The sequence below is a fragment of the Artemia sp. Qi Xiang Cuo genome, chromosome 5, assembly GCF_049724085.1.
Source record: "Artemia sp. Qi Xiang Cuo chromosome 5, ASM4972408v1, whole genome shotgun sequence".
NCBI lineage: Eukaryota > Metazoa > Arthropoda > Branchiopoda > Anostraca > Artemiidae > Artemia > Artemia sp. Qi Xiang Cuo.
Window position 1 is genome coordinate 48,526,275 of NC_142798.1, and position 72,089 is coordinate 48,598,363.

General features: G+C 36.9%; 3 protein-coding genes across 3 annotated transcripts in view; all 3 read left to right on the plus strand.

Annotated features, from left to right (window-relative positions):
* The first annotated feature begins 266 nt into the window (after positions 1–266).
* eff (ubiquitin-conjugating enzyme E2 eff) lies at positions 267–35,363 on the plus strand. The gene is made up of 6 exons (XM_089089662.1): positions 267–559; positions 19,018–19,081; positions 24,004–24,035; positions 29,510–29,587; positions 31,732–31,837; positions 34,737–35,363. The coding sequence occupies exons 1-6, from the start codon at positions 536–538 to the stop codon at positions 34,874–34,876; spliced, it is 444 nt and encodes a 147-aa protein (XP_088945788.1). The 5' UTR covers positions 267–535; the 3' UTR covers positions 34,877–35,363.
* A 19,105-nt stretch (positions 35,364–54,468) lies between these two features.
* ACOX1 (acyl-CoA oxidase 1) overlaps positions 54,469–72,089 on the plus strand; it is a 207,211-nt gene continuing 189,590 nt past the window's right edge. The window contains exon 1 of the mRNA XM_089089661.1: positions 54,469–54,492. The gene's annotated coding sequence lies outside the window, so the exon portion shown is untranslated. The remainder of the gene's footprint in view (positions 54,493–72,089) is intronic.
* On the plus strand, positions 62,085–62,510 carry LOC148952214 (uncharacterized). Its single transcript, XM_089089154.1, has one exon. The coding sequence runs from the start codon at positions 62,085–62,087 to the stop codon at positions 62,508–62,510; it is 426 nt and encodes a 141-aa protein (XP_088945280.1).

The window sequence follows — 72,089 nt, forward strand, 5'->3', positions numbered from 1 at the left end:
GAGGTAATCTTCCAGTATAAGATATTAATTTTGTTATGATTCCAATGCTTTCAAATCCGATCGTTATTTTCTTGCAATTGTTCTGAAAAATCTAGTAGATCAAAAACATTTTTGAAATAACATGCACTTCAAAAAACTCGAGTTTTGACCGTGTAGTTGCCTCTCCGACAAAATACCAGATAGAATGGCCCATCTAGTTGTTCAATCTCTTAATCCTTAGTGCCATCTGAAAATCATAACAATCTTAGAAATATCGCCCTCTTCATACAAAGATTGCAAAAGTAAACAAAAATAAGTGTTGAATTCTCTAGAATAAACCAAAATTCTTGCTTCCGGTATTTTAAGAAAAATAATATTTTCATCATTGGAAATACATTTTTAGTTTCAATTAGCTCTTTTTGAAAATATATAATAATAAACTGAAACAGAAGGTCAACTTTAATCGACAAAGAACAGTTTTTATTTTTATATTTTCAAGAGGGAGACAAAATTTGGAAACGCTTAAAATCCAACTAGCCTATTAATTACTAACTAAATGGCTTTGAAGAGAATAAACAAGGTTAGTATTCATACTTCTGGAAGATTATATTCTTGAATCTGACTTGAAACTAAAGTTGCATCTTTTGTTTACCCTAGAGGCTTATAGGTAGGCTTAGGCTTTTCCTTTTACATTAGTTCTGATAATGTGTGTATCTTCTTATGTTTTTCTAGGTTTAAGATCATAAAACTAAGAAAAATGGAAAAATCATTTCTGTGTTTACACTTTCCAGAGGGAAACATGTTAAAAAATCTCCATAATCTACACAAGAGTTGTACTCAGTAAAGTCTCTAAATCTTAACCAATTTTAATGCACCTTCCCCTGATGGTCCCATATATAATCCAAAGAATACCTAGGCTATACATTAAAAGTAAAAACTTAAACAATGAAATCCTTACTTTATATTAGGCTCTATGTTGTTTCTGTTCATATCATTATCATTTTTTCCCCATTAGTATCCACTTTTAAATCAGTTCAAATGATACTCTTGTAAATTAAACATCTTATTAAACATGGAGATAAATTCCAGACTAAGTAGATAGGGTAAGACACCCAGTAGTCGGCCACCTGCCTATTCTTGGACATAATCTTTTATACTATTTTAATCACTATTTACAATGAGCCATTTGTATGTCCGAGTTTAGGCAGAATTGTCACTTGTTAGTAAATTCAAAAATAGGAGGTGCTGTACAAGTGAAACTATTTGAATTAGTTACCTACTTGTTCAGAAATTCTTCAGAAATTTTTTGATACAAAAATTAAGTTTCTAGGTGGTATGATACAGTAATTAGAGTAGTTTAAATGTCAAAAAGTTTTCAAAGTGATTAAAGTGTCCGACTACTGGGTGTCTTACCCTAACCAGTTTAATTAAGGAGCTAGGCTTTGGTAAAGTTCTACCAAATCATATTATTGAGTTAGTAATAAAGTGAATACACCATTTGATGCCTTTTTTATGCTGATTATGAATATAATAATCATTTCTATTGGAAATGAATTTCAGCCCCCCTATATATACCTAACCTAACCCTGAATTGGCATATAGGCTATAGGGGGGGGGGGATATAATTCATTTCCAATAGAAATTATTATTATATTCATAATCAGCATAAAAAAATGCATCAAATGTTGTATTCACTTCAGTCCTAACTCAATAATATGATTTGGTAGAACTTTACCTAGCCTATTACCAGATTTGCATTTTCAGAACTAAAGCCAGAAAAAAAGAGACTGATAACTGAAAATTAAGGTAAAATGTTGTTTTTTCAAAATTTTGATATCTTCTTAGACTAGAGCTAAATCTTTCCAAGACATCATGGTTAATTGCCTCCTGTTTGAATTTTATTCCGTCATTCCAGCTTTTTATCAACTGCTTTTTTAGCCATATACCTTTTCAACTGCTTTTTCAACCATCTTCTTTTCAGCCATATCTAGTGTAAATTTGAAGTTCTAGGGAGGGGGGAGGACAGCTGCCCCCCTTCCATATACCATGAGCCTTCTATGTGTAACTAGCTTGAGGTAATAAAGAAATACATTATTAGGGCTAAATGATGTAAATAGGTAAAGTTCTACGCATGGGCTCCCATATGGGGGGGGGGCTCCCCCCCCCCTGGCTGAGTGATGCTGGCTTATTTTTATATTTTAGTTCTGAGATTTCTATTATATAGCATTAAAAGTGCCAATTAGACGAGGTTTGCCCCCCCTGGAATTCAGTTTATGGGCGCCCATGGTTCTACAAAATCATATTATTGAGTTAGGAATAAAGTGAATACACCATTCGATGCCTTTTTTTATGCTGGTTATGAATATAATAAGTATTTCTATTGGAAATGAATTTCAGCCCCCCCCCTATATAGGCTATACCTAACCTAACCCTGAATTGGCATATATAGGGGGGGGGCTGAAATTCATTTCCAATAGAAATGATTATTATATTCGTAATCAGCATAAAAAAAGGCATTGAATGGTGTATTCACTTTTGTCCTAACTCAATACTATGATTTTGTAGAACTTTACCTGTAAATATGTTGTTATACCTGAATAATACTTGAGTATAATTTTCACACTTAGCCTACTAAGAGGTAACAACTTTTTTTTGCATGTTTCCTTCTGGAGAGTAGAAATAGAAAAACCAATACCTCAGTGTAGGATTCAGCTTGGGTTAAGTTCTCTGGACAGTCAATGAGCAATTTCTTTGCTTGAGTGTTCATGTCTAAATTCACTCTGGCTTTTGTCAAACAGAAACAAAAACTGCTGTTTGAGTTTTTTAGAGCTTTCCATTCAGACTTTATCTCAGTTGTTATTACATCTGTATCTTCCTTAGTAAGTTGCTACCAGTTACAAGATGAAATGAAAGCCAAGAACAGGATGCAAGAGATTTCCTGCTTCTGACTTTGTTTTTGATGGACTGCCCCTTTTTAAGTATTCTTAGAGCCTCTATTACTAGTCCATGCACTGTTTCAGACTTAATGACCATCAAGCCTGATTTGTTCCTTTTAGGTTAAGTTGTTTCTTATTATCCCCCACCTTTGAGTTGAAGATACAAAGAACATGAATTGTCTTTGAACCACTCTGAACACATTAGAAGGTTTGAGCCAAAATACTTAATGCATTAATCCCAAATAAGTGAAGAGGATAAAGATTTGGATAAAAACAATACTTTCATCCATCTTGGATATTAGAAAAGTAAAAATTAGCACATGAAAGAGGGAGGGAAGGATGAAACATTGTCTCACCACTAAGTGCCTCATTCTAAACACCATCTATAAGCCACAATCATGCAGTAATTGTCTATGTGACATTCAGCCCCACAGCCATTCCTAGTTGGGCAGCAGACCCCATTGGTGCCCCACCCATTACATCATTATATCATCCCCAGGGGTGTGCTTCTTCAAGTGCTAGATTCTATAACTCCCTAGATTCTATAACAACTTTATCAACAGAGATTAGGGTTTCAGGATTTTAAAACAAAGTTTTAATCTCTATATGATCAAAGAGTTGAAATTGCAGTCAGCTTACCACCAAAACTCTCTGGTCAAAATACCAAATCATGTGGAGTAGAGTTTTCACATTTTCAGAGATAGTACTAATTTTGTCAATGACCTTACTGGAAGGAAACATAATAAAACAATTCTTACTTCAGATTTTTTTAAATGTAGTCTTCTTCTTCTTCTTCTATTTAACAGCAGGCGGGCTTTTCAGTATAACTATTTAGCCCTTTTCCTTTTGCTTCACTCTGTGGGCTACAGAGCTACTGGCTTGATTGCCTCATATTTATTAGATATATTCAGATATCTTTCACCAGATCTTTCGACTCTAGGAGTTCAAATATAAGATGATAGATGTCAATTTCTATGCTCTGTGTGCAGGTATAGTTGGCTAGGCTCTTGGCTGATAGTGGGATTTCGTGGTGTTTGAAGTATTTTAACAGTTTACAAAGCAAGGTATGTTGTGCAGACGTCAGCATATTACATTCAAATAGGCAATGGTCAATTGCTTCATTATTCATATTACAATGCCTGCAAAGAGGGGACAGGGGAATTGAACCACTTGAATTAGAAAACGTATATGAGAATGCAAGGAAATTTAGTCCATTTGTTCCAGAACGAATTCTATGATAAATTTTAGAAAGATACTTATTGGGAAAGGGGGAAAGGATAGGATTAATCTTATTAAAATTAATATCTGATAGCCTCCATCGGTAAATATCTCTAATTGGGATTGGTCTCCCACTTGACTGGTCAATATTTATAGCATTTTTTGCTATTTCATCAACCTGATGATTACCACTTATGCCAGAGTGGCTAGGAATGTACTGAAAATAAATTTTTATGCCACTTGAAGCAAGATTATCAATAATACTGAGACAATGATAAGTGTCAATGTCCAACTTATATTGAGGAGCAGAGGCCAGCAACTCAAGGCTTGATAAAGAGTCGGAATAGATGATAATATTATTCGAATTTTCAATCAAAGATTGGTTTTGGTTAAGGTGTTCTAATGCCATGATTTTGGCATTTAACTCAGCAGACATTATAGATAAATTATTAAATAATCTCTCACCCATTGCAATTTTCAGGTGAGGAAGGAAAACACCACTTGCAACCTTCTCATTCATTTTTGACCCATCAACAAATATTTGGAAGTGATTTTTATAGGTAATTGTATTGAGTTCTGCAAATTTTTTCTGAACAAAAGCAATGGGGGTTAAATCTTTATTCCATTTTGAAAATTCAGTATTTATTATGGGAGATGACCAATTCCATGGAGGGGAGTGGGGGAAAGTGGGTGCAATAGACTTTGCTGGTACAGGGAACTTCTTTTGAATATTGGCATACTCATTTGCAATACCTCTATACATGGCTGGATTTCTTCACCAATTATGTAATGTGTGTGAGCTATTTGATTCAATTTTTGTAAGATGTTTTGTCAAGAGAAAGCTATGTCTCTCCCTTTTTGTTGTTAATCCACTCTCCATAAGCAGAAACTTGGTGCGTGTGGGTTTACTAAGAAAAATTATTATACTTATTATATAATTTTGTGTTGTTTAAATTTTTTGCATCTGGGTCTTTGCACATGCAACCTAGACAATGAGCCCATAGTCAATATGGGGTCTTATATGTGATTTATAAAACTGGAGTAAGTTTTTCTGCTTACAATCCCAGGGTGTGGAAAGAAGTCTTTTTAGTATATTTTCTTTTCTATAGCATTTTTTTATTTTGTTTGAAATGTGGAGGTGGATATTGAGTTTTTAGTCAAGCATGAGACCTAGGTAATTAATATGATTATCTTCTCGAATAGTTGTTTTATTTAGAGTTAGTTTTGAATTAGCATGGTTTCGCTTCTGGTGAAATTGGATTATTTTTGACTTGGTGGGTGCAATGGGTAAATCTGAATGTTGAGAGAATTTTTCAAACTGGAAAAGTGACTTTTGCAGATTTGACTGTGCTATCTGAAAGGTGTTGCCAGATGACCATAGCACCAGATCATCAGCATATTGTAGATTCGTGTGGGGTAGGTTCATGTCCCAGAGATTTAGGGCAAATAGGAGGCAACTGAGGACTGCTCCCTGAGGTAGGCATTTTGATATTGTCTTTTGTGGTGAAGAGGCTGAACCAACACAAACAATGAAACTTCGCACTTCTATGAAGGATTTAATAAAGGATACTAGCTTAGGAGGTACTCCAAGGTTTGCAAGTTTATTTAAAAGGATCTGGTGGTTCACATTGTCATAAGCTCCTTCAAAATCTAGGAAAGCTGCCACTAGGATGTTATTTTTTGAGAAAGATTCATTTATTGCATTTGTTAGCAACATGAAAGCATCTGTTGAGGAGTGGTATTTCCTGAATCCAGTTTGAGTGTGTGGCATCATATTATTTTTCTCAACAAACCAGAGGAGTCTGTGATAAATAATTTTCTCCATTATTTTCCCCATCACAGGTCTAATCATTATGGGCCTATAAGACTCAGGGTTATCTTTTGGTTTATTTTTCTTTAGGATTGGTAGGAGGGACGAACATTTCCATATATAGGGGAACCTAGAAGATGCCCAAGCGTGATTATAACAATTTAGCAGTTCTTGTTTGTATGAAGGTGTGAGATTTCTTTATCCATGTGAGGTGTATATTGTCATAGCTGCTGCTAGTTTTGGACCTAATATGATGTATTGCATTATTCAATTTCTGGATTGAAAATGGATTAGTTATATACTCAGATCCTGGGTGCGGCTAGTAACTCGTGTTCATAGGAATTGTGGACAGTTTTTTTTGATTATTTTATGTTTGATTATTAACAAAAAGAGTTGCAAATAGATTAGACTTTTCAATATCGTTTTCATAATGGGTATTATTATGTAAAATATAATACAGGAGTGGGTTTGTAGAAGTCTTTTTCCCACATATGTGGCTTATGACTTTATGTATAATTGGCTCATGCGTTTCCCTGGAGAGATTATTTGCAAAATTATTCCAGTATTTATATTTAGCATCTATTATAGTCCTTTTTAGATTAGATTCTGCTTGTAATTTTTTAAAATATGTAGTAGGTGTTGGTTTTTTTATGACTTCTGTCCTAGCTGCCTTTTTTATCCTCCATTTATTTAGGCACTCATCTGTCCACCATGCTTTAGGAATTTGTTTAGGGAATGTTTTCTTAGATTTTGTCCTGGGGATAGCATGATTAGCTGTATTTATTAGTAAAGATGTCAATGCTTCAGCATGTGTCAAATGTTGTGTTAGAAATGCATGAACTTTGGGTGAAACTTGTAATTTCATCATTTAGCTTATTTTGGAAAATAGACCAATTTGCTTTAGTGTTGATATATTTGGAGGTATGAGATGAAGTTTCAGTAGGTTCATTAAGGGAGCAAACTATAGCAAAGTGGTCTGTACATAGACTATCAATTTTATTTATGTAATTTTTGTTAAACAAATTTAAAGACACAATTTGTAGGTCAATTGTGGACAATTTGCCACTTTTGGGGTTAAAATATGTATTCAGGTTTGGAGGGGTAGCAACAGCTAATTCATTATTATTTGAAGTCATATGCTCAATGAATTTACCAGCTTTATTTGCTGGTTTATTCCCCCACAAAAGGCTGTGGGCATTCAAATCACCACAAATAATGATATTTTTTAACATATTAGAATTATTTATATAATTAAAGAAATCCTTGGCATCTGTAGTTTGGCCATTAGGGTTATAAAAGCTTATTATGTAGGTTTTTAAATTATTCAGCCAAACACTTATACCAATTACATCAACATCATTTTCAAAATCTGGAAAATTGATGCCACAAAATTTTATATTATTATTAACTAATAAAGCTACACCTCCTCCTTTTCTCCCTGAAGATCTATCCTTTCTCGGGATAGTATATCCCAGAGACTTAATTTGTTGATTTTGGGTTAAATGAGTTTCCTGGAGGAAAGCAATATTAATGGAATTATTATTTATAAATGATATTAGTTCATTTAGCTTATTTTCTGTGAGTGATCTTACATTCCATTGGAGTATTGATAAATGTTGTGTTGTTGATTTATTCTTCATATGACTTTGTATCAATGTTCAGCTTTGTTAAAAGTAAAGCAAGATCTTTTTTTGCTTGAATGAGCATATCATCTGGGATGTAGATTTTTGCCAATTCTGCAATAATTTTTGTTTTCTGTAGTTGATGTATGTTCATGGCTTGAACTGCATTACAGTTTAGAATGAATAAGCATATATTTGGGGATTGCATTTTTGGTAGTGCACCCTGTTTGTTGGTTAAGGGATTGATTCCTGGTAGTGTTTCTGGTTTGTTTCTTCTTGGGAGGGAGGGCCAGGCTGGCCTCATCTCACCGGAAAACGAGGCTTGCTGGCTTGGTGATTCCTTCTGATAGGGATTTGAGCTAGGGGGCTTAGAAGATATTGTTTTGTAAGGGGTGCTTGTTGTATTTGTGGCATTTCACTTGGGGGTTTTTGTTGGTTTTATTACAGGCTTTATTTTGTATTGCTTTGTAGCATTTGCTTCCATCGCTGCGAATGGGTATGGGATGGCCTTTTCTGTTGATATTTTGAGTGTTAGAGCTCTTTTCTTGTATGCAGGGCATAATGATTTATTTGTAGATTCATGTGGGCCTTTGCAACTGATGCATGTAGGCTGGGTGTTCTTGCAAGTTGTCAGCTCTTTAGGATGGAAAGATTTACAAGTACTACACTCTTGGAGAATTTCATTGCATTTGTTTGTCGTGTTTCCCAGTTTGAAACACTTCTGACACTGAATAGGCTTAGGTTTGAATTCCTTGTATGGTTTGATTTTCCCAAATAGGAATAATTTTTCTGGGATATCAATTTTATCCTTTAGTGTGAATAAGAAGGATCTACTAGTTTTTAGGCCAGTAGAATTAGGTTTTCCAAGTTGGGTAACATCCTCAACTGGGATTGTGTTTCCAGCCCTATCTGAGAGGCCTTCCTTTAACTCCTGAGTAGATATCTCTGGGGGAACATTATAAACTACAATTTTTGTTGGTGATTTTTTTGGGTTCCAATTAGATGCAATAATGGGGATATTCAGAAGGGATTTAAGGTTAATTATTGTATCCTCTGATTTCTGATCTTCTACAGCTATTAGCAGAGATCCATCACGGTTTATGTTAAGAGAGAACATGGATTTTAGCAATTTAAAAATTGCAACTCTTATTGCAGTGATCATTTTTATTTCAAAGGGGGTAGTGGAAGTAGTTTTAAGATAAATTCCTAAGTTTTTGGAGGGAGGATCTTGGGCAGGGAGAGGGGAAATGCTTTTAATTGGGGAGATTTTTTTTCTTTTTTTAGAGCTTCTAGAGAGGACCTCTTGAAACCCATTATCATCATTTATGGTCGTATTAGGACCTACAGTTATCACTGTCCTATTCTCTGAATTGGAGCTATCATTAGAACTTTCAGATAATGTGCTTGACCAGCCAGGATGGGTATCTTTCACTATGGAATTTGATTTGGGATCTGGGGGGAGGTTTTTTTTGGAGGACTTCTAAACATTGCCTATTGGAAAAAGCTTTAAACACAAATATAAAACTAAAACAAGAAGGGAAAATAGATGATATCAAACCGTCTGCACTATACTATGGGGAGGATAAACACCACAGCATAGCCCTGAGGATGACTTGAGCAGGATAGGTTTGGTACAACTGCTGATTAGAAGCGATAATAATCACAAGAAAATATATTTCGATTTTCTTATAAGGTTGCTGTTGTGGTAGTCAATAAATATTCCAGGTGTTTCTACTTTATTTTGTAAATCAATGAATTTTTCATATGCCAACTCTTTTCTTCCCACTGCTTGTTGCTGTTGTATTGCTGGTTTGTAGTTAAATTTGTTTGAAGAAAATGGTCAAGCTATGGAAAATTTGTTTATTTATAAGAAAAAGTAAATGAAAGTGGAAGTGCCTGGAATATCTGTTAGCTACAATTTTTGCAGGATATTATGAAGTACAAATTGTTTTATTATCATGTTTGCTTCCAGAGAAGCTAACAATTAAATTAGTATCTTAAAAACATGTGGCTAGACTTTATCATCTTTCAGTGAGAAATTCATTCATGAACTTGAATTACCATATAATGCTATAGCTAAACATACTGTACAATAGCTGGTATTAAAGAGTAAGGAATCAAGAGTTGTTTGTAGCATATTATATTCTCCTTTGTCCATACTATTTTTTTGCAGTCCAGGTTCTGACTAGAATTGTCATAAATCTTTTAAAACATTTAGGATAAAATATTTACTAATTTTATGTATGGAAACAAGAAAGGAATTAAATAATAAATGAAAAATAAAATAAAAAAGGTAAGAAAACAAGGATTTTGTCAGCCATTGGCAAATTATAAAGATGAAGAACAAGCAAATATTTTGACAATCCTCCACAAAGTTGTCTTCAGTGCTAAAAAAAACAAACAAAAAACAAAACAATCAAACAAATCCCAACCTTCCAAAGTGATTCAAACAAGAGCAGAATAGACACCGAATAATCATCAATTGGGTGGAATAAGTATCTGTTGCATGGCAAGACTTTGCCATTCTGCAATTTTGATATTCATTAGGTATTTGGACTGGTTGTCTTAAATTAGACTGGGCGAAAATATTGATTGAGTGTTTTGAAATTAAGTTGTTATAAATTGGGCTTAAAGAAATATCTCTGGTGTCTCTATTTATAGCCAAATTTCTGTTTATATATATACTTTTATCTCAATTACCTCTTTAAAAGATTGCGATAGGCCATTTATAGTAGCTATTAAAGTTGCCTTCTCAAAAAGTACCAAATGTGTAGGATTTTCAAAGATATGTAGGGCCAAGGCTGAATCAAAGTTGTAATTTTATTTTCAAATCCCAGGGACTTATCTATTGAAATTTTGTGTTCATGCAAACTTTCACCAAGTTGTTGTTGGGTCCTACCTATGTAAAATTTTCTACATGAAGACTGTACTCTGTAGACACCACTACCCACTATAGGGTCTGTTTTATCTTTTTCTGAGTTGAAAAAATGCTCAACTTTTTGTTCAGTTTTGAAAAATTAACACAATAATGGTGCTTGTTTGTCTTTGCAAGAAGTTCTCTTTGTATTTTAAGTTCCTAGAAAAAAATTTCCTTCAAATCATGGGCCTGTCCATGGGCACTGCTTTGTCTCCTTATTTGGCAAATTTTTACATGGATTTCATAGAACAATCTGCTTTGAATAGTGTCCGCTTAAAAAACTCTCTCTGGTTTTGTTGATGATATTCTTTCTGTTTGGGAACATGAACAAGCCTCTCTAAGAGATTTTTGGGCATGTTTGAATTCTTTTGATTCAAATCTCCAATTCACAGTGGAACCAGAAGATTGAGGAAAGCTGCCTTTTTTGGATGTTTTAATTATAAAAAATATTCCTAGCCTTGAATTTTCTATATAGGGTAAATGTACCAATGATTTGACATTTTTTGTAGACAAAACAGTTTTTGTACTCCAGAAGTCATAATTTAAAGATTTCTCGTTTGAAAAGGGTTTCAGTATGTAGGAAAAACACCTAGGAATCTAATTGTTTAATGAGAAGTTCAAAGTTTTATCTGAAAAGGGTACAAAACTCTGATTTTCCGAAATTAGAGCATTTTCACCTACAAATTTGACACAACAAAAAAGCTACCTGTTTTCAATGTAAGTCAGAACCCAATTTGACATGTGTCAAAATACTTGGGGAATGCATGTGTGCAAACCTGGTCTATTCAACATGTATATTCTTCTTTCTTTGTTTTTCTTCAACTTCATCTAATGTAGGCTATAAATACTATTCAACAAGTAGAAGTAATAAAACTAAAAAAAAATGTTTCAAGTATGTAGTATTTAGTATTTACAAAATTGGTTAGTCATAAGGAATGTGATATTGTGACCTAGATAACATATATCTTCTTCTTTCTAAGTGTTCCATATATGCCACAAGAATAGCATCTCCGAACGCTATCTGAAATGGCCCACTTCCTGTCAGTTTTAATGGCCCAGCAAAGGTTATTTCATTGTTGAGAGTGTAAATATCATCAACATTTAGCCATTTCAAAGTGTGATCTGTGATTTTAATCCACTTGAAAAATTTTAGTTTGGACTCTCCTATGTCCGGAAAGCCCAGAAACCTAACAACAAAATATGGCACCTTGCTTTTTTGTCACTAAAGAAAATGGCATAGTATTTGTCAAGCTGCAGTTCAACTTCCGACCCCAATTTGAGATTTTTTTTTTTTTAGTTTCATTGATAAGTGCTAAGGAAAGGGAATTTGTGCTTCTTGACAGTAGCAGGTACCCATAAATTTGACAGGTATATTTTCATCAGTGGACCCAGGAATTTCAGCACCAATTATTTCTCATTTGTTTTACATGTTCAGTAAAGTTTCACCTATATTTTGACTGGGCCTGATGTTGTCTGTTGAAAATTTCGACAAGGTTACTACAAGATATTCCCAAAAGAAATAAATCAATTTATAGGTGCCATTATTTATGTTTGAATTTGACTAAAGGAACATTTTTAGTGCGTCTGGTATCATGGGTGTAGGCAACATATTGTTTAGGGGGGGGGGCAGTTGATAGTGTGATGTAGTTTTATCAACTGCTTTTTCCAAACCATCTGCTGTTTCAGCCATATCTGATGTAAATTTGAAGGTCTAGGGGGGGGCCCGCTGCCCCCCCTCCCTACGCCCATGCCTGGTATTTAAATACATTAAATAAGAATTTTCGACATTTGTTATCTAGCTTCTACAATACGAAATGTCTTAATATTTTAATTTGATTCTATCAAGAAAAAGCAATTAAACTTAGAATTCAGATAAAATCAGATTTGTCTGGATGCGTTTTTGCCGGTTCAAACTTTTTTTTTGCAATAAATAACACAATAACTGCGGTTTGAACACTACCTAACTGGAAAATTGTCGAGAGCTCCTTTCATGTTGAAGACAGGAAACTGACTGAATTAAATGTTCTTTTCTTATCTGGGTGTACCAGATATTGTTTCAACGTTTTCTATCATTGGAACACAAAAACAGTTTCGAGAGATGGTGCTCCAAGTCACAGCTAAGCATAGTTATTCCATATTGAAGGTAAATTTTGATAGAGGTTCCGAAATTGTGCTGTGAAATCATCGGTACTTTTACCCTATAGAAAGCCAACCCATAATGATCAATATCTATATTTCTCACCAAATCACCCTCCTTCTGTGAAAAGAGGGGTAATAATCTCTTTAGTCAACAGAGTTCTAAAAATCTGTTCAGGTAATCATGTAAATTCTGAATTAAGTTATGTCAAAGATATTCTATTCTGCAATGGCTACTTAATAAACCTTATACAAAATATCATAGATAGACAATTAAAAAAGGTAAAACAAGAAAGCAAGGAGCCTGCCCCCCTTGATTCAGTTATTCCGGCAATTGAGAACAAAACTTTCTCTGTTTTACTGTACATTTCAAAACTGAACAAAAAGTTGAACATTTTTTCAACTCAGGAAAAGATAAAACGGACCCTATACTGCATATTGATGTCTACAGAGTCCCATGTTCATGTGGAAAATTTATACATAGGTAAGACCCATCAACAACTTGGTAAACGTTTGCATGTACACAAAATTTCAATAGATAAGTCCCTGAGATTCGAAATAAAAATGCCAACTTTGATTCCGCCTTGGCCCTGCATATCTTTGAAAATCCAATACATTTGGTACTTTTTGAGGAGGCAACTTTAATATCTACTGTAAATGGCCTACCGCAATATTTTAAAGAGGTAATTGAGATCAAAAAATTTATAAACAGAAACTTGGGTATAAATAGAGACACCGGAGATATTTCTTTAAGTCCAATTTATAACAGCTTAATTTCAAAAGACTCAATCAGTGTTTTTGCCCAATCTAATCTAGGACAACTGGTCCACATACCTAATGAATGTTGAAATTGCAGAATGGCAAGGTCTTGCCAGGCAATGGATACTTATTACCTTAATTACCTTAGTTTGCACTTCAGAGCAAAATTAAGGTCCATACTGTATCTGTTGTGCTCCGGGGCAATGATGGCAAAATTTCGTCACTGTGTTAGGGTCCAGTGACATGCCATAAGAGAGGCCTGCTGGAGAGATGCAATTTAAACCCAAAGCAGCATCAGCTTCCTAGCAAGACACTCATTATGATGAAGTTGGCATCAGTCAGTAGTTGAGTGGGACCAACAGTCCCACTCATATTTCCATGGCTTGTCATTCCATTTCTTGTCAAGTCTGGACTTGAAGGATGCAGCCATGGGTGCAGTTGCTGTTTCAGCTTGAAGGCTATTCCAATCATTGACAACACGCTCGGAGAAGAAGTGTTGCCGCATTTGTGTATTGACAGAATGTTTTGACAGCTTTTGAGTGTCCTCTTGTATGGTGCTGACTTGAATGTTTGGTAAAAAGGGCGTTATTTGGTTGTGCGTTATACTTGTAGGTCAGCATCATATCACCACGGCGGCGTCTGGAGACGAGTGTTGGCAGCTGCAAGCGTTCCAGTCTCTTGTTGTATGGGAGATCTCGTAGGCCAGCTATGCACTTTGTGGCATGCCTTTGAACTCCCTCGATTAGACTGGTTACATTCTTATAGGAAGGGGAGGTGAGACATGTACCAAAATCCAAAACCCTAACTATAGCCTTATAGAGCCTTAGAAAGACTGTACAGGAGCAGCTGGTTATGGTGCATTTGAGGAGACTGAGGCTGGAATTTGCTTTTGAAATTGCTTGTTGCCAGTGGCCATGGAACTTGAATTGTTCATCTATCTGTCTTTAGTACTAAGTCAGCCAGTGAATTGGGATTTGACATGTTGCACTGGTGACAGGGGTTGTTGCTTCCAAAGTGAACGACACTGCACTTTGATGTATGGAATTCAAGTAGCCAATCTTGTGCCCATGTTTGGATTTTATGAAGGTCACACTGCAGACTTTGTTGATTTGCAGGCCTGAAGAGCTTGGTGTCATGAGCATAGAGAGTGATGTTGTTTTCTGTTCTGTACATCATATTGTTGATGTATATGAGGAATAGGGTAGGGCCCAAAAAAGTGCCTTAGGGGACTCCACTTACAACATCACATGGTTTGGAGAAAACCTTGTCGCTATTAGCTGTGAAGAGTTGAACCTGCTGAGTCCAACCAGTCAGAAAGTCTATGACCCAATCGATCACGTCCGCGGGGGTACCTGCTGCCAAAAATTTCAATCTGAGACAGTTGTATGGTACCTTGTCAAAAGCCTTGGCTAGGTCTAGTAAAATGAGGTCCACAGGGATTCATTTCTCCAGTTAATCTGTTATGATGCTGTACGTATCAAGGAGATTGGTCTCAACCGATTTTCCTGGCTGAAAACCATGCTGGTTGGAGGAAAGTATATTATTGGTATGGAGATGTGTCAGAATCTCATCATTCACAATCCACTCAAAGGTTTTTACCACTGCTGAGGTCAGACTGATGGGTCTGTAGTTTTTGGCTTTGGTGCAGTCACCTTTTTTGAGTATTGGGGTGACATGGGTCAGCTTCCAGTCTATGGGTACCTTTTTCAAGTCAAACCACAGTTGGAATATATTGCATAGTGGTTGTGCAATTTCTTTAGCAAGCTCCTTCAATAGTCTTGGGTGCAAGTTATCAGGACTGGTGGACTTGTTGACGTCTAGCCCTTCAAGTTGCTTTTGGACAACAGGGGGGAGAGTAGAATAGGTGGCATTGGGTTAAGGATGTAGTATGATGGGCTATGAGGAAGAGGGCCATCTGGTTCATTGGTGAAAGCTGATGGAAACTGCCTGTTGAGAAGTTTGGCAATGTCCTTTAAGTTGGTCACTTCCTTGCTATCATCTGTACTGAGTGCTTTTACTGACCATCTGCTATGGTCCTTACTAGATACGTACTTCCAGAACTTCTTTGGGTTATTCTTACTATCATCAGCTAGCTTGGACTCATAACTTGCATAAAGTTGTTTAGTTAGGCTTCTTAGTTTGTTTTGAGCTTTTGCAAAGTTTTGGTAGTGTTCTTCTTTCCCTCCTTTGTTGTACTTTTTCCAGTACCGTCCGCTCCTGTTTCTTTCCTTGCATATCTTGAGTGTCATGAAAGGCAGTGTTTTTTTAGGTTTGGCTTTAGTTTTACTGACGTATGCTTTTTTTTCAAGTGTAAGTAGCTTGTACTTTAGGTTAGTCCATTGTTGGTCAACGTACCCTTGAAGTAAAAGTGACCAAACTACGCCTTCCAGCTCTTTTCTGATCGCCCTGTAATCTAAATAAGTTTTCTTTATGTAATCATTTTTAATCTTACAAAATGACAGATTCACTTCTAGGATTAAATGATCACTCTTTCCTAGAGGGGGTAAGTAATTTATGTTCTGAACCTGGTCTTTATCCCTTAAGAACACTAGGTTCAGTAGAGTTGGTCTCTGGAAAAGTTGGCCTCTAGTAGCTTGTTCAACAATCTGGTAGAGATTAAGGTTGTGAAGGCACTCTGTGAATAGATTTGGGCTTCTGCTTCTGTTCGTAAGTACAGGTATATACGGGTATCCCTCTTTCCATTGGTGATTTCAATCCAATTAGTGATTGTTTCTTTCATTTACTTCTGTTTTTTTTTATTCAGTGTCTATTCAGCTCTCGTTTGATTCACTTCAGAAGTTGTTTTTTTTTTTTTTTTTTTGGGTTTTGTTTTTTTTTTTAGCACTGAAGACTTGGCGGAGGTCCTTGTCGAAATATTTGCTTGTTCTTCATCTTTATATTTTGCCACTGGCTGACAAAATTCCTCGTCATCTCACCTTTTTGATTTTATTTTCATTTATTATCTCCTTTCCTTTCTTGTTTTCATGCGTCATGTATAGCCAGTGTGGTCTTAGAATGCATTTAGTAATTTTATAAATAAAATGGGGCTAATTTGTACTTTAGTACTGGTATGAGATAGCTAAGGAACAAACATACCATTTTATACATCATTCAATCCTCTGTCTAAATCAAGTAATAATATATGTGGCAAATTCCTTTCAGAAATTTGGCAAATTCTAGAATTGCCAGATCCAGGAATTTGAAAGAACTAGGTTTTGTTTTTGGCTTGCTTGGAATTTTTGGTCAGGAAATCTCACTGCAAATTCAAAGCTTCAAAATGAGCTGTTTTTTCAATGTTAAATGCCATACTATAATACAATTAAGTAATTACCTTAAAATCACCAAAAATTGCATGTCCAGTGGGATAAGGTGGTGGTGAGCTTCCTGTGGAACATCTTGCTGGTGGTGTGGCATGACTAAGGTTTGGCATCCCAGGTTAGCCTACACTGCATTGGAACATTCAGTCCTGGTCAACTCCTTTTCATTCAAATAATGGTCTGTTTCATTCAACCACTACATAGGAGTAAGCACGCAAGATAAAAGTTGTGTTGGATTGTAATATTGGCTTTTTTTCAAAGGCTCAAGTGTGCCATTTTGTTCTCAATCTGACAACACTTTATAAAGAGAATCACTGGAGGAGAGCAGCTTCTCTAAAGGAACATTATAAACAAAAGGAGTTGTTCAGTTTGATTTGTTATTTTATGTTATTTTACAATATAAAGTTCCATCTATGGCTATGCACCTCACTCCTCCCCCCTCCTGGTCCCAGATATAGCCCAGAATATATACAAAACTAAAAAAAACAATGAAATTCTTGCTTTATAGCCTAAATGCCAAATGTTTCTGTAAATCAGATTATTACGTTTCTTTCCATTGTTATCAACATTTAAGAATCATTTTTCAATAATATTTATCCAGTTATGCCATTGAAAGAACATTCTGTTAACAGAATTGACAGAATGATTTTCTTGGGTCAATAATGTGTCAAACTGTTTTAAAAAAGAAAACATGATGCATCATGAGAAGCTAAACAACAAAGAAATATATTGCTTAGGACTGTATATTGACTAAGTTGTTCGATTGGGTTGATTATCAAACCCTGTGGAGAGTCTTATGGTTCTTGGGCATTTCTGAGAAGCTAGTCTGTCTAATAGTTGCCATGTACAGAGAGACAGCATGTTGTGTTAAAGCCTCTGATGGCAAAATGTGCTGCTTCAAAGTGATGACTGGCATCAAGCAAGGATGTATTATGTCACATTTTCTCTTCATTCTAATTGCAGACTACATCTTTAGACAGATAAATGGACATAAAATCGAAATTGCAAGAAAGCTTCTCTGGGATGTTGATTTGCCAGTGATGTTGGGCTTAACAAATCCAACAAGTAAAAACTTTGGGAAATTCTGAACAACCTTGCAAAGAAAGCTGAACAGTTTGGACTGCACATCAGTACTCAAAAGACATGCTGTGTCAATTAGCAGTTCACCCATTGAAATCCAACTAGGAGATAAAGACATTGGACAGGTGACAGACTTCAAGTATTTAGGTAGCAAATTAACTTCTTGTGTCGGCTCTGGAAAATAATTGGGAAACAGAATAGCCCTAGCCAATGTAGCATTCCAGAGACTTCTTACAGTCTGGAAATCCATGGTATTCTCACAGAAGCTGAAACTCAGACTGTTCCAGAGCAACATTTTGTCTGTCCTGAGTTACTCTATGCCTAAAGCTAACCACAAAACAGGAGAAACATCTTGCCATCTTAGAAAATAAATCTCTTTTTTCTTGATCCTAAGGATCAGCTGGAGAGACCATGTCAGTAATGACAACATCCATTCTTGGACATATCTTGAGAGCATGTCAGCAACAACGAGAAGGAACCCATCACCAAGGGAGACCAAAGAACACACTCTGTAGAACATACAAGCGTGAGAACATACATTCCTCCAGAAGAGTCTCATCTCAGAGTGGGGGGACATCTATGAAACAGCTCACTTGAGGAGTATTGGAGGCTGCTCGCTGATGCCCTGTGTGCCTCTGGAGGAACTAAGGTCTAAGATAAGGATATCTTGGACTGTCAAGGTGGGGGGGTATGCATTGTCACAAATGCAACCTTATGTTATAAAATAGCATAAAATAAGAGATCCAATTTTGCCAGTCCATTTATTTTATGGCGTTTCTTTAAGAGAGGCCACTCACATTCAGTGAATATGCAGTCCAATGGAATCTATGAGCATGTTTCAAGTCTCCCCATAAAACCCCTAAAACTGGATTTTTACAAACTTTTTAATGATAAATAGACATTGTACATTCTTTAAATAGATAAAGTTATAAATCGTTGTGTCTTGTATGATGTGATTTTTACCCCAGAATCACAAACAAATATTGCAAAATAAAATCAGTTGTTATCATCAATCTGACTAAAAATAGACAAGGTTGCATTATTAATGCCACCAGCTCCCCACCCTACAATGTACAATAGTCATCCTGTCAACCATTAAAATGTTGCTTTTTGCAAGCATTGAAGACAACTCCAGTTTTGGTCAAAGTTGCAATAAGTTTGCTCTGCTTCTTTCAAGTGTTTAAGCTACACATGAATAGCTTTCAGGGGATATAGTTTCTGACTGTATTTACTGTTATTCTAGGAGCTTCAAGATCTGGGAAGAGACCCACCTGCCCAATGCTCAGCTGGACCAGTAGGGGATGATTGTAAGTTTTTTTTTTTTCTAAAACTTGTATTGTTGTAAAATTCTCCTTTTGTTTTTTCCATTGATAGAGTTTCTGTTTTTTCATTGTCTTTTCCATTGAATTGTTAACCCATCAAAATTTAAAAAGGGTATGTCTTAAGAAGCATTTTCACTTTGTAAAAAATAACTATTAAACAAACCAGTGGTGACACAAATTGTCTCAAAATATGTCGAAATCTTTATTCTCTGTTTTCAGAGACCTGATCAACAGGCTAGTTTTACAATACAACATGTATACAAGCTAATGTTCTCTTAGTTAGCTCCTAGACATAAAATCAAATGCAGTATATGTTGTCATTTCTAATTCTACAGTGTGTACAATTGCCTCAGAACATATAAAACTTACTAATTGTTCCAAATGTATGAAATGGTGAAAGCAATTTGATTCTATTTCCATTACTGACTAATTACCAGCTAAACCCTTTTCTAATAATTGCCATCCTACGTCATTGTGTTGTATTATTATGTGTAGTTTCTGCATAATATCTTGCATGGAGACACGTTTTATACCCTGAAATGTATCAGAAACAAATTAAAAGCTAGACTAATTAGCTCAAGTATTTAGACTCTTTTCCCTGAAAGGAATAAATTTTATAATTTTTACTTACAAGCCCTCTTTGTGGTAGAGGAGAAATCACCAAACAATGAAGTTTCAAAGACAGTTTATGCCTAGGCTATAAAGTTAAATGGTATAAAATTTCTTAATTTGTTTCTCCTTGCTGTAGGTCCCCTCTTACCAAATTTTCAAGTGCATGGTTGTTCTTTAGTAGATAGGGTTGTTGGGGCTCAGAAGTGGTGAATGCCTCTGAAAATCCATCTGCTCAGCCTCCTTGGCTCCGAATTATTTTCCAAAGAAGGTTCAAGCAAATTGGAGCTTGGAGAAGAAAAATATACCACTGAAAATCATCATTCTCATATGTAATTGACCCAGTGTACTTGCCTCATAAATTTCAATTCAATAAATGAAATATATGCCTTCCTATCTCTTCTGGAAAGTTGGTAATTGAATGTGGACTTAGAGTCTGAGGGCGCACTTCGTGTCTCCAAACATGCAGATTCAAAAATCCTTCCATGCTTTTGTTCAAACAAAGTGCAGCTAGCCCACCTTTGTGCTAAAAATTGGTAGTGGAAAGGGAGGACAATATTGGAAGGCCTCTTGTTCACTTTGGCTCTCCATATATATAAATTCAAAATCTTCATGAAATTCCAGTTTTTGCAACATGTAAATATCTCTTTGATGAAGCTGGTGATGGAAGGGGTGGTGAATGATGGAAGGATTGAGGGCCAACTTCATGCCCCCATTAATATAAATTGAGAATCCTTTTATGACTCTGATTCAAACAAGGTCCAATATACCTGTCTTTGAGTAAGAAAACAAAGTTTTTTTTTTTTGGGGGGGGGGGTGGGGCTATTGGATGGGCCAAGGACCTATTCTGTGCTGTTTGTTGTACTATCTGGAAGTCCTTGGATGAGATCATTTCAAACAAGGTGCAGTATGCTTACCTTTTAACTAAAGGGTCGGCAGTGAGGTGTATGAAGGAAGAGAGTATGGTAAAGAGGTCAATGGCTCACTCTGGCCCTTTACTCATACAGATCGAAAATCGCTGTGTAATTCTGCTTCAAACAAGCTGTAATATGCCTACCTTTCTGCTAAAGTATTAGCAGTAAGATGGACACATGGGGGAGGGGGATAAGTGGTGGCAATCTCTCTAACTAGATTTTGAAAAATACCTATTTTTGTTGTTTCTTCTTAAAGGATCAACACCCCCTATATCTTGAAAAGCGTCTTTTTAAATTCATTTTAAAAATTAAAAGAAAAATCCTTGCCTCTTCCATGCATTTTTATTAATGAGCACAACTAGAGGAGTTGCTACTGTACCACTTTAGCTCTTCAATCATTGTAGTTGAAGCTGCTTGCCTGATTTGAGTTCCTGAAGGTAGGATATGCCTAACTGTTTGTTAGAATTTGGGCTGGTAGGCCTGGGATGACAAAGAGCCATGGACCCACTTTTTGACTCCAGCTTAATTTTACAGCAAATCAGGTATTTGCTCTTTTGATCAGAGCTATTATTCAATTTTTTTATCTGGTTTGTATCTCAGCAAAGAGTCTGTCAGCCCTTCTTAATTTTCACAACTGAAGAACCGATTCAATTTATAGGCTATTTGTCAGCTATCCAAGTAAGATTGAATAGCGGTAAAAAGGAAGTTTTTCTTGATTCTTTTTAATTTTCTTTTTATGGATAAACTTTCTGATGTCACCACTAAAAAGGAGCACAGGGAAACCCTCATTTTGTTAACATTGAGGGAAATATGACAGTTAAGGTGATTGATACGAAATATGACAGTGATTGATACAAGGTCCTCTACAAGCTATGCTTCTGGGGACCTCTAGCGCTTAAGTGTATTTATGTATTTATTGTAGTATTTAATGAATTGAGTTGAAGGAGGTTATGTTACCATTGCCCTACCTCAGCCCCAAGCACACAAAAAATCACCAATTTACCAGAGTTCTGGTTGCAGCAATAGTGATAACTGACAAAGCGATTATTGCTTGCATAAAATACATGAAAAAATATTTCCAAGATTTACTTCGCTATCTATGTGAATGGACTATCATTGCCAAAAAGATTGTAACAGAATGGCTATACATAGAATATTTTTCAAAGAAGAATGGGAATTCCTTAGAAAGTGCTGTTTATGCCCAAGTATCTGGAATTACATAAATATTAGTTAGTTTTTCGGACAAGTTTCCCCGGGGCTCTTAAAACACCTTGGACGGATTATTATTGTTATTATTAATAGCGGGCTTACAAAACGGAATCGATGCTCAGTCCACAAAATCCCATTGGTTCCAGACCCAAATAAGCATTAATACTCTCAGGACTACCGGGGCCCCTTGGGCGTGGTACCTTGAGATAGGACTTGCTTATCTCTTTTTGCTTAAGAGCCTTCCTTGGTAGTGCCAAGGTGTTGACCATTAATTTTTCCAATCCCAAGAACTACACCCGCCAGCTTCAGACTGGCTTGAACAGGCAACCATCACCTCAACCAGTAAAAGTGAGAAAATTTCTTTCTCTTACCTCAGATCGCTCCTTAATGGATATCCTCTTGCATCACTGTTGGCGCTTCATATGTCCTGGGGGATGGATCCCCCCACCCCGAGTATGATTTTGGCAGGTATTACTGATTTCAGTCCATATAATCTTGGCAGCTTATTCCTTTGAATACTCTGCCTCATAGTCAGACACTGGGCAGGACGGTCAGTGGCTACATGGTGCTAAGACTAGCAATAGTAAGTCCCTATTCGTGGTTTTTCTACAAGAAGATTGTCACCAATATCAGCCACCTTGGGGGGGGATATAAGTTCTCAACTACACCTGAACTTGTCCGTGATTGTGTCTTCATGCACATCAAAAATTTGTTTAGTATATTCGAAATCGTTCTTTTCTTTTGCATCTTCAGTTTTTTGGCTGATGCGAACTTTATCCTTTTGGTCAGAAATTCCTTTTGAGAAAAATTTTATTGACAAGTTCTTTATCATGTTTCATGGTAAAGTTTGACTTCAAGAACAAAATTATAGACACATGTATTGTATATTTGGGAAGAGCACACAAACATGGATCATCAAACTCAGTATATGTAGTAGTTTAATTTTCAACAATGTTGTCGAATTTTTTCTGGTGTTGGTTTTTACCTTACATATATAGGCAACTCATTGATGATTTTATTGGTGTTATGTTGTTTGTCCTTGGTATTTCTTAATCATTTGAAGTTTTTTCATTGAACTTTGGGTTTGTTTTAATGTTCTAATGGTCTTGCTAAAAAAAAAAAAAAAAAAAAAAAAAAAAAAAAAAAAAATTCTGGATGCCACTTTACCATTTTTGAAAAAGTTCAGTCTAATAGGTTTTGTTTTTTTCTATTGAGTTATTTTATAATGAAAGGACCATGCTAAATAAAAAATAAATCAATAAACTAACAATTTGGAAAAAAAATGCTAAAAAGAATATTTTCTATTTCACTGATCATTTTTTACGTCATTCCTTTCTTATCCGAAAGAAGAATATAATCAGCCAAGCTTCGTAATTGTAGGCAATCAGCAAAATAAAAAAGTGACCTCTCAGCAAGGCCATTTATCTTAGAAGACACTAACCATTTTTTTGGGATATTTCATTATTATTGTCAACGTTGGCACGAATTGGATTATAGTTGTTAGTTGTGATTCTACCTTATAGATTAAGTGGATGAACAGTTTCGAAGTGAATTGCCTTTGGAAATAGTGCCACTTTTCTGGCTGGGCATGCAGAGGATATGCAGTTACTGCCTCTATAAGGGAAGAGCATTAGAAATTGACTGTTAACGCGTAATTTAACATTCTAGAATGGGGGTAAATAGTTGTTTTCTGGAAAAACTTTCTTTGATACATTAAAAATTAGTTGAGCCAGGTGAATGAATCTTGCATGAATTAGCTGAAATGTCAAATCCTGAGAATCTCTGAAAGTTTCGATCACCTAGCTACCTCAACTACTTATCTTCAAAGTTTAGGGACATCTTGTCCCAAAATTTCTTGTTTATCTTATACATGTGTGATCCAAAAAACAGTGAGTGTCTTCTAATATTCTGTATTTTACAGTAAACTTAAAAAAAAGATTTCATCTTTGTATGGTTTCAGTATTCTCTCGTATATTCCCCTCCCCCTCTTGTGTCAGGGAGGTATTTGCTTTCGTTTTAGGATTTTGTGCTACTTCTTTCCTCAGCAGGGTAACATACAATTTGCTTTTCAACTGCTGCTCTGTTTTGCTTTTTGCATTTCTGTTAAATTAATAAGCTTGGCATATAGGCTAGTATCAAATTTAAAGTGACTCATGTCCTTCCTTCTTTTTTCAGTGTTTCATTGGCAGGCAACCATTATGGGTCCAGTAAGTTCTTCATTTTAACTTTTTCTTCTTGTAACTTCTAGACTAAACATCTTGTATATTTTAAACCGCAGTAATTAATGATTCTATGTGATGTAAAAAGTTAGTATATTCCAGTGTTCCAAATCAACTTGGGATCTCGAACAAATCAAAAGCTTTAGAAAGAATCTAGCGCCAATATTACGCCTTAGAGAGGAGTGTGATGCTGTAAATTTAGGCACATTGACCTCATTCAGAGAGATTGTGCTATAATCATGCGATTTTTCAGGGGGGGGGGGGTTGTCTCTTCAAAGTGCTTTTTTGGTCCAACTTGTCTTATGTAAGGGCTTCCTTTGAGCCAAACTTAGGTGGTTTTTTTTCTAAGCTAATTCATCTCTTCAAGGGAAACTTCGAATTCAAGGAAATGAAGCTGATTGGCCTAAAAAGTTCGATCTAGTTGTGGCTCCGCTTTAGACTTTAAGGGTCCTATTTTAACTTCTTTTTTATGGAGCATACTATTTTGTTCCTTATTTGGAATTGTGTCCGAATTTGAAGCTCCTTGTTAGCTTATTTAATAAATGTGCATAAAGCACAGATGTTTTTTTTTTAGAGCCTGGCGTGCACAAAATGTATGGTCGCATCTATACTGATTCACCAAAGTGGTCAATGTTTAAAATAGCCATAAATCAATAAATTTTAGATATTTTTTTTAAAACTAGTGATGTCCTAAGTTAAGGAAAAAATATTCTCTGGGCTTATTTGGTCTGTAAGCTGTAGTCTTCCTGTTCAGTCTACATCTGGAGGATAGATGGAGGGGGAGAAGGTAACGAAGAATTATCTGGCTTGTTTTTGGTGTGTTTTATTAGACTAAGGGACACAAGCTTTTGCCGTGAGCATAACAAGCCGCTAACCAAAGTTTCACGAAGTTATAAATTATTTACTCTTTCTTCATTAAATTGCATTGTGTATTTTTAAGTTAGAATGGTTTGTTTATTACTTTTAAACTCGCCTTGAAAACTTGTTTTGTGTTAGCTTTGCAAATTTGTCAGGTTTTTTTTTTTTTTTTTTTTTTTTTTTTTTTTTTTTTTTTGTACTTACCTCAGATATCGTATCATCTGATACCTAAGGTATCTTAGGTATCAGATGATACCTAAGATGATTATTTTACTTGCTGAAAAGTTTTTTCTGCGTTATTTTTGTTTAAAGTTAGCTTGGGGGGGGGGTATACAAGAAGTCAGGTAAACCAAAAATTAAAGGAGGTAAAGGCAAGATGCTAAATTTTTTGGGATAGGTTTTTGAGCTGCCGTCTTGAATTAAGTGTTTTTTTATCATCAAAAATCTGGAAAATCTAGTGACAGAGTCTATAGCATCAGACCTTCCTCGCCATGTTTTAATAAGCTGGAATTACTGCATCGGAATTTTTTTCTGCCTTCAAATTCATTATGCAAACCATGTTTCTTATTATCTTAGTTGTATTGTCAAAGGGTACTAAATTCACTTGCAGCCACGACCTATTGTCTTGACGTGATAGTAAGTCAAAAATATCCAAAACCTCCAGTTTGAAGTTGTTGTATACAAGCAAATTACAGTTACCTTCTTATAAATTTAGCTTCATTAATTTTACTAAAGGTTGTGGCAAAGTAGGCTTTTGGCCATTTTGTTGGACATTCCCTTGTTTTTCAAGGGTGGTTGTGCGTCTCTCAGTGTTTAGTTGTTTCACAACCTTTTTTTTTCTACGAATACAATTTACTTAGAGCCAGAATCTCTACTATAACTTGTGGTTTGTGAGTTTTTGATTAAGAATCTAAATGTACTTTAGTATATCTATTCCCTTTAATCATTACTTTATCAATTATTTTGAGGAGAATCTACCAAAGTTGAAGGGAGAAAAACAAATATAGTTAAAAGTTAAATGTACTTTAGTATATCTATTCCCTTTAATCATTACTTTATCAATTATTTTGAGGAGAATCTATCAAAGTTGAAGGGAGAAAAACAAATATAGTTCAAAGTTAAGAACATTTCCAATGTTTCATGCTTTTAGAATGCGAATGGATCGTTCACAATGGTCTGTGATATTTGCTCGTACCGAATCTGAGAAGGCACCGCTTTACTTATCCGAAAATAGGGACTCAACCTTTGAGCGTCACGGCGTCTAGAGAAACACTCCCTCTTGGGATTGGTGCCACTCTGTTTTTCAGAGGGGGAGTGACAGATGCTAGAATTACCATACCGTGGAAAGTGCCCTTTCCGTCAATCGTGCACATATCGTGATCTGCATTAATGGACAAAAAAAAACACACACAAAAAAAAAGATATCATGGTTATCACTTATTTTTTTGCCAAAAATAGCGAAATTTTGCTTTTTTTTTTTTACTATAAATGGATTTTTTCATTTTATTTGACGTTTATAGGAAAAACTAACGTCAGAAACGGTTTCAGCTCTTAATTCTGATACAGATAGACGTATCAACCACTCATTTCGTGACATTTCATTTTTTCATGAAAAATACATTTCTTCATGTACATTTTTCATGAAAAGTACATTTTTCATGAAAGCTAAGTTAACTGATAGCGTGTGTTTCAGTCGGTTCCATAATTTTAAAGTTAAATAAAAAAAAAAAACTAGTTTTTTTAACTGAAAGTAAGGAGTGACGTTAAAACTTAAAACGAACAGTAATTATATCGTATATGAAAGGGGCTGCCTTCTCCTCAACGCCTCGCTCTTTACGCTAAAGTTTTTTATTGTTGAAAAAATAGAGTTGTGGGAAAGTCAAACTTTAGCGTAAAGAGCGAGGCGTTGAGGAGGGGACAGCCTCTTTCGTATACAGAATAATTTCAGTTCGTTTTAAGTTTTAACGTCGTTCCTTACTTTCACTTAAAAAAATCTTGTTTTTTTTTTATTTAATTTTTGAACGTTTTTGAATAAATGAAGGTTTTGATTTTGGCTCACCGTACATGAATAATCAATACCAAATTTGCATATTAATTTTACTTTTATTTGGTTAAATGGCTTTCTCGAACGTTGTTTAATTTTATTTACGAACGTTTTTATTAGTAATAAATACACATAACTTACGTAACGAATTTCTATATTCATATGTTTTTAATACGTATATTAGGGGGTTCGCCCCCTAGTCAATAACTCGCTCTTTACGCTAAAGTTCGAATTTTGTTCTTATTATTTAAAAAGGACCCCTTAATCACAAAGGCCGTTAATTAGAATAAATAGCTCTTATGAAAGTACTAAAAAATCTTTGGCTTAAAGAACGAGGTATTGACTAGGGAGCGAACCCAATCATATATGTAGTATTTTCTGTTCGTTTATTTTGATGTTGCTCCTTACTTTCAGTTGAAAAACATATTTTTTTGCTGTTGTTTAATTTCTGATCTTTTTTTTAAATAATGCTGGAAAATCCGGCGCCCCCTTCATAGCAATGTCCCTTCCCACATGAAAGCTTCCTCCATGTAAAGATCCTCCCACATAACACCCGACCCCCCTCCCCCCCCCCACCACTACCAGAAAAAATTCCCCTGAAAACGTCTGTGTGCTTCCCGATAACCAATACTATATGTTAACATTGGGTAAAGTTCATAACTTTCAGCCCTCCCCCTGGGACTTTGGGGGATTAAATCATCCTAAAAGACATAGTTATCATATTTTCGACCATGCTGAACAAAATGGCTGTCACAAAATTTTGATCGGGTGACTTTGGGGAAAAAATGAGTGTGGGAGGGTGCCTAGGTGCCCTCCAATTTTTGGTCACTTAAAAAGGGCACTAGAAATTTTACTTTCCGTTCCAGTGAGCCCTCCCACGATATTCTAGGACAACTGGGTCGATACGATCACCCCTGGAGAAAAAAAACGAAAGGGGCTGCCTCCTCCTCAATGCCTCGCTCTTTACGCTAAAGTTTTTTATTGTTGAAAAAAATAGAGTTGTGGGAAAGTCAAACTTTAGCGTAAAGAGCGAGGCGTTAAGGAGGGGACAGCCTCTTTCGTATACAGAATAATTTCAGTTCGTTTTAAGTTTTAACGTCGTTCCTTACTTTCAGTTAAAAAAAACTTGTTTTTTTTTAATTTAATTTTTGAACATTTTTGAATTAACGGTGGTTTTGATTTGGCTCACCGTATATAAATGATCAACAACAAATTTTCATATTGATAGTAATTTTCTTTGGTTAAATGACTTTTTCGAACGTTGTTTAATTGTTTTTGCGAACGTTTTTATTAGTAATAAATACACATAACTTACGTAACGAATTTCTATATTCATATGTTTTTAATACGTATATTAGGGGGTTCGCCCCCTAGTCAATACCGCGCTCTTTACGCTAAAGTTCGAATTTTGTTCTTATTATTTAAAAATGACCCCTTAATCACAAAGGCCGTTTATTAGAATAAATAACTCTTATGAAAGTACTAAAAAATCTTAAAGAGCGAGGTATTGACTAGGGAGCGAACCCAATCATATACGTAGTATTTTCTGTTCGTTTGTTTTGATGTTGCTCCTTACTTTCAGTTGAAAAACATATTTTTTTGCTGTTGTTTAATTTCTGATCTTTTTTTTAAATAATGCTAGAAAATCCGGTGCCCCCTTCATAGCAATGTCCCTTCCCACATGAAAGCTTCCTCCGTGTAAAGACCCTCCCACATAACACCCGACCCATCCCCCCACTACCAGAAAAAATCCCCCTGAAAACGTCTGTATGCTTCCCAATAACCAATGCTATATGTTAACATTGGGTAAAGTTCATAACTTTCAGCCCTCCCCCCAGGGACTTTGGGGGATAAAATCATCCTAAAAGACATAGTTATCATAGTTTCGACCATGCTGAACAAAATGGCTGTCACAAAATTTTGATCGGGTGACTTTGGGGAAAAAATGAGTGTGGGAGGGTGCCTAGGTGCCCTCCAATTTTTGGTCACTTAAAAAGCGCACTAGAACTTTTACTTTCCGTTCCAGTGAGCCCTCCCACGATATTCTACGACAACTGGGTCGATACGATCACCCCTGCATAAAAAAAACGAAAAAAAAAAAAAAACAAATAAAACACACATCCGTGATCTTCTTCTGGCAAAAAATACAAAATTCCACATTTTTGCAAATAGGAGCTTGAAACCTCCACAGTAGGGTTCTCTGATACGCTGAATCTGATGGTGTGATTTTCATTAAAGTTCTATAATTTTTAGGGGGTGTTTCCCCCTTTTTTCGAAGATCAGCCAAATTTTCTCAGGCGCGTATCTTTTGATGGGTAGGACTATATTGATGAAACTTATATATATGAAATCAGCATTAAAATATGATTCTTTTGATGTATCTAATGGTATCAAAATCCCGTTTTTAGAGTTTTGGTTATTATTGAGCCGGGTCGCTCCTTACTTACAGTTCGTTACCACGAACTGTTTGATATTTTGTTTAAACTCCTTGTTAATTTTGAACTGATTAATCTTACAGTGTTGTGACTCTAAGATACTAATATCCTCTCTTTCTTTTCAGCCTGACAGTCCGTACCAGGGAGGTGTATTCTTTCTAGCCATTCACTTCCCCACGGATTACCCTTTTAAGCCACCTAAGGTAGCATAACTTTTTTTTCCTATTAGGTTCGGTCAAACTTGAACCACATCTAAGAATTTATTTTGTATACAAATAAGGCTTAGTTTCAGAGCCTACAAATGACTTATTTAAATGTTGATGTAGTTTATTGTTATATACAATTGCCCATACCTCAAAATTGTTATGTTAGAATTCAAAGAAACTCGTTCCTCTGATTTTGATTTTATAAATTTTACACTCTCAAATGATCTCTAGAATGTTAGCTAGCTCCCCTAACAGTTGTGTGGTTTTCTAAGTAAATTATTTATATTGACTGTTATAAACAAGAAAAAAATAGAGATTGGTCTAAAAACTTACTTCTGAGAACCATTTAGGTTAGTTATAAAGTGCCTTCATGTAATATTTTTATCCTTTGTGGCCTGAGCTTTAGCTGAGTTTTGTGATTCAGCTCGCCGAATGTATTAATTTTACTGTTCTACTATGTGATATACCATGCACATGGAGGATCTAGAAATAAAGTGGATCAAGCCCAACCAAAATAAAGTAGGTCTCAAGATATATGTCTGAAAAAGTAAGTAACAAAAACTTATCAACTCAGATTTGGTTATAATTGTGTAAAAACAGTTAGCAATTTTCAGGTTAGTTTTTTTTTTTAAGGCCATGGTGATATTTTAGTAAAACTTATAAAAAATAACCAAAATCAGGGGCTGGTGGGTTTGGCTCTCAGTTCATATGAAAGCAAAATCCAACGTTTTAATCTGTATCAACTATTGCTGGGATATCTCCTATCATGTTAGTTTCTATTATGTTGGGTTGTCAGCTCTCCGAACTAATAAAACGGACTTGATCCACTCTTTTTGTAGATCGTGAATTTAGTTGATGATGTTGTTTATGAAAATATTAGTAATAACTTGGTATGTTAATTGAAAAAATGGTTTCAAAAGTGGAAGATAAAAGACAGCTTACATTGGCGTCAAGCAGTATTTAGGTTATAATGATTACGCCACTTATTCCCTATTGGTATTCTATGGACAATTCTGCTTTTCTTAATCCATGTTTCCTCTACTATGTTTTGTTTGGGCACCTGGTTTCCCTTCATTATATAAACCCCTTCAGATTCTAATTTTTAATTGATCGTCTAATAATTGATTTAGCTAGCCTAGTAATTGATTGTCAGTTATTTATTTTCAGGGCTTGTATAGTTTCTTTTCTATTTGAAAACCTCATTTCGCCGCCATCTCAAATATTTGCCATGAATATGTTTTTGGTCAACTTTCAGCATATTTTTCTAAAAATATTTCTAACTATTTATAATTCAATGATTATCGAACATCATATAAATCTGATTTCTCATAAAATTAAAACCAATAGCACGATTAGGGTTCAGTCTGCGTCATAATGGACAAAAGTTTGAAATTTAATTCTAACTGCAATTATAAATTTTGTGGACAAGATTTATTTTTATATCTAGTTAGAAAGCATGTAGCAGATTTCCCTTAAGATAATTCCGCGAAATTATTCTTCGAAATATTTGTTTTGGTTTTGATTTGTCAAAAAGTAAATGCTCAGTATTTAATTTTTAGAATATCCTGAAAAATACACTACAAATTTAAACTACTGTTTAATTTTGTAGTGTTGTCACTTTTTTTCTTTATTGTGCTAGTAACGTCTATACATGTTGTTCTCAAATATGCCTTAAGGCATTTACGCTGTTTGTTTATAACTACACTATTTTGTTCGGGGAGTGAATGACCATTTGTCCATTTATCTGTCTGTCTATCAAGTGAGTAGTGTATTTTATCCTTCTCCAGAAATAGTAAGGACAAGTTATTTATAAGTCTACAACTTGAGTATCAGTTACGTCACTTTTTACATGCCATGGCACACACCTGTAAAGGGCATACGGTAATTTAAGTGCCGCCGTACTTTTATGTTTACATTCTTTTTTCTCGGCGAAGTTCTGTCACGCTTGAATGTCCTACTAAAAAGATTCTAACCTTAGTATTGTGCTAGTAAAATCAACTAAAAAGATTCCAAGTTATTTATTTCTTTTTTGTTTTCATTTTAATAAAAAAGTATTAAATTGTATGAACCTTTACAACAAAGTTTTTTATCTTCTTTGAACAACGTACTTTTAAGTGATTATGTTGTCTCTGACCATTTAGGTTGCTTTCACTACAAGAATCTACCATCCAAATATAAACAGCAATGGTAATATTTGCTTAGACATTCTACGTTCGCAGTGGTCTCCAGCCCTTACGATTTCTAAAGGTACTCTCTTTCTCTCTCTCTCTCTCTCTCTCTCTCTCTCTCTCTCTCTCTCTCTCTCTCTCTCTCTCTCTCTCTCTCTCTCTCTCTCTCTCTCTCTCTCTCTCTCTCTCTCTTTGACTCCTCCCTTTTGGTCGTCGCCCCTCAGGCACGTGTTAAGACCGGTTTTGGTAGCTATTGTGGGTTTCAATTACAAAGGGGCTAAAAAGCTGTTAGTCATTTTCTATTACCCTCTAAAATATACAAATGAACATGCAAACGATAATGAACCGATTTAAATTGATTTAGAACATTTTAGTATGAGTCTACATCACAGTTTATAGAATTATCCAGTAAGTTTATCGCAGATCATTTCTGGTCTTGATTCTCGGTGCGAAATAAAAGCTCCTCCCACTTATTTCTGCATTAGCGGGTTAGTGTGTTTTCGTCAATCAATGAGAAATGGTTACAAAGTGCATTATTCGTAATAGGAGGTTTCCATTTATTTCTATTCTAACTCTAGGTTTCGTGTCCTAGAGAAATCTGAATTGTCTACCAGTGAAAAGATCGAATGCTGCTTATGTTTATATCTGCAAAAACGTTCTCTGGAGCACTCGCACCTAGGTCTGGGTTTTTATAATGGGTGAGATAGGGAATGATTATACTGCTAATTCTATAAACTGTGGTCTACATAAAGCCAAGCCGCAATTTTTCTTTTCTAACAAAAGAAGTTTAAAGTCGTTTCTATTCCACCAGTTCTCATTAATAGATTCTGTTTATAGATTAGAGTATATTTATACACTCAAATACATGGTTGCGAGGACAAGCAGATGTAAGATAAAAAAAATTACAATATCCCTATCGTAATTATATATACACTAGGAAAAATTGCTGTCAAAAGTGATTCACTAAAATTGAATCTATTTTATTTGTCTTATTATCTTATTGCTTTATTTTTCTATTTGTTAATTTTATATTAATATTATAATTTTATTTATTTATTAATTTATCTTATTTATTTTATTTGCATTGAGCGTGTGATTTGTTGCTTTTTAAATAATTCAGTTTGTGCAAAAGTTGATGTCAAATGCCCCATCTAATTCAGTCCCTAGTCTTCTCATTAAATACGTCGAAAATAAGAGAAACGCCTTTGAATGTAAACACAGTAAAAAAAAAATATGAGTACTAATAATAAAAATTGGTACGCTTGACAAGAAAAAAAGTAGATAGGTAAGCCACCATGTCAAAAAGATTAAAAAACGATGAAGACTAGTAGAATTTATTAAGGAATCAAACGATTTAAATAACAAGGAGGAGGGAAACCATTGGGATTGTTTCCTTATTTATTTTGGTAATTTAGAGACAAAAGCTTTTAGTGAATTCAGTAAAAAAAGACTACGCGAATATGATGTTCATATTTGTAACTTATTACAAAAAAAAAACTTTCCATAACGAGTTGTTAGAAGGGGATGGGGGGAAGAAAAAAAGAAGGGGTAACACTTGCTTATATAACATATCACTTATGCAAGGGTAACGGTTCTTCTATATCCTTTTTGAATCGGAGTAAAAATCGTTGTTTGTTTAATTAGAGGAAAGGAGGTGAGATCTAAGAGAAAAAATTGACTGCTGAAAGTGAAATTCCACTGTGGTAAATGGAGGGTACTATTGGCGAAGCTTAAGGAAACGTTGTCCTCCTGTCCTTGAGATTGATCAAGTTGACTCTTTGAAGAAGGAAGGTATAAGGGACTTCAGCCTTACTAAACATAATTCTTAAATACCTTTTTTACTGCTTCTATTCTGTTCGAAAATTCCCTGGAGATGCCAGGGTGCCAAACAGGCCAGCCACATTCATGATGTTCTGATTCAGTGTACAAATGAGAGTAAAATTCTCAAACTGTGTCATTTAGGGCAATTGAATTTTTTAAGGGGATTCAAGGAGGGGAAATGTGGCATTTGAACACTTTAAAATACCATTTACATGGTAATCCCATTTTAAGTCCCCTGAGATGGTAACGCCCAGTCGAAATTGTTCAATAATATAGTTGGATCATGTTTAAAAAAAAATTTTGCGAATAGGGTTCGGTATGCTATGAAGAATATTCATAAAGTTAATCGCTCTTTATGAAATTTTCTGCCAGGAAAGCGCTATCTAGTGGGCTGTCTTCTTTCTTATTAATCAGACATTTTAAAAGATTGATGGGCATTTATAATGCAATATTTTCATAAAGTTATCATCATCAACAATTGAAGACCTTCAAGAGGCGGGAAAACAGCCTCAGCTTTCTGTTGAAGTTGTGAGAGTCGTGAAGTTGTGTGTGTTGAAGTTCTGTTGAAGAGAGTTTGGCTCTCTGTTTGATATCTGTTACTTTGTTCCTTAAAGTATATTAAATAAAAAAGATATGCTTAAATAGCAAGCTTTTATATTCTTTTGTTATTTATAAACGCAATGACGATGGGTGGATAAACCTTTTTTTTTTCTGATCTTAAATAGAGGCAAGCCAAGTATTCCCTAACATAAAGACACTTTATCAGTGGGCAACATGGAATCCAAATTCCCAAACGATATCTGACTCCTATGAGAAGTTAACTTCATTGATAATGGATAACAAGTGAAATTATTTGTATGAAAAGTTAAGTTCCCGTAGTTGGAATGTGAGTCGCGCAAAAAAAGCTGCAAATTATCCGAGTTTCCCCAGCAAACTCTGCTTCAACAGCCTAAATGATCTAATGATAGACCGAGTTTTACGTCTTCATTTCAATGATACTTTGTAGCTGGGTTAAAGGAGAAGTTTCAATATTGCTTAGCTTAAGCACTGAAAATATAGATTATGACTTGATTCCAACCGACTCAGACTACATAAATGCAACTGATGCTGTAAATGTTATCTTCTAATCTTTATTTGTTTTTTATTGTCTCTTGTAGTTTTGTTGTCTATTTGTTCTCTACTCTGCGATCCGAATCCAGATGACCCGTTGGTGCCGGAAATAGCTAGAATTTACAAAACTGATCGTGAGAGGTACAATGAACTGGCCAGAGAATGGACTAGAAAATATGCAATGTGATCAGCCTGTCTCCTTTTGTCCTCACCTAATCTTTTCTTATTCAAAGAACTAACTAATAATTCTTGTTTTCTGCATCTACTTTTAATTTCTTATCCTGTTTACGAGAGAATATGTTCTGTATTTTTTTTCGTTTCTTTGCATAATTGAAACAAGGTTAGGTAAGTGGGGTGACGTTTTAGTTCTGTTTTAGTTTCTGTTAGTGGTAAAGACCTGTAATTCCCTTTTTCAGTTGTAAATAAGGAAACGGCGGTAGAAACACATTTCTTCACATACAGCATATTGTGTTTAGAAATGCGTAGCAACGTTTCTTTGTATACTTAATCTGTTTTGTATGAATGATGGGAAGCCAATTGATTTTTTTTTTTCAAGATAGAGGTTCTTTTCTGAAAGGATCTTCATTTATTCCCCTTATTTTAAAGCTTAGTATTTTCTCGAAGTTAAAGTACCATTTTTTTGTAATTAAATAATAAAATCATTGGTTATTCGTTTTCTTTGAAATTATCAGCATATATGCATATATACTATCTTATTTTATATAATTCGTAAGTGTCTAACGCGCAGCCAATCTCTAATCTGAAAACAATCCCGTGATGCTGTGATGTCCGAAATGTTTTTTTTTACAATGAGAGAGTTCGGTTCTGATAGTGACAAGAGATTTTTTTTCTTGTCAATTTCTTGTCAGCTTTTTGCCTTCTCTTTTCTTCTGGCTCTTCTATTGCCCTTTTTGGGTCATCCTATTTCCATCGAGTATTTTTTTACAACATTATAATATAACGTTATTTTGACCATGTTAGTGCACAGAATTCTACCTGTAGCAAAATGTAGATACTTATTGCGCATATATTGACCTAGCTTTCTTTTTCCCTTTAAACAAAATATCATTTTCCCTCATTAGAATAAGCTAAATTTTTTAGAATTTTTTTTGGCATTACCATTTTTTCATGGTCACATTTCCAGCTTGTAAAAATCTGTTATTAGCCTGTTTATATGATTTTGAGTTGCCAGAATTGGTGCCAGAAGCATACTGAAATGATTTTAGCAGCGTCTGATTCATAGGTGGGGGAAGAGAGGAATGGAGTTCGTCCGGAATGATGCAGACCTTGTCTGCTGACCACGTGCCTCTGGATATGGGGTCATCCCCTAATTAAACACTCCGATCAGGGTGGCTGCAACCTCATGTGGCGGGTGGAGCTCACCCCGGGAATCTCAGTACCTTGGTTAAACCTACCTCTAATCAGATTCCAGGCCTAGGGTCGGTTGGGCTAGCGACCCTCCACCTGAAAATCAAGTGCTACGCAAAGTGACTACATAGCCTCGGATCCGGACCCCCTTTTAAGATCTCGACCATTCTGAGTCAACGGAAATGCTGACGATGTCAGAAAGACTGACAGAATAAAATTTCTCGACCAAAGGGGGCTTCGAATAGCCACCTGGAATGTTTTGACCATGAATGCACCTGCATCAAAGAACCTACTTTCTCAAGAACTTCGTCAGAATAAAGTGGCAATTGCAGGTCTCACAGAAACCCGTATTACTGGAAGTGGAGAAGAGCGAATAGGCGATAATCACTCGTTAGTCTGGTCTGGAGGGAGCATGAGAAGAAATGGTGTTGGTCTCGCGCTAAACGGCCCTGCAAGAAAGGCCTTACTCTTGCACGAAGCTGTATCGGACAGAATAATGAAGGCCCGCTTTGGGCACAAGCATGGCAAGATGACAATTTTCGTACGATATGCTCCGACCAACGAATCCGACGACGTAACCAAGGAAGAGTTCTACTCTGCTCTGTCTAGATGTCTGTCAACAGTGTCTCCCCACGATGTCACTGTTCTTCTCGGTGACTTCAATGCTACAGTGCGAGATGATATGGGTGTTTGGCGTGGTACAATTGGACCTGTATCCCCCGACCCACTGAACGACAACGGCCTTCGCCTGCTCGAACTGTGCCGATCCCATGAACTTGTGATCGCAAACACCTACTTTCAACGTAAGACTATCCACCAGTAAACGTGGTATAGTAACGACGGTCACACAAAGAAGATGATTGACTATGTCATTATTTCTAAACGTTGGAGATCATCGCTGAAGAACTGCAGAACTTACAGATCAGCAGAGCTCGGAAATGCAGATCAAAGGCTTGTGTGTGCTGATGTCCAGCTTCGCCTCCATGCACAGCGATCGGAAAGAAAACCAGTAGCAGCGGATATTGGGAAACTAAAAGAGCCAGATACTCGCCAGAAGTATAGTGTTGATATATAAAATTGTTTTGATCTCTTTGGCACACTCAAAAGCAGCAAAGATGCCTGGAAGTATTTTAAATCGAAGACCAGTAAAGCAATACAGCTGGTGCTTGGTAAGCGAAGTTTCCTGAAGAAATCATGGCTAACTGACGAAAAACTGCATGTCATTGGGCAAAGGCGGAGGGCAAGACTTCTTGGGGACATGGCCACCTATCGAAGGCTCAATGGAGTGCGGAACAGACTTATTCACCGAGACCGAACTCAGTTTGTTGCAAGGAAAGCCGATGAAATCGAACTAGCAGCAAAAAAAAAAAGACATGGGTAGCCTGTTTAAGCAACTCCGTGATCTCACAGAAAATAAAACACCAGCATTGAGACCCGTCCTACCCAGGGATAGGGCACTTTCTTCTGATATGGCTTCTTGTCTTGAGTGTTTGAAGGACCACCTCTTCTCAATCCTGAGCAAAAGTAGCCAGTCTAGGCATCCTGCTAATAGTCCCAGCAAAACTAGCAGTCTAAAAGCCAAGCCAAAAGCTCCTCCTGACGAGCTTTACAGCCCCTCAGAAATTGAAAATGAAGTGAAAAGGCTCAAGAACAATAAAGCTACCGGTATCGGTGGCCTGAGTTCGGAGCTGCTAATATATGCAGGTCCTGTTATGCTCCCGTTTCTTCACACCCTGTTCTCTACAATCTGGCAAACCGAGATAATTCCCGAAGATTGGTGGAAGGGTGTCATTATCCCTTTGTGGAAGAGGAAAGGCTCTAGAAGCGACTGCTCGAACTACCGTGGAATAACCCTACTGTCTGTCCCGAGAAAACTTTTCTCAATGGTCCTGCTAGATCGATGTCGAAATATCATTCGTAAAATCCAGCGACCGGAGCAAACTGGTTTCATCTTGGACTGTTCAACCATCGAGCAAATTTTTATGATCCAACAAATCATTTAAAAAGCCACGGAGTTCCGCCAAAAAGCTTTTATTACCTTTGTCAACGTCCGTGCTGTGTTCGACTCAGTGGACCGAGAAGCTCTTTGGCGGACTCTAGAATCGACAGGCCTCCCTGAGAAATACTGCAGACTATTCAAAGCTTTACAGCATGGGACAGAGAGCTGTGTTCAAGGGAACGGCCGGTGCAGCCCGTTCTTCCAAATCACGACAGGAGTGCGCCAAGGATGTGCAGTGGCCCAAGAGCTCTTCAATGTCATCATAGACTACATTTTGACAAGGACTACCTCACGTCTCAGCTTTGGACTCAAGTTTGGAGATCGTGTCATTACAGATGCTGATTTTGCCGATGACTTGGCCATTCTGGCGGACTCCATGGAGCAGTTGCTGGAAGCGCTTCGAATCCTACGAGAAGAGGCTGCGAAAGTAGGACTGCAGATAAACTGGACTAAAACGAAAATTATGGCCAAAGACCCATTCTCCCCTGCTGCCAATCCTTCAGTTAGCTTGGATAGCACCACTAGTATTGAAGTTGTCCAAAGGTTCACCTACCTGGGCTCTATAATTTCTTCAGATGGCTCGCTTCTTTCTGAACTACAAGCGAGAATATCCAAAGCGTCTTCTGCCATGGGCAGACTGAACCGTCACCTCTGGCGAAAACCGAACATCAGTCGTACAACGAAGCTGCGGATTTTCAACGCCCTCGTCGGCTCTGTGATGCTCTATGGAGCTGAAACGTGGCAAGCTTCAGGCGCAACCCTCAAGGCAATTGATGTCTTTCAGTCGAAGAGCCTGAGGAGGATCGAAGGTCTACGATGGCTCGACTTCGTCAGCAATGAGAAGCTGCTGCAGCTCACCAAGCAATCTTGGTTTTCGACCCAAGCAGCCGAGCGAACATTACGATGGTTCGGACACCTACTTCGAATGCCTCCACACATACCTGCGAAAACGATCCACGACTTCGACCCTGTCAAAGCCGGTTGGAAGCGACCTCGCGGCCGACCGAAAAAACGATGGTCTGACAGCCTGTCCGAGTTCCTGACGATGACAAATATCAGGTTGAGCGATGTGCAAACGCTTGCCATGGACCGAAGTGGATGGAGGAGGCAGACGTCACTCTTTACGCCGAGCAGCGCCCGGCAGGAGACATAAGTCAAGTAAGTAAGTCAAGGAAGAGAGGGGTTTTCTGGGCAGGCTCAGGAGGACATAAAATCTCTCTTAAGAGGATTAAGCCGAAGGATTTTTTTAGATTGTTAGATTTTTTTTCTTATTGTCTGATTAGAAGACAATAAGTTGTACATTAGTCTTTAAATGTGTTAATTATGGCACCACTGAATTGGGGAACTGACTGAGATTTTCCGTCGACATATTTCACAAAAAAATGGGTCTACATACTTGAGTCTTTCTTCAAATAAAGAAAAAATGAAGTTTATCACTACCAGAAAAAGCAACGCTGCTAGTTAGCTGCCCTGTGGAGCGCCATATATAAGATCAGCCCATTTTGAGTCATAATCTCCCGGGAAAAAGGCTATAGATATGCTGGTATCCGTCTTGAAAAACTTAATCAGTCCTGTAGAGGTGCAGTGGGTTTGATCTCAATTTCGTAATGCGGGACCCAGAGTTAGAACTCAGCTGCAGCAAAACACTGCGGGGCTCGAAATTTGATTCCGGTGATGAGATTTTATGAAAGTGTTTCCATACTAATTTAAACAAGAAGAAAAATTAACCACTAATAGATTAATGTATTTGTGTGTACCCATTTTGTTTAATTCGTCACTGCAGTGGAGTGACAAGTAAGTTCAAAACACTATATGGTAGTCGACTAAGAGAAGAACGACAATCGCACTTCCTTGGTCATGCCACTTGACAATGAGATGGGACGAGCCTGCCAAGTGGGCAGTGGTGCTGCTACCTTTCAGACGTCCCTGCTGATACAGGTCGTGAGAAGTAGAGACCTGTGACGAGCTCAATGTCAATCTGTCCCCCACCATGGAAGGGATTGTATTTGTTGAAATAGGTCAGAGTTTGTTTGTGGGATCCTTCACTTTTGGAATGATACGAACGTAGGCTGTCTTCCAAACACTAGAGAACACTTGCTAGGTAAGATGTCCTTGTAGCCAATCATTTATGTTCTGCCCATGGTAAAGCTAAATCTTGTTTTTTTTTTCAACGAGATTTGGAATCTAGTAGTAAAAAGGTATTTTCTTTATCTCATTGAACTTATGCAGCATGAAGTCCCAGTTTTTAATTGTTTTATTCGTGTTATCTGTGCTCAAAATGGTTAACACACTATCAGTCTTTGACTTTGACGAAAGGTCATCATAAGCTGAGACGAACTGTTAATCAACAACGAGTTAAGAGCTTCCAGTAGAAGCAGTGCAGAGGTTTCCGAAATATAATAAAGGTCCCTTTTGCATGAACATCACTAGTAATGTAATGAAATAGGCTACTAAAATTGAGGCTTCCAAAAGGATTTAATTCAATGCCAACAGACACAGTTATTTTCAATGGAAGGGGGACAGGAGACATGCTTTTGAAGATTTGCTAGGAGGGGGACATTTGAAAAACATATCCTTCGCAAAAAAAATTTATGTTTCTTCTGGGCAGTACAAAATTTGACATTTTTAATTGTTTTAATCGCCCAAGGAAGCTAGGCAAATGCCCAGTGTTCGCTTTGTGTTAGGCTTGTGGCCTAATACTTGCTCATTTTTGACACTGAATAAGTTTTAAAAGAAGAAAAGTGTTTTTTGTTTTTTTGTTCTTTTTTTTACAGTAACCTTTATCAAAGGCAGCGCTATAGCGTTGCCTATAGTAAAGAGCCACAAGGCTTCTATGTTTTAATTTTTATTTACTTATCTTTTCCAGAAGCTTTTCATATGGAAGGGGTGGTCGTATAGATCCCTTTTTAAGAGTCGAAAAGGATCAGCCCACGCCCTTTTTTCTCAAATCCTTCTGATCAAAATTTCGGTATAGTGATTTGTTCAAAAATAGTCCGAAGGTCAGATAATCATGGTTTCAGATGTGATAACTCCCTCCCAGCCCTTGGGGCAAGGGCTGTAAATTGTGCAGCTTGACCATTGTTAACCGATAAGTTATTTATGGAAGGGGTGATCGTATAAGCTTTGGAGGGGGATCATTCTATTGGAAATCAGAAGTTCTAGTGCTCTTGTTAAAAGTCAAAAAGGATCGAAAGGCAACCAGTCCCCCCCCCACGCCATTTTTCCTCAAATGCATCAAATCAAAATTTTGATACATCCATTTTGTTCGAAATAGTTCAAAGGTCAAATAACTATGCCGCTGAGGTTGACGTACCTCTCCTCCCGGCCTCCGGGACAAGTGATGTAAGTTAAGGGTTCTGACCATTTTTATAAGGATTTTTATTGAAAATAGGTCATGTTTAATGTGCTTGCTGGTTGTGAAAAGGGTATCTATCTTGTTCAAAATAGCCGAAAAGTCAAATAACTATACCTCCAGAGATGACTTAACCCACACAGCTCCTGGGGCAAAGGTTGTAAGTTATGTAAGTTACCCATTGTTTATGTACAAGGTCAGTTATCATAGGCAGCGCAAAGAACGATACGTGAAAAGAATGATGTTGGCACAATGTGTTTTTTTTTCTCCATACCCGGGCACTTCGTATCGAAGGAGTTGTCGTAGAAACTTCAAACAGGGCTCATTCGATTGGAAATTGGAGTGGCTAGTGCCCTTTTTAATAGTCGAAAGTGATTGGAGGGCAACTAGCCCCCCCCCCCACAGGCCTATCATTCCCCCAAACATATCCAATCAAAATTTTGAGATAGCCATATTGTTCAGCGTAGTCGATTTCCATATAGAAAATATGTTTTTGAGTAGGACACTCCCCCATAACCCTCGGGACAAAGGTTTTAAGTTATGACCTGAGGACATATAAGAACGATGTTGGCACAATGTACTATTTATTATTTTTTTCTTTTAGAGCAGGGCACTTCATATGGAAGGGGTCGTCGTATAAACTTCAAAAGGGACTCATTCAATTGGAAATTGAGAGTTCTAGTGCCCTTTTTAATAGTCGGAAAGTGATTGGAGGGCAACTGCCCCCCCCCCTTACGCCCGTCATTCCCCCAAACCAATCCAATCAAAATTTTGAAATGGCCATTTTGTTCAGCGTAGTTTATTTCCAGATAGAAAATATGTTTTTGAGGATGACACTCCCCCACAACCCTCAGGGCAAGGGTTTTACGTTATGGCCTGGGGGTATATAAGGTTTTATAGAAGGCGTTGTCGTAGAAACTTCAAAACAGGCTCATTCAATTGGAAATTCAAAGGGCTAGTCCCCTTTTTAATAATCGAAAGTGATTGGAGGGCAACTAGCCCCCCCCCCTACGCCCATCATTCCCCCAAACACATCCAATCAAAATTTTGAGATAGCCTTTTTGTTCAGCGTAGTTGAATTCCAGATAGAAAATATGTTTTTGAGGAGGACACTCCCCCACAACCCTCAGAGCAAGGGTTTTAAGTTATGCCCTGGGGTATAATAAGGTTTTTATAGAAAGAGCTGTCGTAGAAACTTCAAAAAAGGCTCATTCGATTGGAAATTCAAAGGGCTACTGCCCTTTTTAATAGTCGAAAGTGATTGGTGGGCAACTAGCTTCCAGCGCCCTCGCCCATCATCTCCCCACACACATCCAATCAAAATTTTGAGATAGCCATATTGTTCAGCGTAGTTGATTTCCAGATAGAAAATATGTTTTTGAGAAGGACACTCCCCCACAGCCCTCAGGGCAAGGATTTTAAGTTATGACCTGGGGGAATATAAGGATTTTAAAGAAGGCGATTTAGTAGAAACTTCAAAAAAGGCTAATACGATTGGAAATTCAAAGGGCTAGTGCCCCTTTTTATTAGTCTAAAGTGATATGAGGGCAACTAACCCCCCCCCACGCCCATCATTCCCCCAAACACATCCAATCAAAATTTTTAGAAAGCCATTTTATTCAACATAGTTGAAAGTTTTGGAAATTTGGTCTTTAAGGATAAAAACCCTTGCCCCAGAGCCCTCAGGGCAGGGGTTATAAGTTATGCCGTGGGGGCATATCCGGTTTTTACTGAAAGCTTTATCGTAGAAACTTCAAAAGGGCTCATTCAATTGGAAATTGTAAGGGCTAATGCCTTTTTTAATGGTTGAGAGTAATTGGATAGTGACTAACGCCCCTCTCACGCCCACCATTTTCCCAAATACATCGAATTAAAATTTTGAGATATCCATTTTGTTCAACGTAGTTCAAAGTTCTGGAAATTATGTCTTTTAGGATGATAACCCCCTCAGAGCCCTAAGTGCAAGGGTTGTAAGCTATGCCCTGGGGGTATATAACGTTTATATGGAAATCTCTGTCGTAGAAACTTGGAAAGGGGCTCATTCGATTTGAAATTCAAAGGGCTGGTACCCTTTTTAATAGTCGAAAGCGATTTGAGGGCAACTAACCCCCCTCTCACGCCCACCTTTTCCCCAAACACATATAATCAAAATTTTTAGATAGCCATTTTATTCAACGTATTTGAAAGTTTTGGAAATTAGGTCTTTAAGGATGACAACCCCCCCCCCCACAGCCCTCAGGGCAAGCGGTGTCGTAGAAACTTCAAAAGCGCTCATTCAATTGGAAATTGAAAGGGCTAGTGTCTTTTTTAATAATTGAAAGTGATTGGATAGCGACTAGCGCCCCTCTCACGCCCACCATTTTCCCAAACACGTCGAATTAAAATTTTGAGATATCCATTTTAATTTTGGCATAACTTAATTAAATTTGGTAACAACGTAATTAAAATTTTGAGATATCCATTTTGTTCAACGTAGTTGAAAGTTCTGGAAATTAGGTCTCTTAGGATGATAACCCCCTCAGTGCAAGGGTTGTAAGTTATGCCCCTGGGGGCATACAAGGTTTATATAGAAATTTGTTGCATAAATCATAGGCAGCACGATCGCGCTGTCTAAGTAAAGAACGGGGACACTCGAGAACGGGACAAGAAACGGGAACTAAGTAAAGAGGGGGGACACTCCCCCACAACCCTCAGGGCAAGGGTTTTAAGTTATGCTCTTGGGGCACAAAAGAACGATGTTGGCACAATGTATTATTTATTAATTTTTTCCTTTCCTTTAAGGTACTTCGTATCGAAGAAGTTGTCGTAGAAACTTCGAAAAGCGCCCATTCAATTGGAAATTGGAGTGGCTTGTGCCCTTTTTAATAGTCGAAAGTGATTGGAAGGCGACTAACATCCCTTCCACGCCCACCATTTCCTGAAACACATCTAATCAAAATTTTGAGATAGCCATTTTATTCAGCGTAGTTGATTTCCAGGTAGAAATTATGTTTTTGACGACAGTCCCCTACAGCCATTAGGGCAAGGATTGTAAGTTATGCCCTGGGGGCATATAAGGTTTTTTATAGAATGTGTTGTCGTAGAAACTTTAAAAAAGGCTCATTCGATTGGAAATTCAAAGGCCTAGTGCCCTTTTTAATAGTCGAAAGTGATTAGAGGGCAACTAACCCGACTCTCGCGCCCACTTTTCTCCAAACACTTCTAATCAAAACTTTGAGATATCCATTTTATTCAACGTAGTTTTATGTTCTAGAAATTAGGTTTTTGAGGATGACAACCCCCCCACTGCCCTCAGGGCAAGGGTTGTAAATTGTGCCCAGGGGGCATATAAGGGTTTTATAGAACGCGTTGTCGTAGAAACTTCAAAAAAGGCACATTTTATTGGAAAATGAAATGGATAGTGCCCTGTTTAATAGTCGAAAGTGATTGGAAAGCAACTTAACACCCCTTCCATACCCACCATTTCCCCATACAAGTCCAATAAAGATTTTGAGATATCCATTTTGTTCCACACAGTTCAAAGTTTAGGAAATTACACTTTTGAGCAGGACACTCCCCCCACTGTCTTCAGGGTAAGGGTTATAAGTTATGCCCAGGGGGCATATAAGGTTTTTATTGAAATCTTTGTCGTAGAAACTTGAAAAAGAGTTCATTCAATTGGAAATTCAAAGGGCTAGTGCCCTTTTTAATAGTCGAAAGTGATGTGAGGGCAACTAACCCCCCTCTCACGCCCACCTTTTCCCCAAACACATCCAATCAAAATTTTTAGATAGCCATTTTGTTCAACGTAGTTGAAATTTTTGGAAATTAGGTATTTAAGGATGACAACCCCGCCCCCCCCCCCACAACCCTTAGGGCACGTGTTGTAATTTATACCCTGAGGGCATGTAAGGTTTTTATAGAAACCGATGTTGTAAAAACATCAAAAAGGGCTCATTCAATTGGAAATTAAAAGGGCTAGTGCTCTTTTAATAGTCGAAAGTGATTGAAGGGCAACTAACCCCCCTCTCACGCCCACCATTTCCCCAAACAAATCCAATCAACTCTTGAGATATCCATTTTGTTCAACGTAGTCGAAAGTTCTGGAAATTAGGTCCTTTAGGATGATAACCCCCTCAGATTCATTGCAAAGGTTGTAAGTTTTGCCCTGGGGGCATATAAGGTTTATATAGAAATTTTTTGTAGAAATTTCAAAAAGGGCTCATTTGTTTGGAAATTGAAATTGCCCTTTTTGATAGTTGAAAGTGAGTGGAGAGTAATAGACCCCTCTCACGCCCACCATTTCCCCAAACACATTCAATCAAAGTTTAGAGATAGCCATTTCGTTCATCGTAGTTGAAAGTTCTGGAAATTATGCATTTAAGGATGACAAACCCCCCAGAGCCCCCAAGGCAAAGGTTGTAAGTTATGCCCTGGGGCATATAAGGTTTTTATAGATAGAGTTGTCGTAAAACTTCAAAAGGGGCTCATGCAATTGGAAATTGAGAGGGCTAGTGCCCTTTTTAATAGTCAAAAGTGATTGGAGGGTAACTAACCACCCTCTCACGCGCACCTTTCCCCCAAACACATCCAATCAAAATTTTCAGATAGCCATTTTGTTCAACGTAGTAGAAAGTTCTGGAACTTAGGTCTTTGAGGATGACAACCCCCCCCCCAGCCCTCAGGGCATAAGGTTTGCATTGAAAGCGTTGTCGTAGAAACTTCAAAAGGGTTCATTTGATTGGAAATTGAAAGGGCTAGTGCTTTTTTGAATAGTTGAAGTGATGGGAGACCGACTAACCTTTCACGCCTTCATTCTCCCAAACACATTCAATCAAAATTTTGAGCTAGCCATTTTGTTTGAAGTAGTTGAAAGTTGTGGAAATTATTGTCTTAGAGGATGACAACCACCCTCACAGCCCTTAGGGTAAGGGTTGTAATTTATGCCCTGGGGGCATACAAGGGGTTTATAGAAAGTGTTGTCGTAGAAACTCAAAAAATGCTTATTCGACTGGAAATCGAGAGGCTTAGTGCCCTTTTTAATAGTCGAAAGTGATTGGAAGTCTTGAAATTTATATAGTAAAGATCGATAGGGGTATAATGTATAGGGGTATAGTGTGATTTTTTTGTTGTTGTGTTATTTAGACCAGGGCACTTCGTATCGAAGGAGTTGTCGTAGGAACTTCGAAAAGGGCTCATTCGATTGATAATAGAAAGATCTGATGCCCTTTAAATAGTCGAAAGTGATTGGAGGGCATTTAATCACCCTCCCATTCACCTTTATGTTTAGAAACTAAATGTTGCCTTAAGATTAAATCAAAATGCATTGTGTTAATGCTAATTCCCAATAAGGCGTCTCAGCAGTATCCCAAGGGGAATTTTTGACAGTTTGAAGTCAGAAAACAATTCTTACTTCATAATATGCAGAATAATTGTACCTAACACATTTTGCATGCAGACCCGCTATACGTGCCCCCCACCCCCTTAATGTGCAAATATAGAGCCCAAATTTGTTTCTAAAATAACGAAGAAACTAACAAAGAAATCGGTTTGTTCTCGGGTTGTCCACATCGTAAACTTGAGTGAGTGGTGTATAATACACAAGTACTGGAATTGTTAATGGAGAGAGAGCTTGTTTTTCGAGTATTATAAAAAACGATCGGAAATTAAATAAAATAAAAGTTTTTTCAACTGAAAGTAAGGATCGAAATCAAAACGAACAGAAATTATTACATATATGAAAAGGAATTGCCCTATCCACAAGACCGTGCTCTTTACGCTAAAATTTTGATTTTTTGTCCTAATTCTGTAAGAACTTTTCCTGAAACACAATGGCGGTTTAGTTAAAATAATAAGCTTTGTTTTAAAATTCAAAAAAAACTTTAGTGTAAAGAGTGAGGTCTTGAGAAGGCAACCTCTTTCATATACGTGATAATTTCTGTTTGTTTTAAGTTTTGATGTTGCTTCTTACTTTCAGTTGAAAATTTTTTTTTTAAAATTTAATTTCTGATCGTTTTAAGTAATACCCGCTACTTGTGTATTATACGCCACTCACTAAAGTTCACGATGCGTAAAATTCGAGAACAAGCCGGTTTCTTGGTTAGTTTCTTCGTTACTTTGGAAACAACTTTAGGCTATATATTTGCACATTAGGGGGGAGGAGTAAAGTATAGCGGGTCTGCATGCAAAAGGTGTTAGGTGCAATTATTCTGCATATTATGAAGTAAGGATTGTTTTCTGACTTCAAACTATCAAATACTTTATCCCCCCCCCTTATGTGCAAATATATAGCCCAAATTGTATATTTCCCATCTATTCTGTCGCTTGTCTTGTCTCACGCTAAGCTGAAATAACTAACGGAGAAACCGGTTTCTTCTCGAGTTTTACAGAGTGTAAACTTCAGTGAGTGGCGTATAATACACAAGTACCAAAATTCCTTCCTTCTACAGAAAATTGAGAAAAAAACAAAGCCCAAATAAAATTTTCAAATTTGGAAAACCTTATTTCCACGGGGGGGGGGTACCTTTCCGCAGGGGTTACTTTCCTCGGGGGGGGGGGAGGGGGATTTTTCAGGGTGGTCGCCTAGAACCATTTTTACTATCTTTAGAACTTTTCTGCTGGGCCATAGTTCAAATTTGATTTCTAAGACACTTCCACGATTATTGACGAATCCCTTATCTAAAAACTGGTCATCAGAATTTAACGTTCCATGAATTTGAACGTTTTTTTCAGTATTAGGGAAATGCTTTCCGAAGTGGTTCGTGATTGAAGTCTCCTTATTCACATTTTTGCCATTAATTGATAAAGAACTGAGCTGACTGTAATAATTCTCAAAATAAACTCGTTAATTACATTGCAGTCTTTTTCCCACTACCTATATTTTGGCCCAGTCTTTTGCCAAGTGTTATTTTTTTCTTTTTTCCTCATAGAGTTGGCACGATTCCCAACGACTTTGAACTATTCAAACTTACTTTTACATTCAGTACTTAGATACTCCTCATAAAGTCTATTTTCTTAAAGAAAATTTTTTAATTATTTTGTAAGTGACCCAAGGCTTTCAAGACACACTTTTTCAGCTTTACAAGTTTAATTGGGCAAAATTTCAATCATACGATCAAATGTACCAGAGGAACCATCTGTTATACTTAAAACATCTTCGAAGCCAATAGAACATAACTTCCCCCCAAGCATTCGCATATTCTTATGTTTTTAGCTGACAGATATTCACCTTTTTTGTCACACTCTGTTTTTGACGCAAATGATCTGAGCAAGAGTAGAGAGCAACACCGCGTATTGGCATAAATATGATTCAAAAGCTCTGATCTAACAAAATATGTTGTAGATTAATGCCACTGAATAATTAGTTAGATGCGTCGGAATAGATACCATAGGTAAAAGATAATTGGCTGCCATTAGATTTAAAAAATTCTAATAATACCTGCACAAAACAAATTTTAACACCCATGCAGAAGAAAACTAATCTTGCATGAGACACCCCATACATCAGCTTATCTCAGCGACACGTAAAATCCACCCAAAAAACACTGAGAGGCTTATTAGAACTTATAATTTACCCTCAATCCACACTTCAATATTATTCCTTACTTGATAATTCAGAGACCTTTTTTTTTATTGAAAATTCAAATCCCCCTCTCTAAAACGACTAACGATTTTCTACCTCCAAATTATAATCTGAAAAAGAGTACAAAGACGGACAGCTTTAATGACTAATAAAACTTTCACACATACCAAAAAAGACTCGTTTTTATTGAGAATCATGAAGGAATTGCTTCTGATTCTCATATCCAGGTGCCAGATGACAATTCCACACGCAACAAAACATTAATTTAACGTCCCTATGGTTTGAATCAGGAGCTTGAACATATGCATTTTATAAAGATGTCGAAGGCTTATTTTGAGAAGAGTCAGGATTTTTATCAATTTTTGCTAAGAAAATGTCTTCAAGGTGGAAAGTTAGTGCGTTAATTCAACAAGATCCAAAAAAGCAAAAGCAATCGAACAGAAAATAAATGACCAATATATATGAAATAAAATGAGAAAAAGAAGAAAGAAAAAAACAACTCGAAAACAAATTTCATAGAAAAAAAACCTACCAAAAATGAAAGAGAAGAAAAATAAAACATAAAAGAAAAAAACATCAGCAACAAAATCGAACACTGCACTCATTCCACTAGACATCTTATTTTGTGCAGAGGGCTCTCCAGGTAGTTTCACGTGTGTGTTTCCACGAAATGTTCATTAATATTTCACTCAGCTAGCTGCGTTCAAACTATATTGACGTCTTTTTTTAAGTACTGTGTTTCTAAAGCAAATGTAACGGAATCAGACAACTTAGATCTGCTTTCAAATACTCTCCTTGTTAGTTCTCTGTCACGAAACTTAACCATAACTGGGGCAACTTTATCACTAAAAGTACTAGGAGGCCCGCTCATTTTGAAGCGAAAAACGCTAAAAATGTCACTCGAGGACACACCAGTCAGACTACTACTAACAACTCATCGCAGCACCAAGCCGCCTGAGGCCAACACAGCTACGCACGCTCCTCCTCCATTTCAATCTATTCAAAGCCTCCCTTTTTACTCCCGCCAACGAAGGTCCCATTTCCTTTAAATCTTTCTTTGTGACGTCTTCCCACCCCAGACGGAGGCGACCTGCTTTCCGTTGAACCTTAGATGGTTGGCCGAAAAGAACAATTTTTGGCAATCTGTCATCCTGCATCCGCACAACGTGCCCTAACCACCTCAACCTTTCTTTCATTATAGACCTAGAAAGCGGTATTGAGCCACATTTTTTGCATAGCCTATTGTTTGAAATACGGTCAGTCAGCAGGGTACCCAGAACAATCCTTAAGCAATTTCTCTGGAAAACATCTAGCAAATCTTCATCCGCTTTTTGGAGCGTCCATGCTTCAGAGCCATATTTGACCACTGCCATCACTGTAGCTTCTAATATTCTAATCTTGGTTTGCAGACTTGTCTTCCTATTCTTCCAGACTTTTTTTAGCTGTGAAAAAACACCCTGAGCCTTGGCTATTCTATTTTTAACATATTCACTGCTCCCACCATCTTTACTAATAATACTACCAAGGTAAGTGAAACTTCCCACCTGATCAACCTTTTCATTACCCAACGTCACCTTTTAATCTTCAATTATTCCTGGCCTTAGTGACTTAGTCTTCCTAACATTAATTTTCAAACCAATACTAGCACCCTGAACTCGCAAAACCGCTAAAACTTCATTCATTTTGCTCACACTTTCATCTAGGATGCTTAAATAATCAGCATAATCCAAGTCCAGGAAACTTTTTCCTCCCCATTTGATTCAGTAGTCTCCCATTGCCTTTCCTGTGCTCTTTAAAACAAAGTCCATCAAAATAATCAATATAAAGGGGGATAGAACACAACCCTGCTTAACTCCTGATTTAATACAAAATCAGATGCTAACCTCATTTCCTACCTTAACCGCAGCATTTTTATTATCGTACATAGGACTAATCACTTTAAAGTATTTGTCTGGTATACCACACAAGGATAAAACCTTTACTAAAGCTCTTCTATCAACAAAGTCGAACGCTTGCTCATAATCTATAAAACTGAGAAGCAAAGGTGTTTGAAAACTTAGGCACTTCTCAATTATTAACCTAAGATTGAAAATTTGGTCAACACATCCTCTACCTTTTCTAAAACCGCACTGCTCTTCTCTTAAAACTTTGTCTACGGCATCTCTTAGTCTAAAAAGTATCATATTACTAAGCAATTTGCTACCTACAGAGACCAGACTAATGCCTCGATAATTACCACACTTACTTTTATCACCTTTCTTATAAAGTGGCTTAATTAAGGTTTTCCTAAAATCGTTAGGTACTTCCCCTTTTTCAAAAATCCTATTCATAATCATCAGTAACTTATTTCTAACCTCAGAGCCACCATATTTAAGAAACTCATTTAATACCCTATCAGCACCTGGAGCCTCATTATTCTTTAATCCTTTTAGTACTATTGCTAATTCCTCCTCACAAAACAAATCTTCCTTTACATCCAAGGTATCACAAACTTTTTCATTTTCCTCTATATCTTTTCCTGCAACTCTATCTCAGTTAAGCAAGTTCTCAAAATGTTCGGCCCATCTCGCTTTAGCTTTTTCCTTATCGCTAATTGCCACCCCATTCCTATCTTTAACTGGGACAAGTCCGGATTGACTACTACCTCTCAATTTGTTAACGTGCCAGTACAATATTTTACTATTATGCCGTCTAGCTGCATCTTCTAAATCCTCGGCAATTTTATCCATGGCCTCCACTTCACACCTCCTTAGTTCATATTTCAATGCTTTCTCCACTATCTTTACATTTCTTTTGTTTTCAATGCGATCTATCACTCAGATAATTCTTGTACAAGTCCTTTCTCCTTTCTATTAAACATAAAGCTTTTTCACTAATATTCTTAGCTGCAGTTCTAGCTTTCTTCCCTAATACACCTTCAGCAACTTCACAAATTATTTTTCTAAAATTATTCCAACCTAAAGATTAGTCAGACTAATCTTTGAAAATAGAATAGTAAGAACACTTGATTCAAAATCAGGTCCAGGCTGCTGTTTTATATCAAACAGTTCGTGGTAACGAACTGTAAGTAAGGAGCGACCCGGCTCAATGGTAACCGAAACTCTAGAAAACGGGTTTTTGATACCAATAGATATATCAAAAGAATCAGATTTCAATGCTGATTTCAAATATATAACTTTCATCAAGTTTAGAGCTACCCATCAAAAGTTACGCGCCTGAGAAAATTTGGCTGATTTTCGAGAAAAGGGGGAAAGACGCCCTAAAAGTTATAAAAACTTAATGAAAATCGCACCATCATGTTCAGCGTATCGGAGAACCCTACTGTAGAGGTTTCAAGTTCCTATCTACAAAAATGTGGAATTTCCCCTTTTTTGCCAGAAGGAAGATCACGGTTTATTTGTTTGTTTTTTTTTGTTTTTTTTCCCCAGGGGTGATCGTATCGACCCAGTGGTCCTAGAATATCGTGGGAGGGCTCATTGGAACGGAAATTAAAAGTTCTAGTGCCCTTTTTAAGTGTTCAAAAAAAATGGAGGGCAACTAGGCCCCCTCCCACGCTTGTTTTTTTACCAAAGTCACCCGATCAAAATTTTGAGATAGCCATTTTGTTCAGCATGGTCGAAAATATGATAAATATGTCTTTTGGGATGACTTAATCCCCGAAGTACCCAGAGGGAGGGCTAAAAGATATGAACTTTACCCAATGTTAACATATAGTATTGGTTATTCGGAAGTATACAGAAGTTTTCAGGAGGTTTTTTTCTGCTAGTGGGAGGGAAGGGTGGGTTGGGGGTTATGTTGGAGGATCTGTTCATGAAGGAAGTTTTCATGGGGGAAGGGAAATCGCCATGAAGGGGGTGCCGGACTTGCCAGCATTATTTATTGGTTATTGGGAAGTATACAACCATTTTCAGGAAGGATTTTTTCTGGAGGGGGGCTAGAGGAGGGAGTTACTCTGGAGAATATTTCCGTGGAGGATGTTTCTTTGGGGTAAGGGACATTTCTATGAAGGGGGCGCCGGATTTCCAAGCATTATTTAAAAAACGATCAGAAGTTAAATAAAAAAAACCAAGTTTTTTCAACTGAAATGTAAGAAGGAATATTAGAACTTAAAACAAACAGAAATTATAACGTATGTGAGGGGGTTCTCCCCCAAGTCAATAACTCACTCTTTACGCTACAGTTTTTTTTAGTGCTTTCAAAAGAGCGATCTATTCTAATTAACCGGCCTTTGTGAGTCAGGGGTTTGTGAATCAAATTTTTTTTTAACTTTTACCGTAAAGAGCGTGGTATTGACTGAGGGCAGAACCCCCACATATACGCAATAACATATACGTAATAAAAAAAACAATAAAAAACAAGCGATACGGCTCAATAGTGATCGAAACTTTTAAAAACGGAATTTTGATGTCAATATATGTATCAAAAGAATGTGTTTATAATGCTGATTCTAAATATATAAATTTTATTAAGTTTAGTATTACCCATCAAAGTCAAGAAGCCTGGGGAAATGTACTCTAGTTTTTATAGAGGGGGGTTACATCCCCTAAAAGTGAAAGAATTTTAATGAAAATCAAAACGTTAGATTCAGCGTATCAGAAAACCCTACTCCATAGGTTTCAAGCTCATATCTGCAAAAATCTGCAACTTTGAATTTTTGCCAGAAGAAAAATATACGAATATAGAAGTTAGTTACGTAAGTTAATTTGTAAAGACATTCATTTAGCAAAAGAAAAGTAAAATTTTTATGCAAATAAAAGCTGCATTAACTAAAAAACGATCAGAAATTAAATAAAAAAAACAAGTTTTTTAAACTGAAAGTAAGGAGCGACATTAAAACTTAAAACGAACAGAAATTATTCCGTATATGAAAGGGGCTGTCCCCTCCTCAACACCTCGCTATTTATTCCTTATATGAAAGCGTCGGTCCCCTCTAAAACGCCTCGCACTTTACGAAAAATTTTTTTATTTTTTAAAAAAAAAAATTGTGAGACAGAGTAAAACGTTTTCGTAAAGTGCGTGGCGTTGAGGAAGGGACAGTCCCTTTCATATAAGGACTAAAGAGCGAGGCGTTGAGGAGGGGACAGCCCCTTTCATATACGGAATAATTTCTGTTCGTTTTAAGTTTTAATGTCGCTCCTTACTTTCAGTTTAAAAAACTTGTTTTTTTTATTTAATCATTGAACAAGACGCAATCTAGAATATTTTCTTGAGTGATATCATCAAATTTTACTTCAAACTCTTCTATACAGTCATCCAGATCCAAAATTTGCAAACCATATATTTTTACCTCGATTTCAATCTGGTCGAAAATTAATCAATTTCCAGTGAAACTGATTTGCAGACCTTATTAATGACAACTTAAACCAAGACTTCAAGCTTGTCTACTTCAACGGTATTTCCAGTTCCCTCACCATAACTTGCCCAGTCATTTTAGGTATTGCGAGTATAAATTGACTGTTGTAGATAGCGCTTAAAGCAGAATATTCAAAGAGCTAGAAAGCGTAATTACAAACAATTAGCCTAGTATGTTTTGAATTATTGGTAAAAATGTGGCTCCAAGGATAGAGCAGTTTTCTAGCATATTTAATTTGATAATCTGTTTCTGGCTGGATTAGAGAGAGCTTAAAAAACTCAAGATTTAGCTGCCTTGGGGAGTAGGACACTTGGAAAAAATCTGGCTCCAGGGATAGAGCAGTTTTCTAGCATATTTGAAAAGCTATAATTCGAAAAGCTGCTGCTGACTGGACTAGAGAGAGCTAAAAAAATAATCAAGATTTAGCTGTCTTGGAGACTCAATGCCTTTATTATGCTCTTTTCAAATAGGCCTATAATAATCATTTTTGTTGGAAATGAGTTTTACCCCCACCCTTGTATATACCAATTCAGGGTATATATTTGCACATTAGGGGGAGTAGGTTGGTGTAAAGTTTAAACTTACCTCTTATTTACATCAGAAATAAAATCCCCCCCCCCCCCATAATGTGCAAATATATACTCTGAATGGTATATATAGGGGTGGGAGTAAAATTCATTTCCAACAAAAATGATTATTATATTTGGAAAGAGCATAAAAAAAGGCATTGAGTGGTATGTTTACTTTATTTGTAAGTCAATAATATGAACTGCAAAAATTTACCCTAACTTCTAATGTATAGGAAAATTGTAGGTAATTAATCCTAAAAGCACTTCATTTTACTTTACCTGCAATCCCCCTTCCCCTAATGTGCAAATACATAGCCCAAATTATATATTGCCAATGCATTTTTATTTCTTCATGTCATCATTATTGCTTCAATTTATGGGTATTGAGTTGAAACAAAAGAATGATGCATATGAGACATATATTTGGACATTAGGGGGGAGGGGATAGGGTAAAGTTAAGTGAGGTGCTTTTAGAAATGACTAACTACAATTTTTCTGCATATTACAAAGTAAGAAATATGTTCTAAATATATTTTCATCTCAGAAAGCCTAATTGCACACTAACATCAAATACAGTAAATGAATAAGGTGAATAAACTTACAGGAATAGATCTAGACCCTGGTTTATGCCCTAGAGAAGTGTTTTATAGCTTTCACTACTGCTCATTTGATACTTCTAAGGTTAAAGGATTGTGCAGAAGACAGATTTTGTCCAAAAAAAATTCCTATATTTTGGTCATGTTTACTTGTCTATAACTTTATGTTTCAAAAATACCTACCAAATCAGGTGAATTAAAATCAGATAAAAACATCCTAAAGTACAAATCATACTGTTCTCATATTACTCTTAAAGCCTTGTTTGACTGAATTCAGTAAAAGGTACATGAGATGAATATCAAGGGGAGACTAGGGAGAATTTGTTTCCTAATCTTTTATTCTGAGATAAGATTTTCAAACTAAGCCCACAATATTACTGCTGTTTGATGACAGCTTGTGTATTGTATAAGTTCTTTAAGTCTAACATAAAATATCTCATTCATCTGCTTACCTGATTGAAAGGAGATAAAAGGGAAGGAGAATTAGCATTCCCTTAAAACAAGGTTTATCTTTTACCTGCCTTATAAAGTACAAAAATTAATTGTCCTAAAATTCATTCTGGTTTTTCAAATAGTTTGTATAAATGATATATGTAAGTAAAAAGAAACTTCTGTCAATAGAAACCAAAATTTTTACAAAAATGAGTATAATATATGATTCAACATAACTAATCTTTTATTAAAAACATACCAACAAGCTAGCAATAAAGTCCATAGTGAAACCAGAAAATTTGAAAAGGAGCAGGAACAGTATGTTGCTGGCAAGGCAAAAACCAACACAATTTTTTTTTTTGAAACACATCAACAAAAAGCTCACTAATAGAACTGGAATCCCTGACCTGAAGCAAGAAAATGGCAATAAAGCCACCTCCCTGACTGAAAAAGCAGAAGTACTGAGCCAGTTCTTCAGCCCAGTATACACTACCAAATCCCCATAAGCCAGTACTACTACTGACAGCCCTGTAAGTCCAACAAATCGTCCCCAGATGAAGGAAACCAAGGTTGGGCTTGGTGATGTGCTCAAACTACTCAGGGAAATAGATCCAAACAAATCACCCAGACCCAATGGTATAGCAGCCAGGTGGCTGAATTTTGATACTGAGGAACTTGCAGAGCCACTTACTCACCAGTTTGGTACATCCCTACAGCATGGTATAGTCCCAGCTAAAGGGAAACAAGCTAATGTTATGCCCATACATAGGAAGGGGGACGAATGCAGTGCCTCCAACTACAGGCCAATAAGCCTAACTTCCCAGCTCTCCAAGATTATGGAAAAATTAGTATGTGACAAGATTATGAATTTTTTATCAGAAAATGAGTGTCAGTTTCTAAAGGAACTGACATCCCTCAAACTGAATAAATCTGTCAAACAGTTCGTGGTAACGAACTGTAAGTAAGGAGTGACCCGGCTCAATGGTAACCAAAACTCTAGAAAACGGGTTTTTGATACCAATAGATATATCAAAAGAATCAGATTTCAATGCTGATTTCAAATATATAACTTTCATCAAGTTTAGTGCTACCCATCAAAAGTTACGCGCCTGCAAAAATTTGGCTGATTTTCAAAAAAAGGGGGAAAGACCCCCTAAAAGTTATAGAACCTTAATGAAAATCACACCATCATATTCAGCGTATCAGAGAACCCTACTGTAGAGGTTTCAAGCTCCTATCTACAAAAATGTGGAATTTTGCTTTTTTTGCCATAAGAAAGATCACGGATGCGTTTTTATTTGTTTGTTTGTTGGTTTGTTTATTTTTTCGTTTTTTTCCCCAGGGGTAATCGTATCGAGTCAATGGTCCTAGAATATCGGGAGAGGGCTCTTTCGAACGGAAATTAAAAGTTCTAGTGCCCTTTTTAAGTGACCAAAAAAAATGGAGGGCAACTAGGCCCCCTCCCACGCTTATTTTTTTACCAAAGTCACCCGATCAAAATTTTGAGATAGCCATTTTGTTCAGCATGGTCGAAAATATGATAAATATGTCTTTTGGGATGACTTAATCCCCCGAAGTACCCAGAGGGAGGGCTAAAAGATATGAACTTTACCCAATGTTAACATATAGTATTGGTTATTCGGAAGTATACAGAAGTTTACAGGAGGTTTTTTTTCTGCTAGTGTGAGGGAAGGGTGGGTCGGGGATTATGTTGGAGGATCTGTTCATGAAGGAAGTTTTCATTGGGGAAGGGAAATCGCCATGAAGGGGGCGCCGGACTTGCCAGCATTATTTATTGGTTATTGGGAAGTATACAACCATTTTCAGGAAGGATTTTTTCTGGAGGGGGGCTAGAGGAGGGAGTTACTCTGGAGAATATTTCCGTGGAGGATGTTTCTTTGGGGTAAGGGACATTTCTATGAAGGGGGCGCCGGATTTCCAAGCATTATTTAAAAAACAATAAGAAATTAAATAAAAAAAAACCAAGTTTTTTCAACTGAAATGTAAGAAGGAATATTAGAACTTAAAACGAACAGAAATTATAACGTATGTGAGGGGGTTCTCCCCCAAGTCAATACCTCGCTCTTTACGCTACAGTTTTTTTTTAGTGCTTTCAAAAGAGCTATCTATTCTAATTAAACGGCCTTTGTGATTCAGGGTTTTGTGAATCAAATTTTTTTTAACTTTTAACGTAAAGAGCGTGGTATTGAATAAGGGCAGAACCCCCTCATATACGTAATAACATATACGTAATAAAAAAAACAATAAAAAACAAGCGATACGACTCAATAGTAATCGAAACTTTTAAAAACGGAATTTTGATGTCAATAAATGTATCAAAAGAATGTGTTTATAATGCTGATTCTAAATATATAAATTTTATTAAGTTTAGTATTACTCATCAAAGGCAACAAGCCTGAGGAAATTTACTTGATTTTTTAAAGAGGGGGAAACATCCCCTACAAGTGAAAGAATTTTAATGAAAATCACAACGTCAGATTCAGCGTATCAGAAAACCCTATTACATAGGTTTCAAGCTCATATCTGCAAAAATCTGCAACTTTTAATTTTTGCCAGAAGAAAAATATACGAATATAGAAGTTAGTTACGTAAGTTAATTTGTAAAGACATTCATTTAGCAAAAGAAAAGTAAAATTTTTATGCAAATAAAAGCTGCATTAACTAAAAAACAATCAGAAATTAAATAAAAAAAAACAAGTTTTTTAAAACTGAAAGTAAGGAGTGACATTAAAACTTAAAACGAACAGAAATTATTCCCTATATGAAAGGGGGTGTCCCTCCTCAACGCCTCGCTCTTTACGCTAAAGTTTTTTATTGTTTTAAAAAAAAATTGTGAGACAGAGTCAAACTTTAGCGTAAAGAGCGAGGCGTTGAGGAGGGGACAGCCCCTTTCATATACGGAATAAAGAGCGAGGCGTTGAGGAGGGGACAGCCCCTTTCATATACGGAATCTGCTGGCCCAGACAGGATTCACCCATGTATCCTACACGAATGTCATGTCAACCTCTTTCCCTGCTGTTCAAATTATCATTAAATCTTTCTAGACTACCTCAGGATTGGAAACTGCACATATTATTCCTATTTTTAAAAAAGGTAGAGAGGACCTTGCTGAAAATTTATCAACCCATCAGCATGACATCAGCAGTTGTAAAGGTTCTTGGAAGAATAATTAATTCTGCAGTTGTTAAACATCTTGAAGCAAATAATTTTTTACACAGTTCACAATATGGCTTTTGTTCTGGAAGACCTGTTGACACCAATCTCCTTGAATCATATGATCACATCACCAAGTTGCTTGATATTGGGGTTCCTGCTGACATGATTCTGCTTGACTTTTCTAAAGCTTGTGACAAAGTGTAACTTGCAATTAAATTGCATGCAGTTAAGCTTGAAGAGAAATTCCTGCTTTGGATCCTTGATTTTCTTTACTCGCAAAACCAATGTGTTCAGATGTTTGATGACTCTGGAGATTGTATTCTTTCTTCCTCAACATGTGTTCTGAGTGGAGTTCCTCAGGGAAGTGTCATGGGTCCTACATTATTTAATATTTTCATCAATGATGCTCCTTCCATTATCAGTAGTAATTCAACTCTTTATGCAGATGACCTGAAGCTTCTTGGACCAGCTTTGTCCTGTGAAGATCATGCCCTGCTACAAAATAATCTTCATCTGCTGGGTCACTGGGCTGAGGCCTGGCTTATTGAATTCAATATTGCCAAGTGCCATATCATTCACTTTGGCAAACAGAATCCATGCTGCTCTTATTTTTTCTTAGACCACCCACTCTCCTCTGTTAATAATGAGCAAGATCTTGGTGTCACTATTGACAACAAATTAAAATTCAGCACACATGCTAAGAGATCTGCTGGGGCTAGTTCAACCTTGGGTTTGATTAAGCGTACTATCTCCACTCGTTCCTCTAAAGTCATCAGTCTTCTTTATAAGGGACTTGTGCATCCTAAGCTTGAAGTTGGAATGTCACTTGCCTCTCCATATTTTAAAAAAGATATAAAAGTTCTTGAAGATGTCCAGAGACATGCCACTAAAGTGATATCTGGCATGCAAGAGCTTTCCTATCCTGTAGGACCATCAAAGTTGAATCTCCCTACACTTGTATACAGGAGAAATAGAGGGATGCCATTTTAGCCTTTAAGTTATTGAGGGCTAATATTCTCCCAATATTATTCCCTACTATTAGTACCAATTCCCTACTGAAACTTGTTAAGCAGTCTACAACATCTAGAATCCGTACTCAATTCTTCTCAACATTCCAGAGCTCTACAAGGAGAAATCCTTAGATTGCTCCTAGCTGCAATTTAAGGTAATTAAAGGTAAAAGTCACTAGATTTTGGGGATATCTTTCTTTCTACTTGACCATAGCCAGATTGGTGAAGTGAAAGACACATTGTCATCAAAAGCTAGTGTACCAAGTGGTGTTGTCCGGGAGTGTAATAGGGCCTCTACTTTTCATCCTCCACATAGATAACATAACTGAAGGTATTACCAGCCACGTCAAGCTCTTTGCAGATGGTACAAAGCTGATGGCTCAGGCCAGTGGCAAAACAAGAAGATATAACCATCCTGCAGAGTGACATTAACATGTTGAATAGAAATCTTGAGAGCCTAGGATTAAGCTTCAATGCTGAAAAGTGCAAGACATTATGGATTGAACAAACACTGTCTCAGTCATATCACACACTGAATGTGAAAGAGACTTGGGTGTATAGTGTTCAATCTATATGCCAACGAACTACAGGACTGTCCAATCTGACAATAAGTTTAATATTGCTTGTGGAAAAGTAGCTGCTGTTGCTACATCACATTAGCAAGAACAAACACTGTCTCAGTCATATCACACACTGAATGTGAAAGAGGCTTGAGGATCATTATAGACAGTGCTTTATTGTATACAAAGGGTCAGTTCTCCAGATGTCTTGCCTTGCATCGCTCTCGAATTGGGATGCTATTGAAGATGGAGCAGCACTTGGTCACTAGTGATTCTTGCATACAATTAATCGTCATTCCGGTGCTCTACAAGGAGAAATCCTTAGATTGCTCCTAGCTGCAATTTAAGGTAAAATCAACTATTTAGTGCAGAACAGTTTGGCTTCATGCCAAGAAGCAACTGCACAAAAGTGGACTTTTATGTTGCAGTGAAAATTGAAAATACTGTTGTGCTCTCAGTCTATATGCCAACAAACTACAGGACTGTCCAATCTGACAATAAGTTCAATATTGCTTGTGGAAAAGTAGCCGCTGTTGCTACATTATGTGTGGCGGATAAACTTTCCTATATTATTGCTGGAGATATGAACTCTAAACTCTGATGCTAATGATCCGAGAGGTCAAATCCTGCTTGCAGCCTGCCCGAGTCTGCGGGTACTGAGAAACAGAGTAGACTTCACGTATGTGCATAATTCCGGTTCCTTGTCCTTGCTCGACTTTCTGCTCTGCTCTCCCGGCTGGAGGACTCACAGTGACTGTGAGGTTGATATTGGCTTCTGTGTTTCTTATCACCTTCCAGTGGCTAATACCTTCATTATTAATGACCTCCTGAATAATGCCCCAAATGATGCTCCAAAGGAGAAAAAGTGGTTCCAGTAGACTGAATGGCGAAAAGCTAATTTAGCCATGTTCAGGTCTGTGTGTGACAGAATCCTGGAAAAGATTAAAGTCCCTTTCCAGCTACTCCAAAGCTCGCCGATTGCACGTGATGAGAAACAAATACTTCTAACTATCTACTGTAGTGAAATAACTCACGCCTTGCACTGTGCAGAAAAACCGCGGTTCCTATTCGTAAAGTGAGAATTGGGTCAGAAGTTCCAGGATGGTCGGAAAACCCAGCTTTGGTTAATGCGTGTCAAAAAGCTAAAATGTGGTATAGTGTGTGGATTGATTCAGGCTGTCCTAAACAAGGCGTCGTAAACAGTGTTTGATTGTATACAAAGCGAAAGTTCTCCAAATGACTCATCTAGCATTGCTCTCAAATTGGGATGGTATCAAAGATGGCGCAGCACCTGGTCACCAGTGATTCTTGCATACAATTAATCATCATTCTGGTGCTCTACAAGGAGAAATCCTTAGATTGCTCCTAGCTGCAATTTAAGGTAAAATCAACTATTTAGTGCAGAACAGTTTGGTTTCATGCCAAGAAGCAACTGCACAAATCAGCTCCTCGAGGTTTTTGACGAGTTGACAACAGCCCTGGAAAGTGGCCTGAGTATTCTGGTGGTTCTGTTTGATGTAGAAAAGGCTTTCGACAAAGTCCCTCATAGCACCCTGCTCTCACGACTTTGTAATGTCAGTATAAGTAAGCAGATGATTTTGTGGATATCTTTCTTTCTACTTGACCATAGCCAGATTGGTAAAGTGGAAGACACATTGTCATCAAAAGCTAGTGTACCAAGTGGTGTCCTCCAGGGGAGTGTAATAGGGCCTCTACTTTTCATCCTCCACATAGATAACATAACTGAAGGTTTCACCAGCTGCGTCAAGCTCTTTGCAGATGACACAATGCTGATGGCTCAGGCCAGTGGCAAAACAAGAAGATATAACCATCCTGCAGAGTGACATTAACATGTTCAATAGCAATCTCGAGAGCCTAGGAATAAGGTTCAATGCTAAAAAGTGTAAGACATTATGGATCGAACCCAAGCAAAAAAATATTGATGACACCCTCACATTAGCAAGAACAAACACTGTCTCAGTCATATTACACTCTGAATGTGAAAGAGAATTGAGGATCATTATAGACTCGGGGCTAAATTTCCACCAACACACAGATCTCATAGCAAATAAGGCAAGCCAGCTGGTTGGTCTAATCAGGCGGTCTTTCAGGCATTTAGACACTAACACCTTCACCAGACTCTACAAAGCCCTTGTGACCAACCATTGAAAATGGAAACATAGTCTGGGGCCCCTCATACATTGGCAATGCTATCAAAATCAAAAAGATGCAGAGACATGCCACCAAACAATTCCCTGGACTAAAAGAAATGTCATATGAAGAGTGCCTGAAACAAATGAAGCTGCCAAGCCTAATCTATAGAAGAAAAAGAGGGAACCTGATCCAGATTTTCAAATCAAATCTCGAACACAGCAGCAACATTTTAAGAAATTTACAAATAATTTTCTTGTGATTTATTGTCTCGATTTATCAGTAGTTGTACCGAACCAATCGTACTCAAAATCCTCCTCAGGGCCATACAGTGGTGTTTCTTTTGTGGATGGTGAAGTTTTCCCCACAGTATAGTGCAGACGGTCTTGTATCATAGTATTATCCTTTCCTGTTTAGCTTAAAGCTTATTCCAATAGGCAATGCAAAGAACTCTCCCTAAAAAAAAGTCCCTCGGGATCCTACCCCAAATACTAATGAAATTGATCCATCTTTGCCCCATCTTGGCTGGTCAAGCCCTCTATCACAAAGCTCACATGAAAGCTCAAATTCTGAGAATAGGACAATGATCAGTGTTGGAGCTAATGTCACTATAATAGCTTTTAAGAGGTCTTTCTAGGAGCTCCAAAAAAAGTAAAAAAATGTCCCAAATCAAAAGTATCTCCCCTCCCCCTGCCCAAGTTTCTCCTTCTCAAAAACTTAGGCATTTACCTCAAGATTTTTCCGAATACTCCTTTTTAAATAACAAAGATTACTACAATAAAGGTTGCAATTTTCAAAATGTTAAAATCAATGTATTCTCTTAACATTCACCATGATGGATCTTTGCTAATAGCTGTCCATGATCAGAAATCAGCAGATATAATATTTAATCTAAAATCTCTTCTGAATACCCCAATTAATTCATCTAAATGGAACCCAAAACAATCTCCAACAAAAATAGTAGTATATAATGTTCCCTAGAAATAGCAATTCAAGAGTTAAAAGATGGGCTCTCAGATAGGGCTGGTAACACAATCCCTGTAGAAGATGTCACTCAACTGGGTAAACCCAACTCTAATGGATTAAAAACAAGTAGATCTTTCTTATTTACACTGAAAGAAAAAATTAATATCACAGAAAAGTTATTCCTAATTGGTCAAGTTGACACAGACAAAAAATATAAGCAGAAGCATATTCATCGCCAAAAGCTTCGAAAACTAAAACACAAAATAGTTAAGTGCAAGGAAATTCTCCTAGCTTACAGCAGTTGCAAATAGTCTCATCCTAAGGAATTGATACCCTGCAACAACACTCAGCCTACATGTATCAATTGTAAAGGCCCACATGAATCTACCAATAAATCACAATGCCCTGCATATAAGAAAAGAGCACTAACACTCCAAATAGCAACAGAGAAGGCCCTTCCATACCCTTTTGCAGCTATGGAAGCAAATGCTGCCCAACCACACCAAATAAAACCTATAATGAAATCAAATAAAACTCCCAAGTCCATCACTCCCAATGCATCAAGTGCCCCTTACAAAACACCATCTTTTAAGCCCCCTAGCTCACATCTCTATCAGAAAGAATCACCAAGCCAACAAGCCTCCTTGTCTAGTGAGATGAGGTCAGTCTAGCACCCCCTCCCAAGAAGAAACAAACCAGAAACATCACCGGGAATTAATCCCTTAACTGACAAACTGGATGCACAACCAAACATGCAAACCCCAAATATATGCTTATTCATTCTAAACTGCAATGCAGTTCAGGCCATGAATATACAAAAACAACAGAAAACAAAAATCATTGCTGAATTGGCAAAAACCTACATCCCTAATCATATGCTCATTCAAGTAAAAAATGATCTTGCTCTACTATTAACAAAGCTGAACGTTGAAACACAGTCATATGAAAATTAAATCAACAACGCAGCACATATAAATACTCCAGTGGAACGTAAGATCACTCACCGAAAATAAGATAAATGAAAGAATATTTTTTATGAATAATAATTCCATTGAAATTGCTTGCCTCCAGGAAACTCATTTAAACAAAAATCAACAAATTAAGTCTCTGGGATATACTATCCTGAGAAAGGATAGATCATCAGAGAGAAAAGGAGGTGGAGTAGCCTTAATAATTAATAATAATATAAAATTCTGTGGCATCAACTTTCCAGATTTTGTAAATGATGTTGATGCAATTGGTATCAGTGTTTGGCTGAATAATACAAAAACTTACATAATAAGCTTTTACAACCCTAATGGCCAAACTACAGATGCCATGGATTTCTTCAGATATATAAATAATTCTAATATGTTTGAAAAATATCATTATTTGTGGAGACTTTAATGCCCACAGCCTTTTGTGGGGGAATAAACCAGCAAATAAAGCTGGTAAGTTCATTGAGCGTATGACTTCAAATAATATTGAATTAGCTGTTGCTACCCCTCCAAACCTGAATACATATTTCAACCCCAAAAGTGGCAGTTTCTCTACAATTGACCTACAAATTGTGTCATTAAATATTTTGAATAAAATTTATATAAATAAAATTGATAGTCTATGTACTGACCACTTTGCCATAGTTTGCTCTCTAAACGAACCTGCTGAAACTCTATCACATACCTCCAAATATATCAACACTGAAGCCAATTGGCCTATGTTCCAAAATAAGCTAAATGATGAAATTACAAGTTTCACCCAAAATTCATGCATTTCAAACGCAACAGTTGACACACTAGCTGAAATCTTGGCATCTTTACTAATAAATACAGCTAATCATGTTATCCCCAGGACAACGCCCAGGAAAATCTTCCCTAAACACATTCCCAAAGCTTGGTGGACGAATGAGTGCCAAGATAAATAGAAAACAAAAAAGGCAGCTAGGAGAACATTCCTAAAAAAACCATCACCTACTACGTATTTAAAAAAATACAAGGAGAATCTAATCTAAAAGGACTATAATAAATGCCAAATGTAACTACTGAAATAATTTTGCAAATAATCTCTCCAGAGAAACACATGAGCCAATTATACATAAAGTTATAAGCCACATCTGTGGGAAAAAGACTTCCCCCAACCCACTCCTGTATGAGCTTAAACATAATAATACCCATTATGACAATGATAATGAAAAAGCTAAGCTATTTACCACTCTTTTTGTTAATAAGCTAACATCAAATAATTGCAGCAAAACGTCCCCAATTCCTATGAATCCTAGTTACCAAGCTCGCCCAGGATCCGAGTATATAACCAGCCCATTTTCAATCCAGGAAATGAATAATGCAATACATCATATTAGGACCAAGACTAGCGGCAGCTATGACAATATACACCCTACATGGATAAAGAATCTCACCTCTTCATACAAACAGGAACTTCTAAATTGTTATAATCATGCTTTGGTTTCATCTATGTTCCCCAATATCTGGAAATGTTCATCCCTCCTACCAATCCTAAAGAAAAATAAACCCAAAAATATCCCTGAGTCTTATAGGCCCATAATGATTAATCCTGTGACGGGGAAAATAACGGAGAAAATGATCTATTATCGACTCCTCTGGTTTGTTGAAAAAAATAATATGATCCGTCACACTCAAACTGGTTTCAGGAAACACCATTCCTCAACAGATGCTTTCATATTATTAACAAATGCAATAAATGAATCATTAAATAAATAATGAATGAATAAATGAATAAATGCAATAAATGAATAAATGAATCATGAATCAAAAAATAATGTCCTAGTTGCAGCTTTCCTAGATTTTGATGGGGCATATGACAATGTGAACCACCAAATCCTTATAAATAAACTTGCAAACCTTGGACTACCCCCCCAAGCTAGTATCTTTTACAAAATCTTTCATAGAATTGCGAAGTTTCATTGTTTGTGTAGGTTCAGCCTCTTCACCTCAAAAGACAATAACCAAAGGCCTTCCTCAGGGAGCAGTCCTCAGCTGCCTCCTCTTTGCCCTCTATCTCTGGGACATGAACCTCCCCCGAACGAATCTACAATATGCTGATGATCTGTTACTATGGTCATCCGGCAACACCTTTGAGATTGCACAGTCTAAGCTGCAAAAGTTACTATTCCAGTGTGAAAATCTCTCTCAGCATTCAGATTTACCCATTGCACTCACTAAGGCAAAAATAATCCAATTTCACTGAAAGCAAAATCATGTTAATGCAAGACTAACTCTAAATGGAACAACTATTCCAGTAGATAATCATATTAATTACCTAGGTCTCATGCTTGACCAAAAACTTAATTTACACCTCCACATTTCAAACACAATAAAAATATGCTATAGAAAAACAAGTATACTAAAAAGACTTCTTTCCACACCCTGGGGCTGTAAGGAGAAAACCTTACTCCAGTTTTATAAATCACATATAAGACCCCATATTGACTATGGGCTCATCGTCTATGGTGCATGTTCAAAGCCCCAGATGCAAAAAATTGAAACAATACAAAATGATATAAAACGTCTCATATTTGGTCTTAGGAAACCCACAAGCTCCAAGTTTCTGCTTATGGAGAGTGGATTAACAACAATAAGGGAGAGATGTAGCTTTCTCTTGATAAAACATCTTACAAAAACTGAATCAAATAGCTCACACACTCTACATAATTGGTTAAGAAATCCAGCCATGTATAGAGGCATTGCAGATGAGTATGCCAATATTCAGAAGAAGTTCCCTGTACCCACAAAGTCTATTGCACCTACTTTCCCCCAATCCCCTCCATGGAATTGGTCAATCCCCATAATAAATACTGATCTCTCAAAGCGGACTGAAGATTTAACCCCCATTGCTTTTGTCCAGAAAAAATTTGCTGAACTTAATACAATTACTTATAAAAACCATTTCCAAATCTTTGTTGATGGGTCCGAAATGAATGAGAAGGTAGCAAGTGGTGCTTTCCTTCCTCACCTGAAAATTGCAATGGGTGAGAGATTGTATAATAATGTATCTATAATGTATGCAGAGTTAAATGGCATTAGAACACCTTATGGAAAACCAGCCTTTGATTGTTAATTCAAATAATATTATAGTTTATTCGGACTCTTTATCAAGCCTTGAGTTGCTGTCTTCAGCTCCTCAGTATAAGTTGGATATTGACACTTATCATTGTCTTAGTATTATAGATAATCTTTCTTCAAGTGCTATAAGAACTTATCTTCAGTATATTCCTAGCCACTCTGGTATAAGTGGTAATCATCAGGTTGATGAAATAGCAAAAAATGCTATAAATATTGACCAGCCAAGCGGGAAACCAATCCCGATTAGAGATATTTACTGATGGAGACTATCAGATATTATGTTTAATAAAAATAATCCTATTCTTTCCCCCTTTCCCAATAAGTATTTTTCTAAAATTTATCATAGAATTCGTTCTGGAACAAATGGACTAAATTTTCTTGCATTCTCGTACCAGTTTCCTAATTCAAGTGGTTCAGTTCCCCTGTCCCCTCTTTGCAGGTATTGTAATATGAATATGAAACATTTGACCACTGCCTATTTGAATGTAATATGCTGACGTCTGCACAACATACCTTGCTTTGTAAACTTTTAAAATGCTTCAAACATCACAAAATCTCACTATCAGCCAAGAACCTAGCCAACTATACCTGCACACAGAGTATAGAAATCGACATCTATCATCTTATATCTGAACTCCTTGAGTTGAAAGATCTACTGAAAGATATCTGAGAATATCTAACAAATAAGAGGCAACCAAGCCTGTAGCCCAGAGAGTGAAGCAAAAGGAAAAGGGCTAAATAGTATCTACTGAAAAGCCCCCCTGCTTTGAAATAGAAGAATAATCAAGGAAGGATCTAGATAGAACCAAGTTTGACAAATTCTTCTGTAGTCAGACTATGGTCTATACTAGGGGTCATTCTGCAAAAATCCAGAAACAAACAGTATCAACTAGACAGAGATGTTCTTTCTGGTCAGTTAGAGCAGTTAAAGACTGGAACTCGTTACCCAAAGAAGTAGTGTCAGCACCAGCTCTAAACAGTTTCAAAAACTGTCTTGACAAGCATCTACAGAAAGAAGTGTTTATTCATAATACATAATATACAAAAGTGATATGACTTTGTACACTAGGTGCACTATGTTGAGCCAAGATTAGAGAGTGCCACAACAGGATGTGATATCCCAGTAAGAGGTAGGCTACTGTTCCTGAGTATGCAAGAATCACTAGTGACCAGGTGCTGCTCCATCTTCGATAGCATCCCAATTCAAGAGCGATGCAAAGCAAGACATTTGGAGAGCTGTCGCTTTGTATACAATCGAACAATGTTTACGACGCCTTGTTTAGGACGGCCCGAATCAATCCACACACTATACCACATTTTAGCTTTTTGACACGCATTCTATAGACTTAGTCTATATGCCAACGAACTACAGGACTGTCCAATCTGACAATAAGTTTAATATTGCTTGTGGAAAAGTAGCCGCTGTTGCTGTATTATGCGCGGCGGATAAACTTTCCTGTATTATTGCCGGAGATATGAACTCTAACTTGCATCGCTCTCGTGTGATTGATGAAAACAGTGAGTCACTACGAGTCGCTCTAAACAAAGTTTGGAAATTCTTCAAGAAGAATCGATCTGCAAAAGCACCCAGTAACGAATCCGCCCCTAGTGAAAGTGAATGGAATAGTTATCTCACGAGCGAGTTTGCTTCACCAGATCTTGAATTGAAGTTTAAGTTTGAGAGAGATCTGGATCTCTGTTTAGAATCCTTGGAATCGGATCTTGGCCACGTAGTGAGTGTGTCGGATGTTCGTTCGGCTATTCTTAAACTAAAAAAGAAGTACTCCAAAGGAGTAGATAATATCTGTGGTATGCATCTGATTCTCGGTAGTGAACTGTTAATAGTACATCCAGCACTTATGGTCCAAATAATTTTTAGTTGCGACCTAGTGCCAGATATTTTTTGCGCCAGTGTAATCATCCTGTCATCAAGAAAGGTAAAGACCCATCTGAATGTTGTTCTTACCGCCCGATAACCGTTGCCCCCGTTTTTTGTAAATTGTTGGAGTTATTGAGGAGATAAAGCATGTTTGTAGTACGCCAGATTCACAGTTCGGTTTCAAGAGAAATATTAGCCGCGAGCATGTGCACAGCCTATTGTCTAATGTTTTGTTGGATGCAGATGCTAAAGGAGAAGCCGTGGTACTTGCAGGCCACGACGTCCACAGGGCTTTTGATTCGGGTATCCATGCACAACTGCTTGTCTCTGCGTTTCAGAGAGGTCTTGACAGATCTATAATTGCTACTTGTAGGAACATGTATTTTAAGTTGAAGGTTAGAGTAAGGGTAGTAATAAACCAGAGCCCGACTGTATTCGATTTCTTCATACACGCAAAGAACGATATTCATAAAGGGGCGTTGAAGGTTAGAGTATCGTCACTATCTACTTATAAAAACAGTAAAATTGATTCTCAGTAGCCAGTGGATCTGTGCTGTATTTTTCGTGGACGTTCGTTATCTGTTTTTAGCTATACCAACGACAACTCAAATCTGAGTAGATCCGGGGACTACATTTAGGCCCTAGAGATCATTGATCAGTCCCTGGAGTTGTGTTTTATTTGTGTGTTTATATTGAATAAAGTCAAAGTTCAGTGGCATAGAGAGTAATTTCAGAGTTTTGTCTAACGAATATGCTAACATAGGCCTAGAATTCAACTCCAGCGAAAGCGAGGTGGTCGTCATTAATTGTCGTAGGAATGAGTTGGCGCCTGTCATATTTACACTAGGTAGTAATACTGCAGCAGCATCAGTGACTTACCTTGGTTTGCCAATTGGGTCTAATCTTAAAGCTACCCGGTCCTGTCTAATAAATGATATCAAACAGAAAGTCCGAAAAGCGAATGGGATGATTTTGTAATGCAAACACCTAATAACCGCCGCATTCTAGCACAGATCTTCAATTCCTTTGCCACCCCTCATATCTTAGTTTTGTCACCTTTTTGGTTTTTTTGTTTAGTTTTGATGATAAAAAAACAATCCGTACAGTATTCTATAAGTTTGCAAAATATCTGCTTAGCCTTCCCCCTTGGCGAAGAAGCCGCCAGATTTCAGCACGGACTCGGTGACCCCTTCGTCGTGATCGTGACCAGGAGGGAAAAGTTCCTGAAATCTTTAGACCGAACGCATAGTATGTATGAAGCTATAGTCAGCAATGTGTAATGGTTGTCTTTTTATGTAAATAGTTTTGCCATTGTTTTTTTTTAGTTATTGAAGTATTAATTTAAGTTGTTCGTATGTTTTTTGTTGTTTTCTTTTCATTTTCTCTACTCCATTTTTACTTTTTTGTACTGCTAAAGATGGGTAATAAAAATCATTCATTCATTCATTCATTCATTCATAGAGTTTGCTTGGGAGACAACATGCTGGACGTGGCTGTGGAACCTCAACCCCTCATCAACAATCACACCAAGGTCCCCTTCTTCTCTTTTCACTAGATGGTCGTTGGTATTAATGATTGGATTTAAAATTGAGTATGTAGCCATTGGGTTATTAGGTCCAAGGTGCAATATATAGCATTTGCTTGTATTTAATTGGAGAAGCCACCCTTGAGTCGAATTCTGCAGCCTGTCCAGATCTTGTTGGATTTTATGTGGGTTAGTAATTCCAAAAAATTTGGCATTATCAGCAAACAAATGCATATTGTTATCCACATGATTGGAGATATTTTTGATATAAATCAGGAAAATTGTTGGGCCTAATACAGTTCCCTGTGGTACCCCACTCATTACTATTGTCTTGTCAGAGTAGATTGGCTGGCCACCTGTCCAGTGAGAAAATTCATCAGCCAGGCTATCAGGGATGTATTGATCCCAACAGCAGATAATTTTGAGAGCAGTTGACTATGGGGCACTATGTCAAAGGCCTTAGCAAAGTCTTGCAGCAGTAGGTCAACTGGATGCCCTTGGTGAATCAGGTTTTTAATTACCCCATAATATTCCAGCAAGTTTGTTCTGATTGATTTTCCTGACTGGAATCCGTGCTGCTTGGGTGACAAGATCTTGTTTGTTGTTAAATGTTTGAGCAATGGATCATTAACTATGCGTTCAAGCATCTTAACTACAACTGAGGTTAGGCTGATAAGTTGATAATTCTCAGGGTTGGTGAAGTCACCTTTTTTGAATACCAGAGTTATGTTGGCTACTTTCCAGTGTACTGGGAGCTCTCTAATAGTAAGTGATGTCAGGAAGATTCTTGTCAGGGGATCTGCTATCATTTCTGCAATTTCTT

Coding starts and splice junctions, on each gene's coding strand:
- eff (XM_089089662.1), top strand. CDS start 536: ATGGCTTTGAAGAGAATAAACAAG. Junction 24,036..29,509: donor AGGCAACCATTATGGGTCCA/GTAAGTTCTTCA, acceptor CTTTCTTTTCAG/CCTGACAGTCCGTACCAGGG. Junction 29,588..31,731: donor ACCCTTTTAAGCCACCTAAG/GTAGCATAACTT, acceptor CTGACCATTTAG/GTTGCTTTCACTACAAGAAT.
- LOC148952214 (XM_089089154.1), top strand. CDS start 62,085: ATGCCAAGAAGCAACTGCACAAATCAGCTCCTCGAGGTTTTTGACGAG.